General features: G+C 45.6%; 1 protein-coding gene across 1 annotated transcript; it reads left to right on the forward strand.

Moving 5' to 3' along the window:
• The first annotated feature begins 13,280 nt into the window (after positions 1–13,280).
• On the forward strand, positions 13,281–43,151 carry LOC139310419 (maestro heat-like repeat family member 5). Its single transcript, XM_070934575.1, is given in 28 exon segments — positions 13,281–13,379; positions 16,286–16,706; positions 17,593–17,729; positions 19,146–19,241; positions 20,237–20,353; positions 20,614–20,736; positions 20,944–21,093; positions 23,112–23,231; positions 23,759–23,838; positions 25,120–25,255; positions 26,208–26,303; positions 26,694–26,798; positions 27,494–27,629; positions 28,249–28,367; positions 28,720–28,869; positions 29,774–29,928; positions 31,992–32,139; positions 34,329–34,346; positions 34,348–34,481; positions 34,916–35,053; positions 36,811–36,925; positions 37,558–37,701; positions 38,274–38,450; positions 39,501–39,650; positions 39,893–40,018; positions 40,996–41,098; positions 42,803–42,868; positions 42,988–43,151. Coding segments are annotated over 28 exon segments (3,723 nt in total).
• Positions 43,152–58,937: the final 15,786 nt, after the last annotated feature.

The following is a 58,937-nucleotide window of genomic DNA, read 5'->3' on the forward strand; positions in this document are numbered from 1 at the left end:
ATTAAAGGCCACACTTGGAATCCTGCATCCAGTTTTGGTCGCCACGATGTAAAAAAGATGTGGAGACTCTGGAAAGAGTGCAGAGAAGAGCAACAAAGAGGATTAGGGGACTGGAGGCTAAAACATACGAAGAACAGTTGCAGGAACTGGGTATGTTTAGTTTAATGAAGAGAAGGACTAGGGGGGAACATGATAGCAGAGTTCTAATATTTTGGGGGCTGCCACAAAGAAGAGGGGGTCAACTTATTCTCCAAAGAACCTAAAAGCAAGACAAGAAGCAATAGACAGATAGACTCATCAAGGAGAAAAGCAGCCTAAAATTAAGGACGAAATTCCTAACAATGGAAACAGTTAACCCGTGGAACAACTTGCCACCAGAAGGTGTGGGTGCTCCATCACTGGAGGTTTTTAAGAAGATGTTGGATAACCATTTGTGTGGGATAGTATAGTGTTTCCTGTCTGAGCAGGGGGTTGGACTAGAAGACCTCCAAGGTCCCTTCCAACTCTGTTGCTCTGTTATTTAAATGGCTGCCCAGTCTCTTCTTCGAAACCTCCCGTGATGGAGCATCCACAACTTCTGGAGGCAAGCTGTTCCACGGACAGGTCAAGCGACCGAGGCTGAGAATCATTGCATTAAGAGATTCCCCAGGATGTTCTCAACCCATCTGGAAGGTTCTGGATTTCAGAGGAAAGAACCAAAAGCCCCTGTACAAAAATATTCATCCATCAGTGACTGCCTTCATCCAGGTAGTCTTCACACTCAGTCTCACACTCCATCTCTCCTCATACAGCTTGTCCTCGTTTAGCGACCGTTCAAAAGTTACGACGGACCCTCTTACCACATATTTCGGTTTTATAACCGTTTGCCGCATTCCGTTGTCACCTGACCTTATATTTTGACGCACGTTTTCAAAGCCAGCATTTATTTTCAGTTTTCTGCCAAACAGGCCTGTCACAAACCATTGCTTCGCTTACTGACCATGTTCGCTTACCGACCACCGCAAAAAAAAAACCATTCAAAAAAACCCCCCCAAGCTCCTCTAGGAGTTTCTCTAGGGCCCTCACAACATACAACCGTAGTGTCCATTATGGTCATAAGTCGAGAACAACCCCCTCTTTTGCCTTTTCAGACAGGAACTCCGAACTTACCTGAAAAACATCGCCTGATAATAATCTCCTGTTTTAGCTCCGGCCTGCATTTTATCCTTGCTTCGTCAATCAGCATCGCAAAGGTCGCTTCACTTGTCGTCCTTTTCATCACACTACAAGGGTCACACGCAGCTCCGCTCCATCTGTGCCCATGAAACATTAACTTTTACAACCAGGCAAACTTGAGATACGAAGGAGTTAGGGTTTATCCCGGGTGGAATCGTGCATCATTGGCTGTTAATCTAAATCAGTGGGGTTTTTTCGACCTCGGCCCCTTTAAGAGGGGTGGACTTCAACTCCCAGAATTCCCCAGCCAGCATGCGCATGCGCTGGCTGGGGAATTCTGGGAGTTGAAGTCCACCCCTCTTAAAGGGGCCGAGGTCGAAAAAACAATGAGCTATATTTTTGGCAGATTTTCCAATCCGCTGAACGTTATTCATTGATTAGATTAGTTATCCCGCTTTTAAAAGCAGTCCTCGACATACAACAGGTCATTTAGCAATCATTCAAAGTGACAACGACACTGAATAAAGTGACTTAGGACCGTTTTCCACAGTTATGACCTTTGCAGCATCCCTTTGGTCACGTGATAAAAATTTGGATGCGAACGGTCGCTGTGCCCCGGAGTCATGCAATCCCTTTTTGCGACCTTCTGATGAGCAAAGTCAATGGGGAATTCAGATTCACTTAACAACTTCAGGGATTTCTTAACTCTGGCCAGAATTACTGTAAAGGGGGACAAAATTCACTTAATGGCTCACTTAAGGACAGAAATGTTGGGCTCAATTGTGATTGCAAGTCGAGGACTAACCTATATTACATACTTTATAATTTTTAAGGTGGCAAACATACCTAATACTCCTTTTCTCTACAACAACAACCCTGTGAGGTAGGTTGGACTAAGAGAGACGGACTGGTCAAAGAGACCGGGTGGCTTTCATGCCAAAGGCAGGACTAGAATTCACCAGCTCCTGGTGAGTGGCCCAAAGTCACCCAGCAGAATTTCTTATATAAGGCAGTACTAGAAGTCACAAACGCCTGGAGATTGGGCCAAAAGTTATGAAACCCACTTTAATTCCTAAGGCTGAACTAGAACTCACTGTCTCCTAGTGTTTAGCGAAAGTCATCCAGTTGGCTTTCATGCCTGAGGCAGGACTAGAATTCGCAGTATTGGTTCCTGGTCAGTGGTGGGTTCCTCCCGGTTCAGTCCGGTTCGGCCGAGCCAGTAGCAGTGACAATATGACGTCACCGAACTGGTTCTCTTTGTCCGGGAACTGGGCCCTCCCGCCTGCCCCCGTGTTATTCCTACCTTTTATTTCTTCTTTTTTAGCCCAGCTGATAGGTGCGGCAGAGTGGATTGCCGCACCTCAGCTGGGCAGATTCCTAACACGCTTGCACGGAGCGATCGGCGATCGCGCACGAAGCACGTACACGAAAAGAACCGGTAGTAAAGCCGGTTAGAACCCACCACTGCTCCTGGTGAGTGGCCTAAAATCACCCAGCAGACTTTCTTACATAAGGTGGGACTAGAACAGTGGTGGGTTCCTCCCGGTTCGGTCCGGTTCGGCCGAGCCGGTAGCGGTGACGATATGACGTCACCAAACCGGTTCTCCCACCCCCCATCCCCCCATGTTATTCTTACCTTTTATTTGGTCCCACCCCCAATCTCTTGCTGCCTCCTGAGTCCCAGCTGATGACTAGAGGGAAAAAAACTGTTTAAACTCTTGCCGGGGGGCTTCAAAGGGCCGCCCTACAGCTGATCAGTGTTAAAAGCAAACAAATGAGTCGGGTCGTAAGTGCGAGGACTGGTCGTAAGTGCGAGGACCTTCCAGAAATGACTCTGACCGGCTAGCCACGCCCACCTAGTCACATGACCACTAAGCCACACCCACAAAATAAGCCACGCCCACAGAACCGGTAGTAAAAAAATTTAGAACCCACCCCTGGACTAGAACTCCCAATCTCTTGATGATCGGTCCCAAATCCCGCTTTAATTCCAAAGGCTGGATTAGAACTCACCCAATTGGTTTACAGGCTAAAGTGGGACTAGAACTCCCCCGTCTCCTGGTTTCTAGCTACTAGACCCAACAGTTAGAGCCAAAGAGCACCTGGGGTTTTTTTGCTAACTGCCTCACATTTCTCTCCAGTATTTCAGTTGTTAGCCCTCACCCCTTACCCACCCCCTGTCCGCCCCCTTAATAAATGCTAGATATGCTTCCCCCCCCCCCTAAAAATACCCCGAAGAAGCTCTTATCCTTCAACGCTATTTAACTGTGGAACATATCAGGGTATTTTTGGCTATTAGGTAAAAGGTAAGAATTGCTGAGCCTCACTCGGCTCATGTGATTTTATTCACAAACGGATTTATGGTACTTGGAAGCCCCACCAGTTCTCCAAATAATTTCAGAGTTAAAGCTGCCGGACTAGAAGCAGAAAAATTGAAATCTAGTCCTGCCTTAAGGATAAAGACTCCTGGGAAAGACCCCCTGCTCCTCCCCAGAAGAATGAAATATTTTGGGGAATTATTTTTAAAAAAACCAAACAGAATGTTATATTTCCCTAAAGGAGAAATGGAGAAACGTGTTTTTAGAGGCAGAAAGCAGCCCCCCCCCAATCTTTCTTAATAGCCCACAGCACTTAAGGAGAGAAAGAGCTTATTGAAAGAGGAAGCCAGCTAGCTAGATGGCTCCATTCATAAGCAAAGCAATTACTGGCAGCAGAAGCCCATTCAAGACAGGCTATTCCGAAACTCCTTGCGGCAAAATTTGACAGCTAACCAAAGCAGAATGGTAGGATTAGAACAAGGAGCCCCTCACCTAAGATCTACAACCCCCAGAACAGTTCAGACTTCAAAGTCACAGAAACCTATAAAGAGCCATCCGCTCATTCGACGGTCTGCTCAGCTGTCCCAGAATCACCTGCGGTTTGTGGTTTTGCTTCATCAATAAATGGACCTTCATTCCAATCAGCCTCCAGCCTCCATTTTATTTCCGGCATCTTTCTCCCGGATTGGAAGTGAATCAGATGGATTTTCCTTCCAACAGACAGCTGGGGCATTTGCACCAACCCCATACAAGACAAGAAAACAAGGAGAAATCATGTTTGAAAATACTGCCAAGAAAACCTCCGGGACAATTCTAGGAGTCAAGCGTAACTCAACATCACTTTTTAAAAAAAATTCTAAGCTGACTGGAAACAGCATACCTTGTTTGGACTTTCTGAACATGTCCCGGTCAGTTTCTCAGCATGATCAGTTTTTCTTTGCCTCCTTCCAGGATTTCTTTCCTTCTTTTTTTAAAATCTACCTCTTCCCCTACTTCTTTGTTGTCGGTCTCTCATGCCTTGAAGACTTCCTGACCATGCTAGGATTTGAGAAGAGCAGAAAAAGGCAGATGGGTGCTGCCATCTGCTGAAAAAGAGACCACTTGGAAACCAAATTATATTTCAGAAAAACTGCTCAGAAGGGGAAAGTTGGGAGTGCCTCCTTAGGACAATTCCTACATCAGTTTAGGAGACATAATAGGAAGCCTTCCTTCAATTTCTCCCTAATTCCTTCTCTGTCGCTGCTAATGAAAGACAAAGAGAAGGAAATGAACGGTTAATGTTGATGGAAGGAAGGCAAATCTATGCGTCCCAGGATAATGTCTATGGAGACTCTCAGTCACCCAAGTCACGGTTGTCCCAAAGGTGCCTTTTCAAGAGGCAACTGGACACTCTCGGTTTTTCTTTGAAGACGTTTTGCTTCTCATCCAAGAGAGCTGAAGAAGCTTCTTGGATGAGAAGCAAAATGTCTTCGAAGGAAAACCAGAAAGTCCAGTTCCTTCTGGAAAAAGCAGCTTTGGGAGTCCCAGGATAATGTTGCAAGGTCCGATCATGGGTCAGTCTTCTGAGTTTTTGGACCGTGCTGGAGCCCATCTTCAGGGAACTTCTCTCTACCGGAATATGGGCTATTCTACGCTTCATTTTTATGTGGTGCCTTCCTATTGTGGTGTGTGGATGGCCGGCGATTGGCTGTTGTTTCCTTGTGCTGCTGAGCCCTCGGCTCCTAAGTACTTGATAAGCTGGTGGTAAATCAGCCCTCCAATTGACTGGAAGGGACCTTGGAGGTCTTCTAGTCCAGCCCCCTGGTCAAGTGCAGGAGAACCTATACCCATGATGATGATGATGATGATGATGATTTATTTAATTTTTATACCGCCCTTCTCCTGAAGGACTCAGGGCAGGGAACAGTCAGAATAACATACATATAAGGTGAAATAAAACAATTTAAAATAATTAAACCAATTTGGCTCATCAATTAAGATCCTCAGCGTAGAATTTAGATAAACTGAAAATTTATGCCAGGCCGGCTTGGTGAAACAGAAAGGTCTTCAGGGCACGACAGAAAGTACAGAGATCTGGGATCATTCGTATCCCTGGGGGTATCCTGTTCCAAAAGGCAGGTGCCCCCACAGAGAAGGCTCTCCCCCTGGGAACCACCAGTCGACATTGCTTTACTGACGGCACCCTGAGGAGGCCCACTCTGTGGGAGCATACTGGTTGGTGGGAGGTTATCGGTTGCAGAAGGTGGTCTCGTAGGTGCCCAGGTCCTAAGCCATGGAGCACTTTAAAGGTAAGAACCAACACCTTAAAGCGCACCCGGAAGACCACCGGGAGCCAGTGCAGCTCATGTAGGAGAGGTGTTACATGTGAGCGCCATGTCGCTCCCATAATCACCCATGTGGCTGCATTCTGGACCAGTTGGAGCCTCCGGGTGCACCTCAAGGGGAGCCCCATGTAGAGAGCATTACAGTAGTCCAGTCGGGAAGTGACGAGGGCATGAGTGACTGTGCATAAGGAGTCCCGATCCAGAAAGGGACGCAACTGGCATATCAGGCGAACCTGATAGAAACCCATGGCCGTAATATGCTCTCCTAAAGACAGCCGCATGTCCAGGAGGACACCCAAGTTGTGAGCCTTCTCCGTGGGGGCCAATAACTCGCCCCCAATAGTCAACGATGGTATCAGCTGGCTATATCGGGACGCTGGCAGCCACAGCCACTCGGTCTTGGAAGGATTGAGTCGGAGCCTGTTTCTCCCCATCCAGATCCGCACGGCCTCAAGGCACCGGGACATCACTGCAAGGGCATCATTGGGGTGGTCTGGGTGGAGATGTACAGCTGAGTATCATCAGCGTAAAGATGGCACTGCACCCCAAAACCACGGATGAGCTCACCCAGCGGCTTCACATAAATGTTGAACAGGAGAGGTGAAAGGACCGACCCTTGTGGCACCCCAGCCCCTCTGCCAATACGGACTGCGAGCGGTCAGAGAGATAGGAGGAGAACTATTGTAACACAGTGCCTCCCACTCCCAGCCCCTCCGGTCGGCGCAGCAAAATATCATGGTCGGTGGTGTCAAAAGCCGCTGAGAGATCTAATAGGACCAGGATAGAGGAGCTCTCCAGAGATCATCAACCAATGCGACCAATGACCTTTCAGTGATGACGAACCAATTTCACACGTGTCACAGGTGGCACGCGGAGCCATACCTGTGGGCATGCAAATGTTGCCCTAGCTCAGCTCCAGCGCATAAGAGCGTGCCGGCCAGCTGATTTTCAGGCCTTCCTGGCCCAACAGAAGTCAGAAAATGGCCGTTTCCGACCTCCGGGATAGGGGGGTGGGGAAGGCTGCTTTTGCCCTCCCCAGGCTCCAAGAAAGGCTCTGGAGCCTGGGGAGGGCAAAAAAAACAGGACTACCAGGCCCACCAATAACCTTTTTGCTGTCACGTGCCAAAAGTGGGGGGAGCATGGGAAGGTCGCATGTTCATGCGTGGGGGGTGCAGGGGGCATTGAATTGTGGGTGTGGGCACACACGCGCACGACCCCACCTGTGTTCCACCTGCTTTTGGCACGCAATGGCATAAAGGAGGAGGAGCCTGAGTGGCGTAGGAGGCTAATGCCTCCTACTAAGGCAGCATTTAACATCCAGCTGCCTGCAATTACTGTAAGTTCGAATCTCACCAGGCTCAAGATTGACTCAGCCTTCCATCCTTTCTAAGGTAGGTTAAATGAGGACCCAGTTTGTGGGGGCAATGTCAGATGTAAATGCCTTATTCTCTATTGTGTAAATAATGTATATATGGGACATCAGGGGTTAACTTATTCTTTGGATTTTAATGTATTCATAATTTACCACTCCCATTCCTGGCTCCACCCCTTGTATATATAAGGAGCCACCCTCACCATTTTCTTTGCTTCTATCTTGAATATTCAGCGAATATAGAATGCCTATTATTATTAAAGAGAAATATATTTAAATCTCTAATTCTTATTATCTTTATTGAGTCTGATCCTGAAAATATTGCAACAAGCTGGTAGCAGAGGATGGTTAATTGACTCAATAAATAATTAAAAATGTCTAAGAAAGATAGGCCCAACACCAGGGCCTACAGCAAGGAAATAGAAACTGAACAAGAGATGATCAACGAATCCACTAACGCGATTTCGAGAGAATCCGAAGAATACACCACTGAAGAAGAAGAACTGATAAATGAAAATAATGACCAGGAAGAAATCGAAATAGAAAATAACGAACTCAGGTCAGAGATATTGAAGATACTAAAAAGCCAGAAGAACGATGAAAGCCTCATCGCGAACCTCCAAGAAATGCTGAAGAACAACGGAGCAGCGAGAGAGAAAAACGTCGTTAAAGAAAAACCCAAAGATCAAAAAACTGTGAGTGAAATGAATACTGAGAAAGTCGTTGTAAAAAAGAAAAGATGTGATCCCGCGCGAAATTTTGAATGGCAGCCATCTTGGTTTCAACGAACTTCAAAAGAGAGTGAAGCAGAGCCAATCAAAACGCTCAGTTCAAAATTTCTGGCGCGAAAAACGCTATCAGACGACGAAAGTGAAAAAGAAGACTCAAACTCTTCAGAAGAACCAGAATCAGAAAGTGAAGACGATTTAACAAAGTCTCAAGTAAAGTCAGCAATGAAAACGCTTTTTGCTGCTTTTGGGCCAAGATTGAAAATTTCCAAGGCACCAACGAAGAAGCAAGAGATCAAACCGACAACTCGAGACCTGCACGCTCCCATCCTGACTTCGAAGGCGACGACACCTGAGCCCAGAGAGCCATGCCGATTCCGTCCTACACCGCAGACCGGATCAAGTGCCAACGCACACGAAAGAAAGAGAAGAGCTGTCGCCACCACCAGAACCCCTAAAACCGAACCAGAGACCGACTCATCTGAAGAGGAGCGGAACGAGAGAGCTAAAATGGAGAGAACCTTCCACGACGACGCCAAGAAAGAAATGAGCAACGCGCATGTGCAAAGCTACGTAGACGGCCCCGAAAGACTTGAACTGGCCAGAGAACCGCGCAGACTCGTTGCGAGCATCCCCATGCCGTTCTGTAATTTCCTGCACTTGCGAGACCACGGACTGCCTCAGGTTGTAAGTAATGGACAAAATAATGTGGGGAACTTACCCAGTGACTTCCCAAAACTTAGAATTGATGGCATTAATTTACAAGAGTGGTATCAACAGCTTCAGGTTGTCTTTATGAAAGAAAATTTACTATTCTTTATAACTAGTCCTCCAAGAAGACCTTGGACTTTAAAAATAGATTGTTTACATCATAGAGCATTTTTCATAATAATATCTAGCGTATCTCCTGCAATGTATCATAGCATCAAATCAAACCTAACTGTGTCAGAAATAATTCAATGCATGTTTAATCTATTTCACAGCGATAGCGTAGCTACAACTACAAGAATGTCTAAGGATTTCTTTTCTTCTAGAGTGAAACCAGGGGTTTCTATAAGTGAGCATTTGATATCTCTAAACAAAATAAGAGCTGAGCTGCAATTGAGGGGGGAAGTGATTTCAGATCAAACAATGAAAAGTGTTATTATCAATTCACTTGATCCATCATGGGATAGCTTTATGTCACACTTAGATACTATTAATTTAGGATATTTAACCATAGAAAGTCTATCTAACAAATTGATAGCAGAAGACAATTCAAGAAAAAATCGTTCCAGTAATCAAACAGAACACAAATCTTTTAGGAAAGTAGCTTTCCAAGAAAAATATAATGAAGCCTTTAGATGCCACAATTGTGGGTCCAGGGAACACAGTAGAAGAGACTGTCCCAAAGTCTCAAGGGAGAGACATAGGCCAGAATATAGGAGCAAATACAATTATAGACAGTCTTCCACAGATAGACACAAATATAGAAGCCCACCAAATTACAGAGAAAGTAGAGGGGGTAGAGAAAATTCAAAAGAGAGAAAATCTGGGTCACTAAATGGACTAAACAAACAAGAAAGCACCAAAACACAACAAAATGAGAACAATAATTGGCTTATTGATTCTGGTGCAACCAATCACACCACTAACAACAAAAGTATATTATCTTCATTTACAGAAGATAAGTTTGTGATAAAGGTAGCTAATCAAGAAAAGGTTCAAGTATTAGGCAGAGGAAATGTGACCTTGCCTGGTTTAGGTAAAATAGAGGGGGTATTATTAATCCCAGAAATACCTCATAACATACTAAGTGCTATAAAACTAAGCAGAGATTCTGACATCAATATAGTTTTCTCAAAGGGGAAAGCAACTTTAGAGAAGGACAAAACAAATATAGGCACTGTGATGATAAAAGGAGGTCTACCCTATCTGATAACAAAAGAAAGATGGTTACATAACATTGATTCAAATATGGAAGATTGTATTGAAGCAGATGATGAAAATGTTAGTAACAGTGACAATGATGAATGTAAAATACCTCATGATCACAAAAATACACACAATGAGAAGAAACCAAAAATAGGTAAACCAATTCATGATGAGTGTGCTCACATCTTACATAGGAAGTTAGGACATGCAAGCTTTCCTGTAGTTCAAAAAATGACTGAACACGCAGAAGGTGTCAAAATAAAAAATTGTGAAAATTATTTGGAATGCTCAGTATGTAAATCCACCAAACTAAAAACCAGTCCCAGACCAAAAAAATCTAACAGATCAACTAACAATATTTTTGACTTAGTACATATGGATTTAGTTGGTCCATTAACTCCATCAATTACCTATAGAAAACGTTACTTTCTAACAATAGTGGATGATTATAGTCGCTATGGTTTTGTTTACACATTAAAGCACAAGGATGAAACCTTTCAGAAATTTAAGGAATTCTACAAACGCATAGAAACACAACATAATATCAGAATAAAACAAATTATGACAGATAGGGGATGTGAATTCATGTCTAAAGAATTCTCCCAATGGTTAAAGGATAGGGGAATGCTACATTTCACGTCCAATCCATTTTCTGCGTTTCAAAACGGGATTGCAGAGAGAAAGAATTCCACACTACAAACCATGATTAGATGCACATTAGAGGATGCTGGTTTAGGCAAACAATTCTGGTCAGAAGCCCTACATTATTCAAATTACACTCAAAATAGAACCTGGTCCAGTATTGTGAATAAGACACCGTATGAGGTGATGTACAATAGGAAACCTAAATTAGCACACATGCACATATTTGGAGTCACTGCAGATGTGCACATACCTAAGCAGTTGAGGAGAAAGGGAGAAAACGTATCCAGAAGATTAAGATTTATGGGATATGAAACTGGAACCAAAGGGTACAGATTCATTGATAATAATAACAAATTTATAGTCTCCAGAACAGCTGTGTTCCATGAGCAGGCCAATTGGTCTAAACTGCACCTTAATGAAATATTTCCAAATAAATGCAAAGATGCGATATCTTGCGAGGAAGGGACAATAGAAAATCAAAACATTAACAAAAATAAGAACAAAACCAAAACTTGGACAAATAGTCAGCATAAAATAAAGACAGACACATTAACAAAAAAGGAAGCTAGATATTTGCACGACAACCATAGCAAACCTGAAAGAGCTATTAGAAACAATAGAAATCAAATACCAAGTAAATACAAAGATTACATAATGCATATGAATGGAGAACAAATAACACCTAATACATATGAGGAAGTATTAAAACTCCCTCGTGAAGAAAGAGAAAAATGGGAACTAGCTATGAAAAAAGAGATGGAAAGTTTGCAAGGATTAAATGTATTCACTCCTGCGATCGCACCTAAGGATAAAACAATTATAGGTACCAGGTGGATTTATAAAATTAAGAACCTAGAAGGAGGCAATACTTTATACAAGGCTAGACTAGTTGCACAAGGTTATGCACAAAAATATCCAGAAGATTATACTGACACATACTCCCCCACGGTGAGGACAGAGAGTGTTAAAACAGCTCTAGTAGTAGCATCTGCACTCAATCTGGACGTATTTCAATATGACATACAGACTGCGTATTTACACGCAAAACTAGATAAGGAAATATATGTAAGAGCACCACATAGTCAATACACTAATAAGAATGAAATTTGGTTATTAAACAAGAGTCTATACGGATTAAAGCAATCTGGCAAGAGATGGTACGATTGCTTGGTAAAAGTACTAAAGACCATGGATTTCAACGCTACCACTGCTGATAACTGTTTCTTTGTAAAAAAGAGTGATGATCACATTGAATTTGTATTAATTTATGTGGATGATATTTTATATATAGGAAAACACAAAGAGAGCAGAGAAATCTTTGTAAATAAGTTAAACGAACATTTCTCGTTGAAATCTCTAGGTAAAGTGAATAAATACCTTGGTGTACAAATTAACAAAACTAGAAGGGGATTCAAACTTACTCAGAAAGATAAGATCATTGAACTTCTAAACAAATGTAATTTAAACAATGCCAAAACCTGTGACACTCCTATGCAAACTGATTTCCTTAGAAACACTGATGAGTCTTCCCCTGAATTTAAAGATAATACATTTTACAGATCAGTTATAGGCTCACTCCTTTATATATCTAATTGGACCAGACCAGATATTGCATTACCTCTCAATTTATTGTCAAGATATGTTAGCAAACCAACCATGTATCATTGGGAAGCTGTCAAAAGAATTCTAAGATATTTGAAAAGTACATTAGATTTTTGTTTAGTATTAGAACCTAATAATGACAAAGAACCAAAAATTACCTGTTATGCGGATGCAGATTGGGCTGGTGATACATCATGCAGAAAGAGTACTTCTGGTTATATTTTTCTATTGAATGATTGTCCAGTTTACTGGTACACTGGTAAACAAGAACTGGTAGCCACTTCAACCACAGAAGCGGAATATGTTTGTTTATCCAAAGCTGCAAATAACCTTGTATGGTTCAATGACTTGATCTCAGATGTTTGGAAAAAACCTGCATTACCTTTTGTTGTGCATGAAGATAATAAAGCAGCCATTGAAATATCCAGATCCGATGCCATTGGACAAAGGTCCAGGCATATTGATATAAAATTTAAGCACGTGAGACAATTATCTCAAGATGGATTCATCAAAGCAATACATTGTGATACTTCTGAACAATTAGCTGACATATTAACGAAGCCTTTACCTTCTAAACAGCACAAATATTTAACTTCTAAATTGTATGTATTATATTGTCCTGAATCTGAATGTAATTGGTGTTGTATAGCGAACCGGCATTTAGAGGGGGATTTGTCAGATGTAAATGCCTTATTCTCTATTGTGTAAATAATGTATATATGGGACATCAGGGGTTAACTTATTCTTTGGATTTTAATGTATTCATAATTTACCACTCCCATTCCTGGCTCCACCCCTTGTATATATAAGGAGCCACCCTCACCATTTTCTTTGCTTCTATCTTGAATATTCAGCGAATATAGAATGCCTATTATTATTAAAGAGAAATATATTTAAATCTCTAATTCTTATTATCTTTATTGAGTCTGATCCTGAAAATATTGCAACAGGCAATAAGCTGACTTTGTATAAATATACAAAAGTATGAAGGCTATTGCTTAACGCATTGTAAGCTGCCCTGAGTCTCCGGAGAAGGGCGGCATATAAAAATTAAAAAAAAAAAAAAAAGGTTAGCCATCATTGACCTATACCATTCAAAATACCCAAGGACATTATTAATAGGGTATATCTCTCACAGACGCTGGGACCCTGAACGTAACACGATCTCATATTGTTGTTTGACTTATTAGCATTTATTTCATGTCTGAAGTCTCTTCCAGTAATGAAACTATTTGTGTCCAATCCAGAAAATGTACAGCAAGTGAATGGCAGCTCAGATCTCTGGAGAAAGAGCAGACACCTGGATGTGCCGTGTAACCTGGTAACAAAGAAGGAATGGTTAGGGAGATCTGATGCCATGAAGGTTGTTCAAAGCTGAAGAGGTCAAGAAACTCGAAATTTAAAGAGCTGCCGGTGTTTAAAGCAACTGGAGCAAACTCAGCTCTGGAAGCAGAAGCTGCATTGAATCACCAAAATCGCCCCTTTCAAAACAAACTTTCTTTCTTTATTCATCTAAGTGAAAGGATTGTCCATCTCACAAAGGAAGAGATTCTGGATGGTCTGCAATAAAACTGAAACGCAGGCAACCCTTGACTTGCCATCATAATCTAGGCCAAAATTTAGGTTGCTAAGCGAGACGGTTCTCAAGTGAGTTTTGCCCCATTTTACAACCTTTCTTGCCACCGTTGTTAAGTGAACCGTTGTCTAGTCCAGGGGGCTGGACTAGAAGACCTCCAAGATCCCTTCCAGCTCATTCTATTCTGTTCTGTTCTGTTCTGTTCTGTTCTGTTCTGTTCTGTTCTATGCTATCCTATCCTATCCTATCCTATCCTATCCTATCCTATCCTATCCTATCCTATCAGTTAGTCACACGGTTGGGAACTGAATCTGGCTTCCCCATCATCTTTGCTGGTCAGAAAGTCAGAAAAGGGGGTCATGTGACCTCGGGACACTGCAACCGTCATAAGTACATGCCAGTTGCCAAGCCTTTTGAGCTGAATTGTGGCTCTACGTCTAGGTAGCCCAGCCCCAGAGAGGAGGCAGGCCCCCAGCCTCCTGACCTTCCCCAGGAGCACGAAGACTCAACTCTGCCAGCTGGTCTGGGGGCCCAAGGGGGCCCTGTAAGCCATGGGGGGGGGTTGGTGGGCCAAAGGAGCTTCCTCTCCTTTCGACTCTGCAATGGTCCCTTTTGCCTTTTTGTTTATAAAAATAATCTGTTTCGCTTTTTTCACAAAAACTTTGTTTTCAACTGCAGCTTTTATATCGTTGGAGAGTTTTACCAAAACTACTACAACACCCCAGCGATGATGGGCAGTGCAGAAACTGGACCCCCCCAAAAATCATATATACAAGTAGTCCTCGATTTGTGATCACAACTGAGCCCAACATTACATTAGTAACATGGTTGTTAAGTGAATCGGGTTTCCCCCTTGACTTGCTTGCCAGAAGGTCGTAAAAGGGGATCATGTGACTCGTCATAAATGTGAGTCACTTGCCAAAGGTCCGAATTCTCATCATATGACCGTGGAGATGCCAGAATGGTCATAAGTGTGAAAAATAGTTCGTTCAGTGCTGTTGTAATTTGAACCATCACTAAAAGAACTGTTATAAGCCAAGGACTCCATAAGAATAGAATAGAATAGAATAGAATAGAATAGAATAGAATAGAATAGAATAGAATAGAATAGAATAGAATAGAATAGAATAGAATAGAATAGAATAGAATTAGAGAGTTGGAAGGAACCTTGGAGGTCTTCTAATCCAACCCCCTGCCCATACAGGAAACCCTACACCAGTATTTCATGTATCCTATATCTCATATCTCATAATAAAAAAATATTAAAAAACCAAGCTCAGTGGAAGACTTAGCCAATCAAAGAACAAAGTTGATCAGCCTTAAACTTGGTTAGGTTCTTTTGAGATCTAGCAAGTTGAGGGACACCATCACAGTGGGTCATTCCATAGTGACCCCTAGCTTTGCTCCCCATAATGTGGCTAATGTTATCAAGGGGGTTATCCAGGGGACCCTCCATATCCCATCCCTATTATCTTGGGAAGTAAGAGGGCCCTTGGGTCATGACACCAGCTGTCCCCCCTGAGAACACAATGCGGTGATGTCACAGCCCCTGGGGCAGAGATATAAAGGCAAAAGGGAAGAGAGGGGAGCTGTGGAGAGTTGAGGAGAGGAGGAGAGTTGAGCTCAGTTGAGTTGTGTTGAGCAGAGCAGAGCAGAGCAGAGCGGAGTGGTCTACTTTGTCAAAAGCCTTGCTGAAGTCTAAGTAGAGTATGTCCACCGCATTTCGCTGGTCTACTTATTTAGTCACTTTGTCAAAGAATGAAATAAGATTGCTTTGTCCTGATCTGTTTTTAACAAACCCACGCTGGCTTCTAGCTAGAACTTTATTTATTTCTAGATGTTGGCACCTCTGTTTTTTTATTATCTTTTCCGGTATCTTTCCAGGTATTGAATGTTAGGCTGATTGGTCTGTAATTTCCTGGGTCTGATTTTTTCCCTTTTTTGGGAGATGGGAAGCACATCAGCTCTTTTCCAATCCTCTGGTGGTTTCCCAGTGCTCCAAGATTTTTAAAGATATGGTACAATGGTTCTGAGATAACCTCTGCCAGCTCCTTCAAAACTCTGGGATGTAATCCTTCAGGTCCTGGTGGCTTAATATTCCTCAGCATCAGACAGGTGTTCTCTCTCTTTTTTTATTTTTTGCCTGTTTTAACTTTTATTTCTAGTCTGTCTTTTACAGTTATGTTTTTGGTAGGTTGGGCTATAGTTTCTTTTTGTGTGAAGACCGAAGCAAAGAACGAGTTAAGCAGCTCTGCTTTCTCTCTGCTGCCTGAAACTTCCTTGCCGTCTTCTCTCTTTAGTGGACTTTTAGTTTGGTTGCTGTGTCAAACCAGACAGTTGTAGAAGTACAAATTAGAGACTCCAAAATTCCAGTCTGAGCTTGTTGACACAGGAAGTACATGTGATAAATAGAGATAGATAGATAGATAGATAGATAGATAGATAGATAGATAGATAGGCAGGCAGGCAGGCAGGCAGGCAGACTATAGATAGATAGGTAGGTAGATAGATAGACAGACACAGACAGACAGACAGACAATGATAGATAGATAGATAGATAGATAGATAGATAGATAGATAGATAGATAGATAGGAGCACCAAGGACCCCTCCTTTCAACCTGGAATTACAAAACTTCTCCTTTATTGACAGGATCTCCCTCCAGTTCAAGAACTCCCTCTTCACGAGAGAATGGACCACATGCTGAAGAAGTTGCCCTTCTTGCAGAAGAAGGACAGCAAGGAGACCCATCCACAAATCAGCAGTAATGACCCACGGCAGTGGAACAACCAAGAAGCCCACCCGTCCACTTCTTCGGCCACTCAAAGAACCACGCAGGTCTTACCCCTCCTTGTGAAGTCAGCTCCAGTGGACATCAGGAAGAAGGTGCAGCCTCCAGCATTGGTGCTGCCCGATTTAGTGCGAAGGACAACTGCCAGGACCCCTCTGAGGGCTCCTCAGGGGGAGATCAAGGCTGGCCAGAAAGAGCCCCCTCCCTTGCCAAGGAGGCCCGAGAGGGAAAGGGCTCCAGGGAGAAAGCGCTCTCCAGATGCTGTCCTGCCTTCGTATCCAGGTATAGACGCTACAGGGCTGGGCTACCTATGGAACCAGCCTTGTCCTATCACATCAGCCCACCCCACACAATCAATCCATCCATCCATCAATCCATCAATCAATCAGAACAGAGCCAGAAGGGACCTTGGAGGTCTTCCAATCCAACCTCCTGCTCAAGCAGGAGATGCTATACAATCCCAGACAAATGGCTACCCAGTCTCTTCTTCAAAGGCTCCAGTGATGAAGCACCCACGATTTCTGGTGGGAAGCCATTCCATTGGTTGATTGTCCTCACTGTTTGGAAGTTTCTCCTTACTTCCAGGTTGCTTCTCTCCTTGAGTAGCTTCCACCCATTGTTTCTCTTCCTGCCTTCTGGTGCTCTGGAAAATAAGTTGACCCCCTCCTCTGTGTGGCAGCCCCTCAAACACTGGAAGACTGCTCTCATGTCACTAGTACACCCTTCCTTCCTTTTCCTAGACTCCCCAAATCCAAATCCTGCAATCCTCCTTCATCAGGCAGGGACGTTATGGTGCAGACTCCATCAGTCAAAGAGTTTCGACTGGTGGGGTCTAGGAAGAGGGTCTTCTCTACCGCTGCCACTGTATTAGGGAACATCTTGCCCTCAGAGGTGAGGAAAGACCCCTCCCTCTTAGCCTTTTTCAAAGGCTAGATCTAAATTATAACATTACGACATCATGAAATTTCAAAGCAATAAAAAATTCCAATTCCATATATAAGATGGTTGTCTAAGGACATGAAGATCAGGGACTCGAGACGTATGACGCATTTGACTCCTCCCTCAGGCTCAGCCTGGTGATCCACTATGCACACTTTTTCTCTCTCTGCTTTGAGAAGGCTTGTCCTGTCGAATTGCCCATCAATCTCTGTCTGTCTCTTCTTCTCAGAACTCTCGGACGAGTGCTTCAGAAACTTATGGGAGAGCAGGAAGCCATTGAAAGGCAGACCCGTCAAAGAAATCTTGGATCTGATGGACGAGAGAGAAATATTAGAGACCATCTTGGACCATCTTCGTCCTTTCCAGGTAAGCAGCTGGTTTTGTGTCGCGGTGGGCCCTGAGGTCCATCGTGGAGAGGTTGCAGAAGCCAGGGCTGCCTCGGTGGAGATCATTTATCCCAAAAGGAGACAAATGTAGTTCTGGAGAATTTGCTGAACTATGGGGTCCTTGCTGGAAGGATCATGGAACGACCATGGAATGATCGCCTCAACCATTTCGGACTCCACCTCAACATCAAGACAACTGGGTACTTAGGGACTGTCACCACCCCTGGAACGCTTCAAATCAATGGAGAAAACCTAAAGAAGGTGGACATTTTTTGGTATCTGGGATCCCACCTCCAATGTCAATGGTGACATCAATGGTGAGGTGCGAGCGAAGGAGAATGCAGCCTGGATATGAGATCTCACCAGTGTGTTACTGGACAGACGAATGGCCACCCATCTTAAATCTAAGATCTACAAGACAACCATCCTCCCTGTTGCACTGTCTGGCACTGAATGCTGGGCAGCAGCAACAGGGACCGGAAGCTCTCTGCATGCCACGGAAATGCGAAATAGTCCTGAGTGTGAAAAACAAAGTCCCCTTTTTTCAGTTGTAAACTACCTGTTATAACTTCGAACAGTCAGTAAATAAATGTTCTGACCCAAACACGACAAACCCTCTGAAGTGAACTCAAAGATTCCTTTATGAGGAGAGCCAGCAGCCCCGACAAAAAGTTTCTCTCTCACCGCAGGCTAAGAAGTCCATCCGGCAGGGAGAAGAATAGTTGTCTGCCACATCTATACATCCCCACCCCCTGCCTTTTATCCCCAGAGCTAGGGTGGGCTTCGCTAGTAGCGGTGGCTCTTCTGTCCCAAGGTCCAGCCCATAGATTTCCCCGGCTCTCCTCTCCTCTGCCTTCTGTGCATCCACACATCAGGCTCTGGACTCAGCTGTTCCTCCTCCTCCTCACCACCACCTCCAGACCTGGGAACTGTTGACTCTCCATCTGAGGGCTGACAGATGGCCCAGGCTCCTCCTCTGTCTCTCTTTCTCTCTCTCTCTGCCAGCCCCATTCCCTCTTCCCCCTTGGAGCTGTCAGGTTGCCCTGATGCTGGCTCTGACTCCTACGCCGCCTCCTCCTCTTCCTCCTCTGATTCGGCTGCTGGAGGGCCCCAACAATAAATGGTGATAAATCAAGTTCTCACAATTTGTGGCAGAGATTTTCCAACCGTTCATCTCAAAAGCTGCCTCAGCTCCAGCTGATACAATCCGGATGGTCCTTGTTACGTGCTTCGTGTCTGTCCCAGCTAGAAAAGTCAAATTAATTATAATATGCATCCGGACGCAGAAGGGAAACCAACCCTCCCCTTGGAAACACACAGAAAGCTGTTCCTTCCTCTGCTCCTTCACTTTCTCACAACTTCTTTTTTGTTGTTCTTGTTGTTGTTGGCAAAGCAGATTCCTTCAGACCACAAACTGCCCAGGAGGAAAACAAGCCCATTGCCGCCCATCGACCAGGAGCAAAGCACGTCCCAGGTCTTGTCTAAAGACAAGGTAAATATGCGGAGGTTTTACACTTTTAGGGCCGCAGTTGTCTTAGATGCAACGTCAGAAGAGGACGACTTGCCGTGGCCAACTCACCGTGGATGCCCACGAGCCACAGCACTCGCTGAGGGTTAATTCAACAATTCCGTTCTCTCCAATAATGTTAAAAATCATTTTAATGTTTGTCGTTCGTGTTTCATTTTGTCCTTCCTTTGGCATCCTTTCTTTGACGCTTCTGTTCCACCATTTCTTCGATATTAGACAGACAAATGAATAATAGAATTACAGACTTGGAAGGGGGCCTTGGAGGTCTTCTAGTCCAACCCCCTACTCAAGGAGGAAACCCTTTACCATTTCAGGCAAATGGTTGTCCAATCTCTTCTTAAAAGCCTCCAGTGATGCAGCAGCCACAACTTCTGGAGGCAAACTGTTCCACTGGTTAATTGTTCTCACTGTTTGGAAGTTTCTCCTTGGTTCTAGATTGGTTCTCTCCTTGACAAGTTTCCACCCATTGTTTCTTGTCTTGCCTTCGGGTGCTTTGGAGAATAGGCTGACCCCCACTCTTTGTGGCAGCCCCTGAGATATTGGAAGCCTGCTATTAGTGTAACTCTTGTTCCCTGGTGAGTTGGCCAAGGCAAGTAGGCCATGGTTAGTTGTCCCAATCCACCACGGAGAGCTAATGCATTTAAAAAGATGAAGCTGCACGATCTCCACAGAAACCATAAAGCATATCAGGACCCCCAAACAGAGAATCAGCAAGGGCACCCATAGGGATGGGGGAGGGGTTAAAGTAGCTTTTTAAGAAGAAGAAGAAAGTCAAAATGGCAATTATTGATTTATTAGATTTATATGCTGCCCATCTCCCCGATCAGATCACCCGGGACCACTTTCCTTGTGCTTGGCCACAGGGAGTCCATTTTTGATCATAATTTGTCCTATATTTCCTTTTCCTGGCCGATTGGTGGAGCTCCCTAGGACTCATGGACACTTTTTCCCACCTTCAGATTAACCTATACAAATATTATGGCGTTAAACTGCGAAACTCAAGACAGAAGGACCTAGTGATGGAACAGCTCAAAAGCCTTCTAAATTTTTCGTTCCAGGAAGAAACAGACCGAGAGGTGAGTGGGAGTGGGATGCCTGCGGGGGCTGAGACTTCCATCTTTGTGGGGTCCTTGGTGCTCTCTGAGCTTGGATGTTTTCTTGCAGACATTTAGTGACCCAACTAGGTCACGTCATCAGTACTAGAAAGGAAAAGGTTTTGCAGTGTGGAGGTGAAGGGAGGAGGAGGAGGAAGGAGGAGGAGAGGAGGAGGAAAGCGGAAGAGAAAGAGAAAGAGAAATGTGCAAATGTCCTAATTCACAAACATCGCTTTGCCTAGGGAATCTCGGAAACCATTCGAATGGTTGCCTTTTGCCACCTGCCTGAGATTCTGGAGGTCCTGAAAGAGGCTGGACATTTCAGGCAGCCCAAGGCACCTCTTGCGCTGGAAGCCACCAGTGAGGTAAGACCAGGGATGGGGTTGCAAGGTCTGAAGAGAAGTTCAGAAGGAGCCTGGGGGATTCTGGGAAAGAAAGTCCAACGTGCTTGGAAGGACTTATGCCCCAGGCTGTCTGGTCTCCTCAGATTGGTCACTTTCCATCCATTGCTTCTTCTCTTGTCTTCTGGTGCTCTGGGAAATAGCTTGACCCCCTCGTCTTTGTACTGACAGGAGTCACAGACTCTCTCCGAGAGACGGATTCGGACCACACTAATCCTCTGCTACGGCCAGGCAGTCCTGGGAGCGCAAGTGGAAGACATGGTGCCTCTCATGGACAACATTATTTCAGAAATACTCGACCAGTATTCCACCAGGAACAAGGTAGGCTGGCTTCCACCCTATATTTCTCTTAATGCTGAGTTTAATTACGAGAACAATTATAATCCGGAGTCCTTAGCTTGATTGCTTTCTTAAAGGCAATTCATGACCCAACTAGCATGTTGTGGGAGAGGAGGAGGAGGAGGAGGAGGATCCATGGTCATGCTGCATTTATTATACTCAAGGCAGCGCATGTGCATTATACGCTTTCTTCCTTTCCACACAACAACAACTCTGTGATGTTGTGTGAGTCAACCCACTCAGCCGGCCCTCATGCCTAAGGCGGGACTAGAACTCACAGTCTCCTGGTGATTGGCCCAAAGTCTCTCAGCTGCCTTTCATCCTAAGGTGGGACTAGAACTCACAGTCTCCTGGTGATTGGCCCAAAGTCTCTCAGCTGCCTTTCATCCTAAGGCGGGACTAGAACTCACAGTCTCCTGGTGATTGGCCCAAAGTTACCAATCCAGCTTTCATACCTAAGGCAGGACTAGAACCCAGAATGCCCAGTGATGTTTTGATTGTGAGCCCCCAGAGTTCAACCAAAGACAATCGGCTACCTAAAGGTTTAAATAAATAAATACATCCTCTTCCTTTTGTCTTTTCTTTCTTTCTTTCTTTTTTTTGAATAAGGTTTTTTTATATTTGTGTAGTTTATACATATCATTATGTGAATGGTGTGGTATCTGAGTATCATATAATTCAATACAAATATATTCATAATTATTACATTCCATTTTCCTTAATCCATATCATTAATACATTGCTTTATCATCCTTCCATTCTAAACGTTTAACATTTTCCCCCTTCACATAATTATATTCAAAGACATGATCAACTGTTTTATTATTCATATTCCCATTATTTAACTCTTCTTCTCTATTAAATTTCCTTTCTTTCTTTCTTCCATTATTTAATATCTCAATAGGAACTTCTAATATCAATCACAATCATTTAAAACATTCAACATATTCCTATCTTTTTTTTTTCTAATTTTCTCATTCAAACTCTAGTTTTCTTGTTTCATAAAATTCTACTATTATTACACATAGCTATATCTACTTATCACATTACCTACACAATAGTATTCTCTTAAGTCTTTTATTCCATCTACTTTGAGGTTTATAGTCTGAATCTATCATTTAATTTTTTCTCCTTGCCCTGTCCTTTCCCACTGTTTAATTTGAAAGCTTTCTGTTCTAAATCCTATATTTTTCCCCCAAGCCTCTTCCTGTTCCTCCCATTTCTTTTTTAAATCTTTTAAAGTGATTTCCCCCTCCTTTAGTTCCTCAATCCTTATTCATTTTAAGAGTGTCTCCTCCTTGTCTTCTTTTCGCTGGTTTCTCAATTTTAATTCTGCTTCTATTCCAACTGTTAATTCCATTCTTTCCTTCTTGTCCTGGTCTTTGCTCCTTGTCTCTTGTATACAATTTTCCTGTCTTCTATCTATACAATCATATATTTCCACCATGTCCTTGTGTAGTTCCAGTATAAGGTCCTTAATGCTTTGAATCATTGACTCCGTTCTGTTTAAGTTTCCACAATCATCAGTTCAGAAACCAAGCCTCCAAGTCAAATTTTAATGTCTCATCAATGTTCAATCAAATCAGTTAGTTGCTTCAGGGATCCTCCACTCCTCAAGTCATTTTTATATATCCAATATATATATATTTATATCTCACCCAGACAAGACATCATTCACCATTTCTCTTTTCCTGCACAAACTGATGGTTTCTGGATGTTCCCCGGCTTCATGGCAGCCATTTTTGAATGCCGTTACTCCTAGTCTTCAGATGAGAGGTTTTTCCGAGTCAGGGAGGGGAGATGCAGCTCCCCTCAACCTGCAAGGTGGTCCCCCTTTGCTTCACCACCCCTACAGGGTGGCTATGGCTTCGAATGAAGCCCCCGACAGAGAGAGCTAGGAACGGGGCTATGGAGCTCACTTCCGAAGGTGCCGGAATTTCAACCGGAGGCCCTTCCTTTGGTTTTTCTGACCCCACCCTATTCCCACGTGTGTTTCCCAGGACGAAGGGCTGAAGACAGCGTTCATGAGGTCCATCATCATGATCACCAAAGCTGTTGCCTACAGCAGGAGGCAAGACATCCATTTGCCCCATAAACAGGAATTGGTCATAAACATCATTGTAAGTGGGGAGAGGGAAGGGAGGCAGGTGCTCCTGGGCTTATTTATTTTTGAAAGTGAATTTGAATCGAATTGAATACCAATCAATTGAGCCCAAAATATTTTTGTTGCTAAGTGGGACATTTGTTAACTGAATTCTGCCCATTGTATGACCTGTCTTGCCACTGTTGTTAGCTGAATCATTTTCCTTAAATTATTTGCATGGTAGTTAAGTGAATCTGGCTTCCCAATTTTATATAGGTCATAAAGAGCAGTTACCAATCCCTGACTTAAATCATGGTCACGGGACACTGGTTGCCAAGTTACCAAAATATGGTCCCTGAGGAAGGGACGCCTCTTGGAACTTTGCATCTGGGTCATAAGTAGTCCTGGAGAGATCCCTCAAAACTTTAAATGGTGGCTAAGCGACCAGTTGTAAGTTGGGGACTTCCTGTGTCAACCAGAAAAAGCATAGGGCTGGGAAGAGGGGCAGCTGGATGGTGGCCATATCTCAGGAGCTTTCCTAGATGTGTTTCTTTCTTCTTTCAGGAAGTCATTGAAGATCAGCCCGCGAGACCCTTGTCCGTCGTAAATCTCCATCAAGCGATCGTCACCATCACCTGCATAAGGTACCTACCTGCTCCGCCCTCATCTTCCCACCAGCTCGGTAGGAACTTGGAGTTGGATCCAGTGATGGGATTTCAATGCCAAGTCCCCATGCTCTAGAGCAGGCGTGTCAAACTCAATTTCATTGAGGGCCGCATCAGGGCTGTGGTTGACCTCGGGGTGGGTGCATGGGGGTCGCCAAATGAGTGGGTGTGGCCGACGGGGTGGGTGTGGCCAGCTTGATGTCACTCCCCAAACTGCTGGCATGTTTCCTCTTCGCATTGGGTAGACCGGTCGGAAGCCACGCTGGCCCGATCTTTCCTCTTTGCACTGGATAGACCAGGATGGCCCCCACGGACCAGATCCGACCACATCGCAGGCCGCATCCATCCCAGGGCCTTGAGTTTGATGCCCCTGCTGTAGAGCATGCATTGAGTTAGCAGGTCAGCCCCAGAATTTGGAAGGGTGAAGAATTTGCACGCTGCCAATCTGGGCAGTTGAGAAATATGGGAAACTAGGTGAGCATGCTTCTTTAGGTGTGAGGGGTCCTTGGTTTTCTCTTAGCGTGGTGGTTTTCTTGCAAACATTTCATGACCCAACAAGGTAACATCATCAGGGCTAGAAGGAAGTGGGGTTTGCTCTCATTTTAAATTCAAATCCATGGCTTGCCTTGTCAGTATTGGTGGGAGTGTTTCTCGTGGTCTGGTCTAGTAGATTAGAGAGAAGAGAGATGAGAGATGAAAGAGAGAGAGAGAGAGAGAGAAAGAGAAAAAGAGAAAGAGAAAGAGAAAGAGAAAAAGAGATTATATCACAATATAAAAAAGAAGTTGAGACTCTAGAAAGAGTTTAGAGAAGAGCAACCAAGATAATTAGGGGATTGGAGGCCCAAACAGACGATGAACAGTTGCAGGAACTGGGCCTGGCTAGTCTAGTGAAGAGAAGGACCAGGGAAGACATGGTAGCAGAGTTCTGATATTTGAGGGGCTCTCACAGAGAGGAAGGGGTCAACCTCCTCTCCAGAGTACCTGAGAGCAAGATAAGAAGCGATGTATGGAAGCTTATCAAAGAGAGATCCAGGAGAAATTTCCTGACACTGAGAACAATCAATCGGTGGAACGATTTGCCTCCAGAAGTTGGGGGTGCTCCATCACTCGAGGTTTTCAAGAAAAGAGTGAACAACCATATGACTGGGATGGTTTAAGGACCATCAAGCAAGGGTTGGAGTAGAAGACCTCCGAGGTCCCTTTTAGCCCAATGAGTCTATGATCTTCTCAACCTCCTCCTCTTTTCTTGCCTTTCATCAGCCGTATGAAACCCGCCTTGAACTCCGAGATGAGATCAAAAGTGGTGAGCAAAAGCATCCAGAAGGTGTTTTCCTTGCCGGCTTTCAAGATGACCACCCTGAAAGCGAACAGCCCAGGGCAATCAACTCAAACTCAGGTGAGCAGTCCAGATGAGTAAAGCCCTCTGAGATCCACCTGGAAACAAGGATCTGGTAAACATGATTCAAGATCTCCTCAAAAACTCTAGATCCATCCTTCGATCCCAATGGCACCTTGGCCTGTCCCTTCATCTTTGGTCCTGAAAGTATGCGTCCACTTCTCATTATACGTTACTGGAACATAGGACTATCTATTATTAAGTCCTAAGCATCTCCATATGGTTTTCCTCGCCATCTTTTCTCTCTTCCTCCACTTCTCTTTCGTGTTCTGGTTGAAGTGTCTTCTCAAGACCAATTCCCATCTCCCGCCTTTGCCCCCAAACAAAAGAAGGGCCACGGTGGGGCAGAACAATCATGTTCTGCATTCACTAGCTGTGATTCCTAGGTAGTCTCAGAATTCAGACGCTTAACAACTGGTTCAGATTTACAACAGTCGCACCAGTCAAGGGGGAAGCCCGATTCACTTAAGAACCATGTGGCTAACTTAACAACAACAGTCAGTGGCAAGAAAGGTCATAAAACGAGGGAAAAATTCACTTCACTAATGTCTTGCTTAGCAATGGAAATTTGGGCGCAATTGTGGTCGTAGGTTCAGGACTGCCTGTATTTGAATATCCCAAAACTGTTAAGGAAGACGTTCAACCTTTTAGTCGGTCTGTTCTGAACGATAACAGGAAGGAAGTCCTTTTGTTCCTCGTGTTCAGCCGAGAAAGCATTTCTTCCAACTCTGGAAGAAAAATCAGCCCTGCAAGGTGGGCCACTCCATTTAATGCAGGTGTGTGGACTTCAACTCCCAGAAGTCCATGGCTGGCTCAGGACTGTTGGGAGTTGCAGTCCACCAGTCGTACTAAAAAGGCCATAAGTTCCCCGCCCCTGGATTTCTTCCTCTTTTAGGCACCGTTCCTTCCTTTACGCCACTTCTTCCTTCGGACATTCTTGTTCTTCTTTTAGGACTTTTATCACCAGACGGCAAACGCCTGCAACACCATGCTCACCGGCTTGCTGTCCGAGGCTCCCAATTTGGATTCCCTGCAGGATATCTTGACGGTAAAGAGTGATTCTTTCTTGGGGTTGGTCGCACTGTCAGCCAGATGGTTAGGCTGGATTTGGCAATTCTGTCACGGATTCTGGACGGAAGGCTGGAGCCGGTCAGGATCGAACTGCTGAACTGCTGGCAGTCAGCAGAATTATCCTGCAATACTGCATTCTAACCACTGTGCCACCACAACTATAAATGAACTGTTGTAAGACTAGCTGTATTCCAGAAATCTTCAACTCCTACTCTAGTTTTGAGCCGAGAATAGACTTAAATTGATCACCGTCTCAAATTTGTTTAGTTCCTTAAATTTTCTCCCCAGTCCTGGCAAATTCTGCGGCTCTTCCAACTGTGAATCACAAATTCTTCCTTTCCTCCTCCTCCTTTGTTTTTCCTGGCAGCACACGAATCCCTGGATTGAAACTCCCAAGAGTCACGAGAGAGAGAGGGCCATCAAAAGCACCAGGCACCTCCTGAAGTTCGTTTCTGAAAACGTCAATTTCGACGTAAGTCACCATTTGGAATGAGAAGGGAGATGTTTTCGAAGAAAGGGAAAAAAAGAAGAAAGTCCTTTTGGAAAAAGCATCTTTGGGATGTGACCAGGAGGATATAAGGAGTCCCGCTTGAGCAAGGGGTTGGAGGAGAAAACCTCCACAGTCCCTTCCAGCAACTGAGGTTCTGGGATTCTAAAATTCTATAATTCTCAGGTTCTATGATTCTGTGATTCTAAAATTCTATAATTCTAAGGTTCTATGATTCAAAATTCTATGATTCAAAGATTTGAAGATTTGAAGACTCAAAGGTTATGATTCTAAGATTCTGTGATGCTATGATTCTATGACTCTATGATTTGAAGACTCAAAGATTTGAAGATTCAAATATTCTATTATTCAAAGATTCTATGATTCTATGATTATGATTCTATGATTCAAAGATTTGATGATTCAAAGATTCATTGATTCAAAGATTCTAGGATTATGATTTGTAGATTCTAGGATTCTAAAATTCAAATATTCAATAATTCTATGATTCTAAAATTCTAAGATTCTCTGTCTCTAAGATTCTGTGATTCTAGGATTCTAAAATGGACGATTCTAGGATTCTATGGTGCTATGGTTCATATTCTCCGATTTCAGCTGCCTGAAACCTTCATGAGCCCCCCGTTCTCATCTCTCCCCTCCTTTCTGCTTCCTTTCATTAGACCACAGCTGACTTTTCTTTGCTGGGACAGCTGGTGGCTTTGCTGGGCCTGCACGTTGGTGACACCAGTGAAGAAGTTGGCCAGATGTCCGCAGAGGCCGCCTACCACCTCCACCACCTCATCATGAGCAAACTGGGTGAGAAAGTTGGACTCCAAGGGCTGCCAGGAGCCCAGGGATGCGCCCTGCCCAGGAGAGCACTGGGTGTCCCAGCCTGCTGGTCATTGGGCTGGGCAGAGATGCCTGGAATTGGCAGCTAATATTGGCACCTCTCAGGGCCAGGGGTCATTTGAAGGCTGAGTTTCTCACGTGAAGTGTTTCAGCTGGGGAGGGAGGGAGAGAGAAGGGGGGAGGAAGAGGAAGAGAGAGGGAGGAAAGAAAGAGGAAGAGAGAGGGAGGGAGGGAAGAGGAGGAGGACTGTGGAGTCCTTGGTGCTCTCTGAGCTTTGTTGTTTTCTTGTGAACATTTCATGACCCAACTAGCTAACGTCATCAGTACTAGAAGGGAAGGAGCTTTTCACTGAGAGTTTTGCCCTCTCAGTGTTGATGGTCATCATCACTGATGATCTTCCCTAGTTGGGCAATGAAACGTCTGCAAGAAAACCACCGAGCCCAGAGAGCACCAGGGACCCCTCAGGTCAGCCCTGAGCTGCAGATCTTCTCTTCTGTTGGAACGACTAAAGCGGCCGTCAGACGAAGGATCTTCAGAAGCTCCGAATGCCAAAATCTGACCTTCTCTTCTTTTCCTCCCTCCACAGCCAAAGAAATGGACAAGAAGGCCAAGAACAAGAAGGGGAACATCGTCAATTGGCTGAGGGAAGACTTCTTCCTTTCGGGCCCAACCATATTTTATAATAACGTCTCCAAAATGGCTAAGGTACGTTTTAGTTCAGCACTTTGCCTGGCTTCTTGTTGACCTTCCTTTCTCTCCTCCTCTTGACCTGGAGATGCTCAAAAAAGCCAATATCACAGTGGGGACGGCAGGCTCCAAAGGCCGGAGGGTGGATATCCACCCCCCACAATGTCTAGGAGCAGGCGATCGCAGCTGCCATGTTGGCTTCCTTCCCCCACATCCTAATATCACCTGATGGGTGACACGGAATAAGGCCTGCCTCTCTACGTGGGGTGCTGTCCCCAAAACTGGGTCAAAGTCTCTGGCTTGTCGAGAGAAGGAGGGAATCAAAACCCTGATGCATCTCTTCATGGTCTCCTTTTCTTCCTTCCGATAGGCCTTTGGCGAGCATCTGAGCCCGTCACAAATAAACGACCTGATCTTAAAAGCCCTGGAGGCTCTGACAGACCCGGACAAGAACATTTCACACTCTGCAGGACTCCTGCTCAATTCGTTCTTGGAGGAATGTGGGATGGAGATGGAGGAGGTAAGAAAATGGCAGGGTTTGGAGCAAAAGGGATAGAGGAGATTTTGGAGAAAAGAGAGATGAGAATGGGTGAGACCTTGCTGGCTTGGTGACAACACTTTGGCTGGATTGAAGAAGGCTAGGGCTGGATGGGAGACCACCAGGTGATCTTAGGGCTGTTGAGAAAGTTGGCCAAACCTTCCCAGAAGAAGGTAAGGGCAAAACAAATAGCCCCTATTGTTTTCATGAGAAATAACAGTTGGAGAGCCAGTTTGGCAGTGGTTAAGGCACCAGGCTAGAAGGCAGGAGAAGGTCAAGTCCTGTCTTAGCCATGAAAGCCACACGGGTGACTTTGGGCCAGTCTCTCTCTCTCTCTCTCTCTCTCTCTCTCTCTCTCTCTCTCTCTCTCTCTCAGCCCCAACTCACCTCACAGGGGGGGTGAATGTCGGGGAAAGAGGAGGGAGAAGGTACAAGCTGGATATCTTCTCCGCTTCAAATTATCCGTGAAAGTAATAAAGGTGGGGTTAAATCAATCAATCAATCAATCCATCAATCAAAAAGTTGCCTTCAGGCATCCTATCTGGACTTGCTTGGGGATAATGGAGGTGGTAGTCCAAGAGACCAAAAAAAGCACAGAAGTGGGGAATTAGCGGCTACCCAACATTTGAACTATGGACCGCAGGGTTCCTTGCTAGTGTCTGGGGTGGTCCTGATTTCGAGATCAGTCTTTTTGAATGTTCCTCATCTGTTCCTGGATCCATTCCAGTTGACATTAAAAAACAAAGGCCAAGCAGGGTTTGGACGACCTCTTGAGGCTCTTAAGCATCCTGAGGGTCACGGGATAAAATTCAGGGGCTTAGCAAACGTGTTCCATATTATGACAGTTGCAGACGGTCTCATCCCTCGGATCTCTCTTTTGCCATAGCTGCCCATGATCCTCAAGGAGATCTACATGCGTCTCCCGAAGATCTCGGACCGTGCCACCAAAGAACAAACTCTCAAGGCAGTGTGTCACGTGGCGTCCAAACGGGTGAACAGAGTCGTGGATATTCTCCTCGAGTGCTCGGTGGCCTGCGATGGGTAAGAAGAACCTCAAGGAGATGTGCCTCCTGCTTTCTTATATGCCACAGAGATTCTCAACCATTTGCGATGGGGTGAATACCTGTCGCTCGGGTGGAGGATGAGGGTGGAGGTTGGTTCTCTGAGCGTCTGGGTGGGTTTCCGAACGTTTCATTACCAGGCCAGGTAACATCTTCAGCGGAGTTTAGGGAACACCAGTGTTGATGTTCTTCTGCTGGTAAGGGCCTTGTGTGGTCAGTAGGTCTTATGATGGAGAAGTCACATCAGGTGAGGGTCATGTCAGGTGAGGGTCTGGTCATTGGTCAGTTGTGGATCACGTCAGGTGAGGGTCTTGTGATGGGGAGGACACATCAGATGAGGGTCGCATGAGGTGAGGGTCTTCTGATGGGTCAGGTGTGGGTCATAGATGAAGGACTTGGGGTGGGTCTTGGGGTGCTGATTGAGGGGGGAGGTTGCATTTGGTTGGTTGAGGGCCAGTGCAGTCGCTGGTTGGCTGTGCAGTCGATCTGAATTCTGAGGGCTTCCTAGGCTGGTTGTCTCCACCATCCAGGTCATGGTTGTCCCAAAGGTGCTTTTCCAAAAGGCAGCTGGACCTCCTTGGTTTTTAAACTTTCTTGGTCACCACACTGTAGAAACAATGCAGAGACTCTGAAAGAGTGCAGAGAAGAGCAACGAAGATGATTAGTGAACCGGAGCCTAAAACATATGAAGAAGAGTTGCAGGAATTGGGTCTCTCTAGTTCAATGAAAGGAAGGATTGAGAGGGGGGACATGATATCTGAGGGGCTGCCACAAGGAGGAGGGGGTCAACCTATTTTCCAAACCACCTGAGGGCAGGACAAGAAGCCAAGGATGGACACGAATCAAAGGCAGAAGCAACCTACTATATGCAGAACTTTCTTAACAGTGCGAATAATTAACCAGTGGAACAACTTGCCTCCAGAAGTTGTGGCTGCACCATCACTGGAGGTTTCCAAGAAGAGATTGGGCAGCCATTTGTCTGAAATGGGATAAGATATCCTGCCTGAGAAGCGGTTTGGAGTACAAGACCTCCAAGGCAGGGGTGAAATCCTACCAGTTTGGTCTGGTTCGCCCGAACCGATAGTAATAATTGCTACTGTTTGCCCAAACCAGTAGTAAAAAAAAAAAAGCTTTAAAAAGTACGACAGTCAGCTGTGCTGCGCGATGGGTGGAACTTTTTTTTACTTTTTTAAAGCATTTTTTTACTACCTATTCGCCCAATCTGTAGTAAAAAAATGCTTTAAAAAAGTAAAAAAAAAGTTCCAAGATCAGCTGTGTGACAATCAGCTGTGCTGGGCAATGTCAGAACCTTTTTTTAATTCCTAATTTCAGCATTTTCTTACTACCAGTCAGCTTTGAGAAAATCAGCTGTGCCTGATTGTCTGTGAGGTTCCTGTTGCAGGGGCCATTTTGTGTAAAGTCCAGCTGCTTCTGCATTGTGTGTGAGTCAGTTGTGTAGCTTTTGTGTTACTTTTGTGTAAAGTTAATAGTTTGCTTTTGAGCTCTCAGTGACTCAGTGAGGTTCCTGTTTGTTGCAGAGGCCATTTTGTATGAAATCCAGCTGCTTTTACATTGTGTGTGAATCGCTTGTGCAGCCACGCCCACCCGGTCACATAACCACCAAGCCACGCCCACCCGGTCACATAACCACCAAGAAACGCCCAGAGAACCAGTTGAGAAAATTTTTGAATTTCACCACTGCTCCAAGGTCCCTTCTAACTGGGTCATTCTGTGAAAAGCATCTTTGGGTTAATTCTGCAGACACACTGCTCCTAGAAACATCCCCTCCCTTGACCAGTTCTGGGTTCCCCTGGCACTTCCGGTGGCGCAGAGGCCCTCCTTTGAATGGCTACTAGACAAACGGTTGCAAGTCGAGAACTACCTGTAGATATATTTTTTTCCATGCATTAAAGCAGTTCATTTGGCCATCGGTTCTCTAATCCTTTCTTCCGTTGTGGGGGTTAATCTATCTGGAATGGCCGTCTCTTCGAAAATGGGGAAAGAATCTGATTTTTCCCCCAATCTATTTTTCCACCTGCACAGAAGTGCCAAGGAGTTATGGAGGGCCCTGGCTGAAGACCCCTATGCTAACATGAAGATCATGAAGCCCCTCCTCAAAAGGCTTCAGAACGAAGACCCCACCACCGAAGCTTTTGGGAGGAGAAATAGCCAATCCATCATGCCCATTGCGGTAAGCCCTCAACTGGCGGCTCTCCTTTCCTTAGATCTACAGGTGGGCCACGCCTGAGGGAAGGGGGAAGGGGCTGAGCAGAAGAGTCGCCCTCGAGGGTCTCCTCATCAGGAGCAGGCATGCCCTGGCTGGAGGGAGGCAGAGGGCAAACTGGTGGGGACTGAAATTGGAGCAAAATTTGACGTAGGCCCCCACAAAATGCCCCATTGAATGTAGAGGCATCTGTGGGCTTCCTCACCCGAACAGCTTTGATATCCATCCATCCACCCATCCATCCACCCATCCATCCATCCATCCATCCATCCATCCATCTCTATCATCTATCCACCCATCCATCCATCCATCCATCCATCCAACCATTCATCCATCCACCCATCCATCCATCCATCCATCCATCCATCCAGCTCTATCATCTATCCACCCATCCATCCATCAATCCATCCATCCATCCATCCAACCATTCATCCATCCACCCATTCACCCATCCATCCATCCACCCATCCATCCATCCATCCATCCACCCATCCATCCATCCATCCATCCATCCATCCATCCATCCATCCATCCACCCACCCATCCATCCATCCACCCACCCACCCATCCATCCATCCATCCATCCATCCATCCATCCATCCATCCACCCACCCATCCATCCATCCATCCACCCACCCACCCACCCACCCATCCATCCACCCATCCATCCATCCATCCATCCATCCACCCACACCATCCATCCATCCATCCATCCATCCATCCATCCATCCATCCATCCACCCATCCAGCTCTATCATCTATCCATTCATTGATTTATTCATTTATTCATACATTCCTTCATTTATTAATTCCTTTACTCATCCAATCATTCATAATTCAATTGATTCCTTTATTCATTTCTTGAGTTATTTCTTACAGAAATAACTAAAAAAGAGTTTGATTTAAGAAAATACATGATAGGAACCAACAAAGGCGAACACAACCGACTACTTTGTGTCATATCTTATTTTAAATATTTTTAATCTGTATTTTTATTATGTGTTATATTGTTTTATTACATTGTTGCCCAGTGTCAGATTGCTCAGATGGCCGGTGTAGAAATTTAATTAATGAAGACCAATAGAAGAGAATATTTGTAATCCAGGTTTGAACTGTGGGGTCCTTGGTGCCCTCTGAGCTTGGTGGTTTTCTTGCAGGCGTCTCATGACCCAACTAGGTAACATCATCAAGGCTGGAATGGAGTGGGGCTTGGGAAGTGGAGGGGAAGAAGAGGAAGAGGAGAGGAGGAGGACTGTGAGGTCCTTGGTACTCTATGAGCTTCACTGTTTCCTTGCAGACATTTCATTACCCAACCAAGTAATATCAGGAGGAGGAGGAGGAGGAGGAGGAGGAGGAGGAGGAGGAGGAGGAGGAGGAGGAGGAGGAGGAGAATTGTGGGGGTCCTTGGTGCTTACTGAGCTTGGTGGTTTTCTTGCAGATGTTTCACGACCCAACCAGGCTAACCCTACCTCTAAGCCTAACTCTTCGAGCACTGATGATGTTACCTAGTTGGGTCATGAAACATCTGCAACAAAAAAAAACACGCTCAGACAGCACCAAGGACCCCTCCAATCAGCTAATAGGTGGAGAGTCAAGAGCCCACTTAGGAATGAAGACAAACAGAGAAACGTGAGGTTACCGATCTCTTTGTCCCCAGTTCTGTCTCACTTGTGCTACTCGTTGTCTCCCTTTTGTCCTGTATCTACACCCCACTGGCCTCTCAAAGTCTGGCTGGGGTGTAGAATGGGAGTTTCAGAAGTCCCACTTCTAGCAACCTTTGGCTCCGTGTCTCAGACATGGACATTCCTGGCTCAGGTTTCATGGACATGAGGATTTTTTTCCTTCTCTGGGCACAATGAGGATGTATCTGCCAGAACAAAACTCCACACTGGCGACAAGAAGGGCATCCAGCCAGTAAAACCCCCAGCTCATTCAGTTGCCCAGACTCCACCCTGCAGGGGATTATGGGGTCATTAGAAGAAGAAGAAGAAGAAGAAGAAGAAGAAGAAGAAGAAGAAGAAGAAGAAGAAGAAGAAGAAGAAGAAGAAGAAGAAGAAGAAGAAGAAGAAGAAGAAGAAGAAGAAGAAGAAGAAGAAGAAGATGAATCTAAGTAACCTATGAGCCCAAGCTGACTCTCCTCTCCTCCTGTTTTCTAGGCCACCAATGCGCTCAGCCTTCCTCCTCTCGCTTCCTGAGGCAGCCACCATTGTCCAGAATAAGTTCTCCAGCCTGCTCCTGGCGCTCGTGACACAGATCTATTTCCTGCTGGGAGCAGGCAAGAGCGGGTCAGAGGAGACCAACCACCTGGGGTAAGGAATCTCCTAGGCCCAATCTGGATCCTTTCTCCATTTCTGCAAAGCTCAGGAGATGCCTACAGGTTTCACCCAGGTCGACTTACGACCACAACGGGGCCCTACTTCACTCTGTTGCTGAGTGAAACAGTCGTTAAGTGAACTTTGTCCCATGTTGCAAACCTTTCTTGCCAGAGTGGTTAAGTGAATCATTGCCCTGGTTAAGCCCCATGGTCGTTAAGTGAATCTGGCTTCCCCGTTGACTTTGCTTGTCAGGGAGGTCCCCAAAAGGGGATCGCGTGACTCTGTGACACTGCGACCGTCATAAATATGGGTCAGTTGCCGAGAGTCTGAATTCTGATCCCATGACCATAGGGATACTGTAACGGTCGTAAGTGCAGGGGGATCAGCGGAATGATTGGCACCAACTCTTCTTCCTTTGTTTCATTTAGCAACGCAGTCGAAGCCGTCAAACACCTCATCTTGTGCACCGGCTATCAGGAGGAGTTCAAGGACTTAGACATGGTTCGATGTTGGGCGATGCTGATGAGTCCTGATAGTGTGTTTGAAGGCATTTTCCACCTGGTCCGGTAAGAAATTAAAAGTCAAAAGAGCTTGGCTACGAGGGGCAGTGGGTGAGAGAGGGAGGGGAGGCAGAGGGAGAGGGAGAGGGAGAGGAAGAGGCAGAGAGATAGGGGGAAGGGGAGAGATAGGGAAGGGGGAGAGAGAGGGGAGAGGGGGGAGAAAGAGGGAGAGGGACACAGAAGGCAAAAGCGAGAGAGAGGAAAGATTAGAGGGGAGGAGAGGGGAGCGGAGGGGAGAGGGAGAAAGAGAGAGGGAGGGTGAAAGAGAGAGGGAGGGGAGAGAGGAGAGGGGAGAGAGAGAGGGAGGGTGAAAGAGAGAGGGAGGGGAGAGAGAGGGAGGGTGAGAGAGAGAGGGAGGGGAGGCAGAGGGAGAGGGGAGAGGGAGAGGGAGAGAGATAGGGGGAAGGGGAGAGAGAGGGAAGGGGAGAGAGAGGGGAGAGGGGGAGAAAGAGGGAGAGGGACACAGAAGGCAAAAGTGTGAGAGAGGAAAGATTAGAGGGGAGGAGAGGGAGGGGAGGGGAGAGGGAGAAAGAGAGAGGGAGGGTGAAAGAGAGAGGGAGGGGAGAGAGGAGAGGGGGAGAGAGAGGGAAGGGGAGAGGGAGGGGAGAGAGGAGAGGGGAGAGAGAGAGGGAGGGTGAAAGAGAGAGGGGAGGGGAGAGAGAGGGAGGGTGAGAGAGAGAGGGAGGTGAGGCAGAGGGAGAGGGAGAGGAAGAGGCAGAGAGATAGGGGGAAGGGGAGAGAGAGGGAAGGGGAGAGAGAGGGGAGAGGGGGAGAAAGAGGGAGAGGGACACAGAAGGCAAAAGTGTGAGAGAGGAAAGATTAGAGGGGAGGAGAGGGAGGGGAGGGGAGAGGGAGAAAGAGAGAGGGAGGGTGAAAGAGAGAGGGAGGGGAGAGAGGAGAGGGGAGAGAGAGGGAAGGGGAGAGGGAGGGGAGAGAGGAGAGGGGAGAGAGAGAGGGAGGGTGAAAGAGAGAGGGAGGGGAGAGAGAGGGAGGGTGAGAGAGAGAGGGAGGTGAGGCAGAGGGAGAGGGAGAGGAAGAGGCAGAGAGATAGGGGGAAGGGGGAGAGAGAGGGAAGGGGAGAGAGAGGGGAGAGGGGGAGAAAGAGGGAGAGGGACACAGAAGGCAAAAGTGTGAGAGAGGAAAGATTAGAGGGGAGGAGAGGGAGGGGAGGGGAGAGGGAGAAAGAGAGAGGGAGGGTGAAAGAGAGAGGGAGGGGAGAGAGGAGAGGGGAGAGAGAGGGAAGGGGAGAGAGAGGGGAGAGGGAGAGAAAGAGGGAGAGAAAGAGGGAGAGGGACACAGAAGGCAAAAGCGAGAGAGAGGAAAGATTAGAGGGGAGGAGAGGGAGGGGAGGGGAGAGGGAGAAAGAGAGAGGGAGGGTGAAAGAGAGAGGGAGGGGAGAGAGAGGGGAGAGGGAGAGAAAGAGGGAGAGAAAGAGGGAGAGGGACACAGAAGGCAAAAGCGAGAGAGAGGAAAGATTAGAGGGGAGGAGAGGGAGGGGAGGGGAGAGGGAGAAAGAGAGAGGGAGGGTGAAAGAGAGAGGGAGGGGAGAGAGGAGAAGGGAGAGGGAGAGAGGGGGAGTCAGAGAAGGAGAGAGAGAAAGAAAGGGAGAGGAAGGGGAGAGGGAGGGTGAGAAATTCTCTAAATGGAGTAATTCATTGAGTAATTCATTTATCGATAATTCAGCTCATGATTTCTCTAGCTTGGAGATCTTCTTCTCCCTCACCAGCAGATCTTGTCTGATCTCTCCATATTTATTCTCTTAGGAACTTGTTCAACTACTCAAAACATGAGCTGAAGGTCATGTTCCGACAGGCCAACATCTACCTGCGCCACCCCGATTTAAGGCATAAAACCATTGGGATGGTTTTCTTTTCGGAGGTGAGGAGACCTTGAGGTGCACCCCAACCTTCTGGAGCTCAAGGAAAGTTGCCCAGGGTTATTTTTTGTATTCTTGCAACTATCCTTTATATGACCTATCAGACGGTCACAAAAGGGATGACGTAAGCTCGAAACACTGCGACCGTCATAAACATTTATTTATTTATTTATTTATTTATTTATTTATTTATTTATTTATTTATTATTGCGATTTATATGCTGCCATTCTCCCGAGGGACTCAGGGCGGCTTACAAAAACCATATCCAATACAAATCACAATAAATTAAAATCAACAACCCAATTAAAACAATTTAAATTATAACAATGTACACCCATAACGGATCAGTTAAGTTGACGAAAGAGCCACGTCTTCAACTCAAATATGGACGGGCAAGTACCCAAATTTTGATCACATGACCATGATGATGCTACCATGGTCATAATTCTGAAAAATGGACGTATCCCTTTTGTCAGTGCCGTTGTGACTTTCAGCGGTCACTAACCGAGGACTGTGTTTATTTTCTTTTTCTCTCCCCGTAATGGCTGCAAGTGGCATCTTTAGTAGAGGCTCTCAGGGAAGTTCCCTTCCTTTGCTTGGCTAATGCTCCGTATCTCCACTCTTCTTCCTCAGCTGCTGTACCATCCGGAAATTTCCCAATTCTTTATCATCCAAGACATCCTCCAGGTGCTGATGGAATGGATGAGCCAGCCATATCCGCTGATACAGATCTTCAGCGTTAGAGGACTGGGGAACCTCATCCAACACCCGTTTGAGGTAAGAGACGGGGGACAGGAAGGAAGTGGCTTCCAAGGTAGTAGCAGGTGTGACCTCACTCTCTGGGAAGTCTACAAGGCTGGGAAGGATAGAAGAAGGAGAAGAAGAAGGCAACCAGCAGAAATAGGACAGCTAGAGTGGTGTCCTCTTCTACAAAGATGGCTGCACCCCTGGAAGATCTGAAGGAGCAAGTAGAGGCCAGATCCTCTTGGAGGACCTGAAAGCAGAACAAGAAGCAACGGATGGAAACTAATCAAGGAGAGAAGCAACCTAGAACTTAGGATAAATTTCCTGACACCGAGAACAATTAATCCTTGGAACGACTTGCCTCCAGAAGTTATGGGTGCTCCATCACTGGAGCTTTTAAAGAAGAGACCAGACAGCCATTTGTCCAGCAGAGTCTAGGGTCTCCTGCTTGAGCAGGGGGTTGGACTAGAAGACCTCCAAGTTCCTTTTCAACCCTCTTCTTCTATGCTCTGTGGGCTTCTCTTGTATTTGTCATGATCGCTGCGAGACTCAGAGAACTCCAGTGACCGTGTTTAATTGCTCGTTTCTTTCCCTGCTTCCTCCAGAAGAACATCTTGGAGCCACTGTTGATGCCAGTGCTAAACTGCGCTTGTCACGAAAAGAAGACCGTGGCGAAGGAAGCTATAAGGACCCTGCGTTTCCTCCTCAGACACCTCGAGATAGAAACCCATGCAGGGAATGCAGTGAACCTCATTCCGCTCCTTCCAAAATATTTTCATGATGTAAGTCAACCAAATCATAACAAATTGGTTTTTCCCCTCTCTCTCCCTCCCTCCCTATCTCTCTCTCCCCCTCCTTCCTCCCTTCCTCCCTCCCTCTCTCTTTCTCTCTCTTCCTCCCTCCTTCCCTCCCTCCCTCCCACCCTCCCTTTCCCCCCCCTCTCTCTCTTTCCCTCTCCCTCCCTCCTTCTTCCCTCATTTCCTCCCTCCCTCCCACCCCCCTTTTCCCTCTCTCTCTCTCTCTCTCTCCCTCTCTTTCTCCCCCCTCCTCCCTCTCTCCCTCCCTCTCTCTCTCTTTCTCTCTCTCTCCTTCTCCCTCCATCCCTCTCCCCCCCTCTCTCTTCTCTCTCTCTCTCTCTCTCTCTCCCTCCCTCCTTCCCTCCCTCCCTCCCTCCCTTTCCATCTCCCTCTCCCTCTCTCTCCCTCTCTCTCTTTCTCCCATAAAGAAGGCCTGGGTACCCTCTACAGAATCCTAATTTTACCGAAAATGCTTAGAAAGTTCAGCAACAAGTGTGTTGTGCTGATCTGAAACAGGGGAAAGCGTGCAGATGATCCTGGAGCCCTTCTAGAGAGCTGGAGAAGTGCCAGAGGAGGTGGAAGAGAAGGAAAGTTGCCCCTCTCTTCAGCTGCACCAAACCAGGTGTCCACCTAGAAAATCTACAACACCACACAGCCTATCTAGCAAAATGCCCTAGATTGGTCATCTAGATTGGTGTTGCTTGATCTCAGACACTTTAAGATGTGTGGACGTCAACTCTGCTGGCCTGAGAACTCCAGAAGGAGCTGCTAAGTTTGAACAACTCTGGTCTAGATCAGGATTTCTCAACCTTGGCAACTTTAAGAGGGGAGGACTTCAACTCCCAGAACTCTCCAGCCAGCATACTGGAGTTGGGGTCCCCATCTTTGGGGCAACCATGACCTGGATGATTGATCATCTCCATGGACATTGAACTGGGAATAGGTGGGCTCTGAACTTGTGTGTTCTCCTTCAAGAAGCTTCTGAATGGCTATTCTGCTATTGGAGGGGACTAACCTGTCTCTCTTCCTTCGTAGGACGACATCGAACTGAGGAATACCTCCATCGCCATTTTCGGCATGCTCCTGAAAGGACTGAAGGAGATACAGAATAGTAATATGGCTGAAAACATCCTGAACAGCCTTGTTCCTCTAATCATACAGCTGTCAAATGATCGGACGAAAGAGGTGAGTTGAAGGGCTGCGTAACCTGAGCTCCTGCTCTGATCATGCTACCTTCTCAGTGAGACCACCCCGTACCCCCATCTTCACTCAGAGCAACGTGGTTGTACCACATGGACACTCTGGAGAATGCAAAGAGATTCTAGAAAATCCTGAAGTTTTGGTGCTCCCTGAACTTGGTTGTTTCCTTGAAGACCTTTCAGGACCCAAGTAGGTGACAGCATCTCCCCCTTTCCTCCCTCGGCCAGGTCTCCAGGAAGACCCTCGACTCCTGCGTGTCCTTTATGAACTGGGGGGGCTTTCCCAGCAACTTGTTTGACTATGAAATGTATATCAGCCTTCATAGCATGTACTCCAACATCTGCTACGTGGTTGTAAGTAGGAGCCAAGCTGGCCGGTTTTCTTCCAGATTAGAGTATGCTAAGCGTTTATTTCTTTATTTTGCCCTGCCTTTCTTATTTTTATAAATAGTTCAAGACGGTGGACATCCCTAATACTTCTTCTTTTCTTCACAACAGCCCTGTGAGGTGGGTTGCCCTGAGAGAGAGGGACTGCACCAAAGTCACCCAGCTGGCCATCCTGACTAAGGAGGGACTAGAACTCCCAAAGTCACCCAGCTGGCTTTCATGCCTAAGGCAGGACCAAAATTCACCATTCCCTGGTCATTGGCCCAAAGTCACCCAGTCCGCTTGCTTGCCCAAGGGGGGACTAGAACTCACCGTCTCCTGGTAATTAGCCAAAATCACCCATCCAGCTTTCATGCCAAAGGTGGGACTAGAACTCTCAAAGTCACCCAGCTCACTATCATGATGAAGGCGGGACTAGAACTCACCGGCTCCTGGATTGTTGCCTGATGCATTAACCACTAGACTCAACTGACTGGAGGGATTCTTCTTGGGTTTTTGCTCTCTCGGGAACAGCAGAGGTTCCCTGCAACCATGAGGACTAGAAACCTTGCTGGTTTGTGGGTTTGAGGATTAGAAATGGCAGTTTGTGGGAAAAGGAAATTAGGACGTAGAGGGGGGCAAAATATAAATGCATTTATAAGTTCAGAAGCCATTTCCTTAGCATTTTTCTTTCCCTTTTCTTTTTCTATTTTCTGTTTTTCACTATCTGCAATTTTTCTTTATTTTCCTTTATGCTTTTAATTTGGATAAAACTGTCTCTAATAACATAAATATCAATTAGTACAGTAACGTATAGCATAGTATAATAATGTCATAGTAAGTTGTTGAGGACATGAGGACTAGAAACCTAACCAAGAAAGCAGCCACTTGGTAAAAAAAGAAAGAAAGAAAAAAAAAGGAAGCTCTCTAGTTGAGTGGCTTGTTTGTTGCCTTGTGTTCCCCAGATGAATAAATGCAAGCAAAACCTTCCTGCAATGTTGGATCAGATGCTGGGATTCCTGAGGAGCCGGAACTCTTCCCATCGCGAGGCAGCTGCCCTCTTAATTGGTAACCACCAATGCCAACTCTGGAAGGAGGGCAGGAAAACCCAAGACGGGCGGGCGGCCTTATCACCAAAAGAATCTATGCCGAATTAAGCCATGTTGCTTAATCAGACTGGAAGCTGCTCTTATACCGTGTGGCTTCTCCGGAACTGCTGCGATTGCGCAACAGTTTTTCAGGCAGTTCCTCCCCTCTTTCTTAAGGGTATGGCTGCCGTTGTTAAAATTTTGTGTGTTTGTGTAGTTAGAGTGAAACACTACAGAAACACACTAAATCTCAGAAAGCTGCACAAATATTATTTTATTTTATTTTATTTTTATTTTTATATAAAAGCAGCTAAATTTAAAACTTCCTAAACTTTAAATGGCTAGGTCTAAAAAAAGAGCAACTAAAAAGAACCCCAATTAACTACAGTATTTTTTTTAAAGCTCCCAAAGGGGGAAAAAACTTACCCAATAGAACAGGGGTCTCCAACCTTGGCAACTTTAAGACTTGTGGACTTCAACTCCCAGAATTCCTCAGCCAGCAAAGCAAAGCTGGCTGAGGAATTCTGGGAGTTGAAGTCCACAAATCCTAAAGTTGCCAAGGTTGGAGACCCCTGCAATAGAAGATACAAGGCAGGCAGGCAGGCAGGAAGGCAGGCAGGCAGGCAGATAGAGCTGCTCACCGATGAGCTTGATTGCAGGCAGGGAGATTCAGTTGCTGGCTGATGCAATGGATTGCAGGGATTACAGCAAGACGTTGCAACCAGCAGCTAAGGTAAGCAAGCTGGAGGCTGGAGGGGGGGGGAAGGGGGGACGGATTTTTGCTACCGGTTAGCAGGCAACTCAGCTGGGGTCATCAGAGCTTGGCTCGTCAGAGCCATTTAAAAGAAAAAACAGGCTCTGATGATCGTGCGGCTCAGCTGGGCATGGGGGGCAGGGGCAGGGATTTTTGCTACCGGTTCTCCAAACTGTGCACCACCATCGCTACCTACTCGCCCGAGCCAGTCCGAACCAGGAGCATTTCACCCCTGGTTGGAAGGGACCTTAGAGATCTTCTAGTCCAACCCCCGGCTAAAACAGGAGACCCTATTCCATTTCAGACCAGTGGCTGTCCAATCTCTTCTTTAAAGCCTCCAGTGTGGCCTGGAGACAAAACCATATGAAGAACAGCTACCCCTAGTCCACGGGTGAAATGCTCCCGGTTCGGACTGGTTCGCCCGATCCGGTAGCGATGAAGGTGGGTGGTTCGGAGAACCGGTAGCAAAAATCCCTGCCCCTGCCCCCCATGCCCAGCTGAACCGTGCGATCATCAGAGGCTTTTTTTCTTTTAAATGCCTCTGACGAGCCAAGCTCTGATGATCCTAGCTGAGTTGCCTAATTGATCAGGCAACTCAGCTGGGATCGTCAGAGCCTTTTGAAAGCATTATTTAAACGGTTTTACATGTAAAAAATGGTTTTAAAAGTAAAAAAAAAAATTGGCCATGCCCACCCAGTCACATTACCCCCCCATCAAGCCACGCCCACTGAACCGGTAGTAACAAATTTTAGATTTCACCACTGCCCTGGTCCTTCTTTTTATTAGACAGACCCAATCCCTGGAACCATCCCGTAAAGTCCCAAAGCGACTCTTCCAAGTGGAAACCAATGAATTGCGCGTTTTTTTCCTGAATCAGTCGATTTAGCCGTCTCTGTTAACCCCACCAACGTTTTCTTTTTATGCGCCTAGGCTGCTGCGCGCAATACATGCAACCGGATGTGGTGACTTCAAAACAAATTGAAGAAGTTTTCCTTGGTGAGTTTCAAAGTTCCCTCGCTTGAAGCAAGGAGTTTTTCTCCAGAAGCTCTTTCGCTGATCAGGGTTGGTTCTCACGGTTGATCCCGGAAATCATTTGTTTTCTGGATTCGTTTCAGGTCTCCGGGATCTGCAAGGCGATCGTGAAGCCTCAGTGGCTCAGGCTGCAGCTGACTCAATGGAAGAAATCTTTCGGCAGTGTGGCCATCTGATCGAGCCGGGTCTTGTTAGTAGTCAACTCCTCTCCAAGGCCATCAGGAGGATCTCCGAGACCAAGCAATAATAGTTTCATAGTTTCATAGTTTTCTTTATTAGCATGGCACCTCATACAATTAAAGTGCCATCTTCACTGTATATTATACTTTTTAAACTCCCCATAAAAATAAAACAAAAACACACCTCCTTCACACTGTATGCAATTGAATTGAAAACCCCTGATATTGCATTAATATTGCACTCTACAGTAGAATTGTATTGTTGGAAGAAATCTCCTTCTGGGTTCAGCTCCAAGTGGGGAAAAAGACACTGGAAACATGGAGACTGCTTGGAAAGATGGTTTAATGGTGGACAGGATCACATGGCTTGAGTTCCTGAACAGAAAAGGGCAGAGAAGCTGAGTGTGCCTTGGTTTTTTATGCCCTCTCTGGCTTTGAAGTTCCTGGGGCCCAGGAAGAATATCCAGATTGGTCATAGCTTCGCCCTTTAGGTTGTCTGTGTGCCAAGTTTGGCTGAAATTTGGTGGGTGGTGCAATAAAGGGCAGTTAAATGGCTCTGCCTGAAGGAGGTGGATCTTTGTTATGTAGAATAGACTGGCTCAGGCCTTAATGGCGCATTAATAAAGGTGGGGGGCTGAGTTTCTGGTTCTCTGAGTTTCTCTTTTAGGGAAAATATTCTGCCTTTTTAGTATATCCTAAAATATTTTCTTTTCCTAGGAGAGGAGTGAGTGCTAACTTCCTACAGTCTAGTTACTGCTCTTGTTATAGGAAAAATGACGGACCTGGCCAAGCTCTTCAATGCAGGAAAGAGTTTATTGCACAAGGTTCAAACAGTCCAAAGACAAGAAAAGGGTCTGAACGTCGATGGCTTCTTCTGGCCAAGTATTTATACAGTTTAAAGGCAAAAGTATTACAGAGAGTGATGCATTTCACACGTAGAAGCTGCCCTTTCATCTATCTCTAGGAAAGACATAACAGCCCTGTTCCCACAGGCTCAGGTTCTCCTCTCCGGCGCTCAAGACATAACAAAAGGAGATAAGAGGCTTGGAGATGCCTCAAGGGCAATAAGGAAGCAGCACCCCTTATCCAGGGATATGCATGACATTTGGGGTGTAATAAACATTAAACAACAGGATGTATCTGTTTAGGGTCAGTTTGCCCTTTTACAATTCTGTGCCTATGTCAAATACCGTTTGTCATCTCAGCACCTTGGCATGGAAGAGGCACTTCTGTCTTGTCCAAAGATTTGGATTTCTAATATTTGAGTTTTATCCCAATACCGAATCTTAGCCTGGCTCATACCCCCCTTTGTGACTCATCTGTTTATCCAGACGAGTCACACCATAGGTCCTCTTCCTGCTGGAGCCCTTTGTAATCCCACATAGCCATCACCTGAGCAGTTGTCCTACGTTCCACCAGCAAAGATAGACTTTTAGGAATAGTTTTAACAAACAGAGGTAAAATACATGGGAGAAAAATACACCCTGCAGCCACTAATCCCACCAGGCCAAAAATGGCCTGCAGGCCAGGTAACTTTGGCCACCATCCTGAAAACATGTCCTGTAAATTAAGACCTTTCCATGTCTGGACTGTCACATGAGCTATTTTAACCATTTTGTCTGTTATCTCCTTAATAACCTTTCCGCTTTCATCAACTTCTATGCAGCAGTTAGTCAAATTAAACTTTCCACATACCCCTCCTTCCTTGGCCAACAAATAGTCTAAGTCTAATCTATTCTGCATAATATATGTCCTTGATTTGACACTTTCCCTAGCTAATTGAGTAAGACCTTTTACAGTTTCGTTGGTGATGATTTCAACCACAGCTTGCAGACGAATTAAACGGTTCAGAATGTATATAGGGGTCCGATAGCCATACATGCCATCTTCTGCCCATGTAGCTGGTCCATAAACCTCAATAATTCGCTCTGCAGGCCACTCCTCACTTCCCCAACTACGTTGGTTACCTCTGACCCTAACTTTTCCTATTGCAGATGTATCTACATGTCTTCTTTGTCTTAAGTTCCCCACCTCCTCATACACCGGGACATCTAAAACCTGTCGAGTTTTAAGGGGAAGCAAAAAGTCCAATTATTCCCAGGACACAAGCTCCACACCCATTCTTAGGTAGATACCCATATGCCATCTTGCCACAAATCCAGTACAATCCATCAGGAGCCAGCCATTCAAGGGTATGATTATCCGGATCCCTTAAGAAGGCTAATCTGTTGATTAGCCGTTTCATCAATACCCTCTGTGACATTACTCCCTGACCACCATGTCTTGCTTTCCCATTTTCCTGTGCATATAAGGTTTCCTACCTGTTTACCATCAGTTTGAGTCCTCCTTTGGAAGCATACATTCCCTACCAAACTGGTGGTAAGTGTCCAGTCCCCATCTTTTCCCTGATTATGTGAAAGGCTACCCTTCTGTTCCATTTCTAATGCTTTGGAATAGTTCAATTCTTGAGCTTCCCATGGCCATTTTTCTCCCATGTTAGTTCCTCCACATACAAAACAAGTTGATACATTCAGAGGGTGGGCTATGTCTTCTGCCAATTTGACAAAGGTATTTGTTACATAGCTAGGGATTTCGGGTATATTTAGCTTTTCCATTTTCAGATAATATTACAAGGGGACTTCTTCAGGATTTATTACCAAATAATGTACTAGCACCTCCTCTATAATTTTCACGTCACACTCTACCTTACAGCTTATACATAAAACACAATGAATACAGTGAGTATTGATATACAACACTCACACCCACAATTACAAAACCAACACATTTAAAGAAAATTCTCTTTTCTGTTCTTTTGCATCAAAAGGCAGCTTCCAGGGTGTCCTAAGCAGGGACTTCTTTCATCTGTAAGAGGTTCACACTCCGCAGCCGGTTGGGGAAATATTAGGGATCGGAATGACTGAGAAATCAAATGGGCCCTGGTTGTCCACAAAACCATTGCTTATATCTGTAAAACACAATAATCAATAAAGCTACTACCCCAATTACTCAAAGTGCCCACACCCAATTTTCCTCCCACATGAATCCGCAATGATCTTCAATCTTTCGTCAGGATCCAAGTTCCGGACTAATTCAAGAGAGCAGGTGCTCCATCCTCTCTTTTTTTAGCTTACAGCGGGTTACATCGGCAGATATACATCAAGGTAACCTATATATAAAATACAGAAGCTTTCTTTAAGCACATTCAAATGTCAATTATGTTGGATGTTGTTTGTCCACGGACACTTTCCAGCCGGTGTCAGCTGCTGCCTTGACTCGTGTCCGATGGATCCATGATTTTGATTCTGCAATCTTAATAGCAAGTGGAGAAGTCATAATACCAATAAAAGATCCCTTCCACCTTCCACTTGGTCCCCAGGTTCAAATGAGTGACATTAAGTTACTAATCTAGGGGGTACTTGTTCCATCACATATCGTTGGAATCTCTCAATTTGCTTATTAAGTTCTTGTACCATCTCCATATTCAGCCTATTTGTCCTTGTTTTTATTGTCCTGTACCGTCTGCCAGATGGTAATAGTTCAAAAAAAGGGGGCCCAGGATGAAATGGACCCTTAAGGATGTTTGGAACTTTCTTAAGGCAATGGGAGGTGGGGTTTTTTTTTTTTTTGTAAATATTTTTTATTTATTTTTTTCCAAACATAAACATAAAATATAACTTTTAAGAACAAAGTCTCGATCCGGTCATAGATGGTTACCACGCTTACATTCCTTTAACAAGCTCCATTCAATTTCCCATTACATCTTTTGCGGATAGAAATTCAAAACATAAAAAAAAACAAATTTTAACATAAAATCTAGCATCTCCACCTAAACAAATCCATTATATCAATACAATTTTACTTTGAAACTAACTTTCACTCATTTTTATATCTATATGTCAATCCTGATTTTATCTTGTTCTTCTTCACCTTGTATCTTTTACCATCAGTGTCAAAATAATTTTTAACAATATTCTAACCTCTTATTCCAATTATTTACCTTACAATTTTATCACCACAAATCTTAATTTCAAGTTCAATACAACTCCATTTTTATTACACTTTCTAAAACAAAATTCTATCTAATTCTTAATCTCTTGACCCTTTTCCTCAAATCTTAAACACACTTAAAAATACTTATCATCTATTACAATTTCCATGTTACACAGATTTATCACAAAAACATGTTTTATTTAAACTAATTTCTAGCATATTTTCTTCCATACCTCCCTCTATTGTTTGGCTGTTTTCCAGCATATTATGTTTGGCTGATTCCCAGCATAGTCTCCTCCAAAACACCAACTATTTTTGGCTAATTTCCAGTATAGTCTCCTCCAAGCCTACCACCATTATTAGCTAATTTCCAGCATATTTTCCAGCATAATCTCCAATTCTCCACCTATTTGTTTGGCTGATTTCCAGCATTTTATTGGCTGATTTCCAGCATAGTCCCCTCCAGGGCTCCCACTCTTGTTTGGCTGATTTCCAGCATATTCTCCTCCAACTCTCCTGTAAGTGTTTGGCTGATTACTGCAAGTTCAAATCTCACCAGGCTCAAGGTTGACTCAGCCTTCCATCCTTTCTAAGGTAGGTAAAATGAGGACCCAGATTGTGGGGGGAATAAGCTGACTTTGTATAAATATACAAAAGGATGAAGGCTATTGCTTAACGCATTGTAAGCCGCCCTGAATCTCCGGAGAAGGGCGGCATATAAATTAAAGCAAAAAAAAAAAAAGATATTTTAGGACTTTTCTTGTCACATTTGTTAAGCGAATCACTGCAGCTCTCAAGTTAGAAACATGGTTGTTAAGTGAATCTGGTTTCCCCACTGACTTTCCTCGTCAGAAGGTCGCAAAATGTGATCGCTTGACTTTAGGACACAGCAACGGTCATAAACCTGAACCAGTGGCCAAGCATCTGATGCTTGAAAGGGTGAAAAAATGTACATGTGGCTTTTTTCAATGCTGTTGTTCCTTTGAATGGCTACTAGACAAATGGTTGCAAGTCAAGAACTATCTGTAGATATATCCTTGCATTAAAGCACTTCATTTGGCCATCGGTTCTCTAATCCTTTATTCCATTGGGGGGTGTTAAGCTATCTGGACTGGCCGTCTCTTCGGAAATGGGGAAAGAATCTGATTTTCCCCCCAATCTATTCTTCCACCTGCACAGAAGCGCCAGGGAGCTGTGGAGGAAGCTGGCTGTAGACCCCTTTTCCAACAGGAAGTTCATGAAGCCCTTCCTCAAAACGCTTCATGATCAAGACCCCAGCACTGAAGCCATCGGGCGGAGATGCAGCAAATCCATCATGCCCATTGCGGTAAGCCCTCAACCGGAGGCTCTGCTTCCCTTTGATCTAGAGGTGGGCCACTCCTGAGGGAAGGGGGAAGGGGCTGAGCAGAAGAGTCGCCCTCGGGGGTCTCCCCATCAGGAGCAGGCATGCCTGGTTGGAGGGAGGAAGTGGGCAAACTGGTGGGGGCTGAAATTGAAGCAAAATTTGGCATAAGGCCCCCCCCAAAATGTACCACTGAAAGTAGAGGCATCTGTGGGATTCCTTGCCAAAACAGTTTTGATATCCATCCATCCATCCATCCATCCATCCATCCATCCACCCATCCATCCACCCATCCATTTATTTATTATACTCATCCATCCATCAATCCACCCATCCATCCATCCATTCATCCACCCATTCATCCACTCATCCATCCATACCTTCATCCATCTATCTTTATCATCTATCTACCCATTCATCCATCCATCCAGATCTATCACCCATTCATCGGTTCATCTATTCATTAATCCATTCAGTCATGTATCCATTCATTTATTTATTTATTTATTCATCTATTCCTTCCTTTATGCCTTCCTTTACTCATCCATTCTGTAATGTATATAGTTTTGGCGGGAAGTTTAAAAGAACAATAGCACGTTGGTGATTGGCTAACTCCCTGGCTGAAGACCTATATAAAGGGAGCTGTTTTACTATATGCTTTGTTGGATTCACACTGTGAATAAAAGAGCTGTTGTTACTGAAGTTCTTGCTTCTGCCTCCTCATTCGCCCAACTTAACATTGGCGACGAGGATGGGATTGAGGTGAACAAGAAGCAAGACAAAGAGCTGACAACAACGAATCCAGCCAGGCGGACGAGCTCAGTGCCAAGCGAGATGACCAGGATGTCTGCTTTTGCACTGCCAACGCCTTTCAGTCCAGCCAGAGAGAAGTGGGGGTCGTACATGGCTCGGTTTGAGTGTTTTCTGGGGGCCAGCGACCTACAGAGCCTCTCCGACAACAGAGAAAGAGCTCTATTCCTGAGCCACTGTGGGCCCGAAGTCTTCGACATGGCTGAGTCACTATCTGAGCCGACCCCGGTTCAGTTGGTAATGTGGCAGGTTTTACAAGCCTTGCTAAAGGGATACTACGCCCCGGTACCCTCCAAATTCGTCCAGAGGTACAAGTTCTGGCAACGGTTGCAATGAGAAGGAGAGCCAATCAGTGCTTACATGGCCGCCCTGTGCAAGGCTGCCACGCACTGTGAGTATCGAGACCTCGATGACGCACTCATAGAGCAACTAATCTGCGGCGTTAGAGATATTCACCTACAGAGAAGACTTCTGGCCAGGTCAAATCTGACCCTACACATCGCTCTTGACAAAGCAAGAGCACATGAATCCTCCACTAAGGCTGCGGACACCCTGCAACAACCAGCACCATCGCAGACGATGCACAAGTCAGTCCCGGTGCACAGTGAAGTAACCCAGATCGACAGTGAAGAAGAGTCTGATGAAGACGTCTTCCAAACAGAAAGGCATAGATGTGATCAGAGAGAGTGGAGAGAGGACTGCGCGAGCTGCGGAGGGTCACACCAATGGCAGACCTACAAGTTCAGAGACGCCGTCTGCAGACGCTGTGATAAAAAAGGGCACCTGACAAGGGTGTGCAGGGCGAGTCTACCATCCAACCATAAGCCAAAGAATGGACCTTGCCAATCTGAGCCAGAGGGACACAAAAGAGCCAACAAATATGGCGACCCAAAAAAGAGTACAAATTTCAAAAGCCACAAGACTGCAGCACCAGAGTAGGTCAAGCAAGTACCGCCCTAGAGAAGAAGATACACACCATGGTGGAAATAGAAGGACACCCATGTAAGATGGAGATCAATACCGGCTCATCTCTATCGAACATGTCCTGGGCCACCCTGAAAACGGCCATATCCAGCTTGAAAAGATGTCAACTACAGCCCAAGTGACTATGGCGACGCGATTACCAAGGGAACCGCATTCCCGTGGAAGGAGTAGGCATGTTCCAGGTCAAGTACGGACAGCACCAGAAGAAGCTACCCCTCACCGTGGTCAGCGGACACCTACCAAGCCTCCTGGGCCTGGACTGGTTTAAGGTCTGGGAATGGGAGTCACCGGATTCCACAGCACGAGCGGCAGCCTGACGGACAACCTGATGCAAGAGTTCCAGGACGTGTTTGATGACCAGCTGGGCAGGTACGTGGGGACACCTCTCTCCTTTAACTTAGACCCTAACATAGCCCCAATCAGGCTTAATGCTAGAAGAGTGCCTTTTGCACTAAAGCCAAAAATTGACCTGGAGCTGGACAAGCTCATCAAGCAGGGGGTGTTAGTCCCTGTAGATCACGCTAAATGGGAAACCCCAATAGTGACCCCATCAAGCCAGATGGATCTGTGTGCATCTGCGCTGATTATAAATGCATGATTAATAAGGCTCTCCAACAAAGTGCTTATCCTGTTCCAATCGTGCACTTTATTGTGTGCTTGGTTTTAAAACCTAAAATACTCAATAAAAATTATTTTATTTTAAAAAATCCTATCCTATCCTATCCTATCCTATCCTATCCTATCCTATCCTATCCTATCCTATCCTATCCTATCCTATCCTATCCTATCCTACTCTACTCTACTCTACTCTTCTCTACTCTTCTCTACTCTACTCTACTCTACTCTACTCTGCTCTACTCTACCCTACTCTATTGTATTCTATTATTTGTCAAGCATGTATAAGATAAGAGATATAAGTATAAACATGATTATGAGTACAGGAAATGGATATGAACAAATGGAGATAATACGACAGGAATGGTAGGCAGGTTGGTGCACTTATGCACGCCCCTTACAGACCTCTTAGGAATGGTGGGGGGTCAGTGGTGGGATTCAGCCAGTTGGCACCACTTCAGGAGAACTGGTTGTTAACTTTCTGAGCAGTTTGGTGAGCTGGTTGTTGGAAGAAATCATTAGGGCACAGAACCGGTTGTTAAATTATTTGAATCCCACCACTGGGTGAGGTCAACAATAAACAGTCTAAGGTTAAAGTTTTGGGGGTTTTGGGATGAAACCACAGAGTCAGGGAGTGCATTCCAGGCATTGACCACTCTGTTACTGAAATTGTATTTTCTGCAATCGAGTTTGGAGTGGTTTACCTTAAGTTTCTATCTATTGTGTTCTTGTATATTGTTGCAGTTGAAGCTGAAGTAGTCATTCACAGGTAGGACGATGTAGCAGACAATTTTGTGTACTACGCTTAGGTCAGATCGAAGGTGGTGTATTTCTAAATTGTCTAAGCCCAAAATTTCAAGCCTGGTGGCATAAGGTATTCTGTTGCAAGCAGAGGAGTGGAGTACAGTTCTCATGAAATACCTCTGGACTCGCTCAATTGTATTAATGTCTGATATGCAGTGCGAGTTCCAGACAGATGAGCTGTATTCAAGAATTGGTCTGGCAAAAGTTTTGCATGCCCTTGTTTGCAGTTCAATATTACCACAGAAGAAGCTACGCAAGATTAGGTTAACAACTCTTAATGCGTTTTTGGCAGTTCTGTCTCACTTGTGCTACACGTTGTCTCCCTTTTGTTCGGTATCTACACCCCACTGTCCTTTCCAAGTCTGGAGAGGGTGTAGAATCTATGTTTCAGAAATCCCACTTCTAGCAAAATTTTGCGCCGTGTCTCAGACATGGACATTCCTAGCTCACTTTTCATGGACATTTTTTTCTCCTGGTTGGCCCACATCAAAGAAGTTCTACTTTTGTACTTTGTAAACTAAGTAACCTGGTTCGCCTCACAATCAGGAGGCTGTGAGTTCGATCCTAGGTAGAGGCAGATATTTCTTTCTCTGGGCACAATGAGAATGTATCTGCCAAACAAAACTCTGCATTGGCGACAAGAAGGGCATCCAGCCAGTAAACACTCAGCTCCATTCAGTTGCCCAGACTCCACCCCGCAAGGGATTATGGGGTTGTTAAAAGAAGAAGATGATGATGATGAATCTAAGTAACCTGGTGAGTACAAGCTGACTCTCCTTTCATCCTGTTTCTAAGCCACCAATGTTCTGTGTTTGCTTCTATCTTGATGCAGTAGACACTCTGCAAAACAAGTTCGCCAACCTGCTCATGGCCCTCGTAACACAGCTTCATTTTCTCCTGGGAGCAAGCAAGAGTGGGTCCAGAAGATCCAGTAGAGTCATTGAGAGTTCAGAACAAACCAACCTTTTGGGGTAAGGAATCTCCTAAACCCAATCTGGATTCTTTCTCCATTTCTGTAAAGCTCAATAGATGCCTATAGGTTTTCCTCACGTTGATTTATGACCACAACGGAGCACCAAATTACTGTTGCTGAATGAAATAGTCATTAAGTGAACTTTGTCCCATTTTGCAAGCTTTCTTGCCACAGTAGTTACGTGAATCGTTGCGTTGGTTAAGCTAGAAAGAAAGTCTCTGTTGATTTGGTTTCCAGAAACTGCAGTAACCACAGCAATGTTTCTCGAGTGGCTGACAAAATGGCTGATTGAGTGGGTGGATTTTCATAGGGTTCTGGGGTTTGGTGTTTGAGGTGCTCCAGGGGGGTTGTGCAAAGTAGTGAGCCTTGTGTCTTTTGCTATTCTAAAGGTGGTGGGTAAATCCTCTTAGGTCCTAAAGGTCATGTCCTTAGAGTTTGGGTGGGGGATGTAAATTCTTAATCCCATGAGGTCCCATCCTGGGGGAGCTGTTGCTTCACAAGCCGCGAAGTACTATCCTGAACAGCAGCGGGAGGCCGATTGGTGTCAGTGCAAGCATGGGCTTTGCGGGGGGGATCAGCTGAATGATTGGCACCAACTCTTCTTCCTTTGTTTGATTTAACAATACAGTGCAAGCCATCAAAAACTTAATCGTGTGTGCCGGCTATCAAGAGGAATTCAACAATTTCGGGGTGCTTGGATGCTGGGATATGCTGGTGACCCCTGATAGCTTGTTTGAAGCCATTTTCTACCTGGTCCGGAAAGAAATTAAAAGTCAAAAGAGCTTGGCTACAAGTGGCAGCGAGTGGGAGAGGGAGGGGAGGGGAGGGGAGAGGGAGAGGAAGAAGAGGCAGAGAAAGAGAGGTAGGGAAGGAGAGAGGGAGAGAGAAAGAAAAGAACTGGGAGGGGGAGAGAGAGGAAGAGTAGAGAAGGAGGGAGAAAGAAAAAGAGAGAAGGAGAGGGGGGGTGAGAAATTCTCTAAATGGAGTAATTCATTGAGTAGTTGAATTCAGATCATGATATCTCTAGCTTGGTGATTTTCTTCTCCCTAACCAGCAAATCTCGTCTGAGCTCTCCGTATTTGCTCTTTTGGGAATTTATTCAGCTACTCTAAAAAGGAGCTGAAGGTGATGTTCAGAGAGGCCAACACCTACCTGCCCCGTCCCAATCTAAGAGAGAAGACCATCAGGAAGGTTTTCTTCTCGGAGGTGAGGAGACCTTGGGATGCACCCCAATATTCTGGACAGCCGTTTGTCTGACGTTGTAGAGCAGGGGTCCTCAAACATTTTAAACAGGGGGCCGATTCACAGTCCCTCAGACTGTTGGGGGACCGGACTGGGTGGGCGGGCGTGACTAGGTGGTCATGTGACTGGGTGGGCGTGGCCAGTTTAACCGTCCATTTTTTTGCCTTTCTCCTTCTAAGCCCCCGTTTAAATTGTTTTCAAAGACTTTTAATTTAAAGCAGTACTTTACAAGCCCACAGCTGCTTCTCAAGGCTGCACCGGCGAGATCAGCCCTCAGCTGGCCCTCAGCTGGCCTTACAGCTGGCTCCCTGGAAGATAAGGCAGTGAGGGGCGGGGCAAGGGGCGGGGCTTAATCACACCACTCCGCGGGCCGTATTCTTTGCCCGTGGGCCGTAGTTTGAGGGTGCCTGTTGTAGAGGATCTGCTGCTTGAGCAGGGGGTCTCCAAGGTCTTCTTCTAGTCTGTTAATCGATGGAAGGGCTTCCCTCCAGAAGTTGTTGGGGGGGAGGGAGGGAGGGAGGGAGGGAGGGAGGGAGGGAGGAAGGAAGGAAGGAAGACTCAATGACCACAATTTCCTTTTACTCTTTGTATTATAGGCAGTTTTGTATTCTTACAACTATCATTTACATTACCTTTTGCCATACTGTAGTCCTCGACATATGACTGTCATAGAACCTCCAGTGGTCACTAAGTGATTTCAGCAGTCCTTAAGCCAATGCCGTGGTCGAATATTTAGGATAAACCTGATCTTTCAGTGATTTCTGTCTAAAAGTTGTCCTCCATATACAACCACAAATGAGCCCCAAATTTCTGTTGCTGAGCGAAAGTTCTTAAGCAAGTTTTGCCTCATTGTTCGACCTTCCTTGCCACAGTTGTTAAGTGAATCGCTGCAGTGCAGTTCTTATGGTGGTCAATCTGATGAATTAGTGAATCTGGTTTCCCCATTGACTTGGCCTATCAGACAGTCACAAAAGGGGATGACGTAACCTGGAAACACTGCAACCGTCATAAATATGGACCGGCAAGTACCCAAATTTTGAACACATGACCATTAGGATGCTACAATGGTCCTAAGTCTGAAAAATGGGCATGTCCCTTTTGTCAGTGCCATTGTGACTTTCAGGGGTCACTAGACGAGGACTGTATTTTCTTTTTCTCTCCCTGTAATGGCTGAAAGTGGCATCTCTTAGTAGAGGCTCTCAGGGAAGTTCCCTTCCTTGGCTTGATGCTAAGGAAGGGAACTTCCTAATGCTCCGTATCTCTACTCTTCTTCCTCAGCTGCTGTATCACCCGGAGGTTGGAAACTTCTTTATGACGCAAGACATTCTCGAGGTTCTCCTGGAATGGATGATTCAGCCGTATCCTCTCATCCAGATCTTTAGCGTGAGAGGACTGGGATATATTCTTCAGCACCCCTTCGAGGTAAGAGATGGGGGGCAGGAAGTGAGTGGCTTCCAAGGTGGTAGCAGGTGTGGCCTCACTCTCTGGGAAGTCTTCAAGGATGGGAAGGACAGAAGAAGGAGAAGAAGACAATCATCAGGAACAGGATGGACTCAGCTAGAGTGGTGTCTCTTCTACAAAGATGGGTGCACCCCTGGAAGATCTGAAGGATCAAGTAGATCCTCTTGGAGAAGATCTCAAAGCAGAACAAGATGAAACAGATGGGAACTGATGAAGGAGAGAAACAACCTAGACCTAAGGAGAAATTTCCTGACCCTGAGAACAATTAATCCTTGGAACGACTTGCCTCCAGAAGTTGTGGCTGCTCCATCACTGGAGCTTTTCAAGGAGAAACCAGACAGCCATTTGTCCAGCAGAGTCTAGGGTCTCCTGCTTGAGCAGGGAGTTGGACCAGAAGACCTCCAACCCTCTTCTTCTATGCTCTGTGGGCTTCTCTTGTGTTTGTCATGATCGCTGTGAGACTCAGAGAACTCCAGTGACCGTGTTTAGTTGCTCGTTCCTTTCCCTGCTTCCTCCAGAAGAACATCTCAGGGCCAGTTTTCATGCCGGTCATCAACTGCACTTGTCACCCACAGAAGACCGTAGCAAAGGAAACTCTCCGGACCCTCCATTTCCCCCTTAGGCACCTTGCTGTGGACATCCATGCATTGAAGGCGGTCCATCTAATTCCTCTCCTGTTGAAATATTTTCCTGACATAAGTCAACCAAATCACGACAAACTGGTTTCCCCTCCTCTTTTTTAGTTATTTCTGTAAGATATAAGAAATGAAGGAAGGAATCAATAAATACACGAGTGAATGGATGAATAAAGGAATAAATGAACAAAGGAATAGATGGATAAATGAATAAATAAATGAATGGATTAATGAATAGATGAACCGATGGATGGATGGATGGATGGATGGATGGATGGATGGATGAATGGATGGATGGATGGAAGGATGAAAGGATGGATGGATGAATATCAAAGCTGTTCTGGTGAGGAAGCCCACAGATGCCTTTTCTTTCAGTGGTGCATTTTGAGGGGTGGGGGCTTATGCCAAATTTTGCTCCAATTTCAGCCCCCACCAGTTTGCCCTCTGCCTCCCTCCAACCAGGGCATGCCTGCTCTTGATGGGGAGACCCCCCGAGGGTGACTCTTCTGCTCAGCCCCTTCCCCCTTCCCTCAGGCGTGGCCCACCTGTAGATCTAAGGAAAGGAGAGCCGCCGGTTGAGGGCTTACCGCAATGGGCATGATGGATTTGCTATTTCTCCTCCCAAAAGCTTCAGTGCTGGGGTCTTCCTTCTGAAGCCTTTTGAGGAGGGGCTTCATGATCTTCATGTTAGCATAAGGGTCTTCAGCCAGTGCCCTCCATAACTCCTTGGCACTTCTGTACAGGTGGAAAAATAGATTGGGGGAAAATCAGATTCTTTCCCCATTTTTGAAGAGACGGCCAATCCAGATAGATTAACACCCCCCCCAACGGAAGAAAGGATTAGAGAACCGATGGGCAAATGAACCACTTTAATACAAACAGGGTGTGGCTAACTGATGAGGACTTATAAGTCCGAAATAGATCTATCTTAGTCTCCTTAGTCTCCCAATGGGCAGCAGAGTGTTTGCTGGCTGCCAGAAAAAAAAAGCCTAGAAACTAGTGGATTGTGATTTCACTGAATTAGGGCTGCATAAAAATCTTGGTTTACGTAGGAAGAGCCTGGCTAAAGAGAAATACACATAAAGCCTATGAAAAGGAAAGGAAAAAAAACCCAAATACTGTACCTTTACAGGGAGGATACATGGGATGAGGGTGTGGCTAACTGATGAGGACTTATAAGTCCAAAATAGATCTATCTTAGTCTGCTTAGTCTCCCAATGGGCAGCAGAGTGTTTGCTGGCTGCCAGAAAAAAAAAGCCCAGCATCAGATGCTTGGTTACTGGATCAGATTTATGACCGTTGCTGTGTCCCAAAGTCAAGCGATCACAGTTTGTGACCTTCTAACGAGGAAAGTCAGTGGGGAAACCAGATTCACTTAACAACCATGTTTCTAACTTGAGAGCTGCAGTGATTCACTTAACAGATGTGACAAGAAAAGTCCTAAAATATCTTTAAAAGGTCATTCCCATATCCTCTACCCCTCCCTCTCCCCTCCTTCCCTCCTTCCCTCCTTCCCTTCTTCCCTCCCTCCCTCCCTCCCTCCCTTCCTTCCCTCCTTCCCTCTGTCCCTCCCTCCCTCCCTTCCTCCCTTCCCTCCTTCCCTCTTTCCTTCCCTTCCTCCCTTCCTTAATTCCTTCCTTCCTTCCTTCCTTCCCTCTTTCCCTCCCTCCCTCCCTTTCTTAATTCCTTCCTTCCTTCCTTCCTCCCTCCCTCCCTTCCTTCCTTCTTTCCTCAACAACTGTTTCTAATTCAACAACTGCAGTGGTTCACTTAACAACCATGGCAAGAAAGCTCGTAAAGTGGGGGGAAATCCACTTAACAACTGCCTTGCTTCAGAACAGAAACGTTGGGCTCACTTGTGTCGTAAGTCGAGGACCGCCCATGTATTCCTCTGGGTTGGTATCTCCCTGTGAAGGAGCAAGGGTTGCCAACTGATCTGATTGCAGGAAGCCTACGTTGCTCCTGGGCCTTTGCAGCTTTTTCTCTGCAGCAATGAAAGCCTTCCGAAGCACGGAAACCCTGGTCCACTCCCGAAGTTTGCTTTTCAAGGAAGCCCAGGCAGGTAAAACGTTGGCCATTTCCCTGCCACATCTGCTGAGGAGTTGGCAAGCCACCCCACACCCTCCGTGGCTGAGAGTTCAGTGGGCCGTCCCTCACGGAGGGCCTCTGCGCCACCGGAAGTGCCAGGGACCCCAAAACTGATGAAGGGAGGGGAGGTTTCCAGGAGCAGCGTGTCTCCAAAATTAACCCAAAGGTGCTTTTCCCAGAATGACCCAGTTGGAAGTTGGAGCAGTGGTGAAATTCAAAAATTGTCCCTACTGGTTCTGTGGGCGTGGCTTGGTGGGCAGTTGACCGGGTGGGCGTGGCTTGTGGGCAGTTGACCGGGTGGGCGTGGCTAGGTGGGCAGTTGACCGGGTGGGCGTGGCCTGGTGGTTATGTGACTGGGTGGGCGTGGCTGTACAATTGACTCACACACAATGTAAAAGCTGCTTGACTTCCCACAAAATGGCCCCTGCAACAAGCAGGAATCTCACAGAGTCACAGAGAGTTCAAAAACAAACTATCACACTTTGCACAAAAATAACACAAAAGCTGCACAACTGACTCACACGCAATGCAAAAGCAGCTGGACTTCACACAAAATGGCCCCTGCAACAAGCAGGAACCTCATAGAGTCAGAGAGCGCTCAAAAACAAACCATCACACTTTACACAAAAATAACACAAAAGCTGCACAACTGACTCACACGCAATGCAAAAACAGCTGGACTTCACACAAAATGGCCCCTGCAACAAACAGGAACCTCACAGAGTCACAGAGAGCTCAAAAACAAACTATCACACTTTACACAAAAATAACACAAAAGCTGCACAACTGACTCAAAAGCAGCTGGACTTCACACAAAATGGCCCCTGCAACAAGCAGGAACCTCATAGACAATCAGGCACAGCTGATTTCTCACAGCTGATTGGTAGTAAAAAAATGCTAAAAAAGC

The sequence above is a fragment of the Pituophis catenifer genome, unplaced genomic scaffold (genome assembly GCF_029215685.1).
Source record: "Pituophis catenifer annectens isolate HBS135680 unplaced genomic scaffold, rPitCat1.0.hap2 SCAF_2, whole genome shotgun sequence".
Classification (NCBI taxonomy): domain Eukaryota; kingdom Metazoa; phylum Chordata; class Lepidosauria; order Squamata; family Colubridae; genus Pituophis; species Pituophis catenifer.